Raw genomic sequence first — 72089 nt, 5'->3', positions numbered from 1 at the left:
GGGAGTAGGTCAACACATTGGATAGCTTTATGGCAAAAGCATAACCATACACTAGTAGAAAACAGGGCTTTGGTCCAGGCCGGGTCAGCCCATTAGTCCCGGTTCAGTCCAGAACCGGGACCAATGTGGGCATTGGTCCCGGTTCGTGAGCCCAGGGTCAAGAGGAACCAGAAGATGTGCCCGATGATGATGATCTCCGCCGGGTCATTGTCGATGCAAGGACGCAATGCGAAAGTCAAAAGGAGAACCTGAAGTTCGATCGCATGTTAGAGGATCACAAAAAAGGGTTATACCCCAATTGCGAAGATGGCAACACAAAGCTCGGTACCGTATTGGAATTGCTGCAGTGGAAGGCAGAGAATGCTGTGGCTGACAAAGGATTTGAGAAGCTACTGAAAATATTGAAGAAGAAGCTTCCAAAGGATAACGAATTGCCCGACAGTACATACGCAGCAAAGAAGGTCGTATGCCCTCTAGGATTGGAGGTGGAGAAGATACATGCATGCCCTAATGACTGCATCCTCTACCGCGGTGCATACAAGGATTTGAACACATGCCCGGTATGCGGTGCATTGCGGTATAAGATCAGACGAGATGATCCTGGTGATGTTGACGGCGAGCCCCCAGGAAGAGGGGTCCTGCGAAGGTGATGTGGTATGCTCCTATAATACCACGGTTGAAACGTCTGTTCAGAAATGAAGAGCATGCCAAGTTGATGCGATGGCACAGTGAGAACCAAAAGAAAGATGGGAAGTTGAGAGCACCCGCTGACGGGTCGTATTGGAGAAAAATCGAGAGAAAGTACTGGGATGAGTTTGCAAAGGACCCAAGGAATGTATGGTTTGCTTTAAGCGCGGATGGCATTAATCCTTTTGGGGAGCAGAGCAGCAATCACAGCACCTGGCCCATGACTCTATGTATGTATAACCTTCCTCCTTGAATGTGCATGAAGCGGAAGTTCATTATGATGCCAGTTCTCATCCAAGGCCCTAAGCAACCCGGCAACGAAATTGATGTGTACCTAAGGCCATTAGTTGAAGAACTTTTACAGTTGTGGAATGGAAACGGTGTACGTACGTGGGATGAGCACAGACAGGAGGAATTTAACCTTAAGGCGTTGCTGTTCGTGACCATCAACGATTGGCCTGCTCTCAGTAACCTTTCAGGACAGACAAACAAAGGATACCACTCATGCACGCATTGTTTAGATGACACTGAAAGTATATACCTGGACAAATGCAGGAAGAATGTGTACCTGGGCCATCGTTGATTTCTTCCGACCAACCATCAATGTCGAAAGAAAGGCAAGCATTTCAAAGGCGAGGCAGATCACCGGAAGAAGCCCGCCATGCGTACCGGTGATCACGTACTTGCTATGGTCAATGATTTACACTACGTAATCTTTGGAAAGGGTCCCGGTGGACTAGTTGTTCCGAATGACGCTGAGGGACACGCACCCATGTGGAAGAAGAAATCTATATTTTGGGACCTACCCTACTGGAAAGACCTAGAGGTCCGCTCCTCAATCGACGTGATGCACGTGACGAAGAACCTTTGCGTGAACCTACTAGGCTTCTTGGGCGTGTATGGGAAGACAAAAGATACACCTGAGGCACGGGAGGACCTGCAACGTTTGCACGAAAAAGACGGCATGCCTCCGAAGCAGTATAAAGGTCCTGCCAGCTATGCTCTTACGAAAGAAGAGAAAGAAATCTTCTTTGAATGCCTGCTCAGTATGAAGGTCACGACTGGCTTCTCGTCGAATATAAAGGGAATGATAAATATGCCAGAGAAAAAGTTTCAGAACATAAAGTCTCATGACTGCCACGTGATTATGACGCAACTGCTTCCGGTTGCATTGAGGGGGCTTCTACCAAAAAACGTCCGATTAGCCATTGTGAAGCTGTGTGCATTCCTCAATGCAATCTCTCAGATGGTGATCGATCCAGAAATCGTACCAAGGCTAAGGAGTGATGTGGCGCAATGTCTTCCCAGTTTCGAGCTGGTGTTCCCACCATCCTTCTTCAATATCATGACGCACGTCCTAGTTTATCTAGTCGACGAGATTGTCATCCTGGGGCCCGTATTTCTACATAATATGTTCCCCTTTGAGAGGTTCATGGGAGTCCTAAAGAAATATGTCCGTAACCGCGCTAGGCCAGAAGGAAGCATCTCCATGGGCCATCAAACAGAGGATGTTATCGGGTTTTGTGTTGACTTCATTCCTGGCCTTAAGAAGATAGGTCTCCCTAAATCGCGGTATGAGGGGAGACTGACTGAAAAAGGCACTCTTGGAAGAGACTCAATAATATGTAGGGATGGATATTCTTGGTCTCAAGCACACTACACAGTTCTACAGAACTCTACCTTGGTGACCCCGTATGTCGATGAACACAAGAACAGTCTGCGCTCCAAACACCCGGAGCAGTGCGACGACTGGGTTACATGTGAACACATCAGGACTTTCAGCAGTTGGTTGGAAACACGTCTCAGAGGTGACAACACTGTTTGTGATGAGTTGTACTTGTTGTCCAGGGGACCATCTTTGACCTGTATTAACTTACAAAGGATACGAGATAAATGGGAATACATTTTACACGATCGCCCAAGATCAAAAGAGCACCAACCAAAACAGCGGTGTCTGCTTTGATGCAGCAACCGAGAGCGGAAATGACACATATTATGGTTACATAGTGGACATATGGGAACTTGACTACGGACCTGATTTTAAGGTCCCTTTGTTTAAGTGCAAATGGGTCAATCTATTAGGCGGCGGGGTACAGGTAGACCCACAGTACGGAATGACAACAGTGGATCTGAAAAATCTTGGGTACACTGACGAACCGTTCGTCCTAGCCAATGATGTGGCACAGGTTATCTATGTGAAGGACATGTCTACCAAACCGAGAAAAAGAAAAGATAGGAAGCGAATACATCATACGATGAGCCAAAGCGCCACATAGTTCTTTCAGGAAAAAGGGACATCCTGGGAGTGGACGGGACAGACATGTCTGAAGATTATGAAAAGTTTCATGAAATTCCTCCCTTCAATGTCAAGGCTGACCCAAGCATCCTGATAAACAATGAAGATTATCCATGGTTACGGCGCATTAAGCAAATGACACAAGCGAATAAAAAGTGAAGACTTTCTCCCGCAACTATTATGATGATACCATGCCAACTTTGTAACACACGAACATGCTACCATTGTCCGTTTTGTACATGCACATGCTATGTGGGTGAAATTATGATACCATGCCAACTTTCAACTTTTTCAGAGTTCATTTGAAATGCTTTCATGTCTTATGGTTCGGCCCTCGTAATACCATGACCATTAGTCCCTGGCCCATGCCAACTTTCAACTTTCAACTTTCTAAAACTAATGGCACTAACAGAAAGTTTATAATTTTGCTCCTCGCCCCTGGCCCATGACCATTAGTCCCGGTTTGTGCCACAAACCGGGACTAAAGGGTTGGTCCTCGTTGCGGGTAGAGTTTAGTCCCACCTCGCCAACCGAAGGGGGCTCACACCGGTTTATAAGCTCTTCCCTCTCTGCCTTGTTGAGCTCCTCTCAAAGTGAAAATAGATGCCCTAATAGAGAAAAGTTTAACCTAAATTCATAGTGAATTTCTCTGAAATTCATAGAAATTTACTAGGAATTTAGGTTGAATTTTCTCTATAAGCGCATCTATTCTCATTTTTTTAGTAAGTTAATCACAAACTTGTGATTCAAACAATTTTCAAAGAATTCAAATTTGAAAAATAATGGCACTAACAGAAAGTTTATATTTTTTCTAAAACTAATGGCACTAACAGAAACTTTATAATTTTGCTAACCTAAAAGCAAACAGAATTAAAAATTAAAGCAAAAAACAAAAGAAAATAAATAATGCAAAAAACAAATAAAAAAAACAGGAAAAAAAACTATTTTTGTAGTAAAGTTAATCACAAAATAAAATAAATAAAGCAACAAAGAAAACAAAAAAACTAAAAAAGTGTTTTCAAATTTGAAAACTAATGGCACTAACAGAAAGTTTATAATTTTTCCAAAACTAAAAGCAAAAAGAATAAAAAATAAAGCAAAAACAAAAGAAAATAAATAATGCAGAAAACAAAACAAAAAACTGGAAAAATAGCAACAATAAGTATTTTGTTGTAAGTAGAAACAAAATAAAATAAATAAAGCAACAAAGAAAACAAAAAAACAAAAAAAGTGTTTTCAAATTTGAAAACTAATGGCATTAACAAAAAGTTTATAATTTTTCTAAAACTAAAAGCATAAAGAATTAAAAAATAAAGCAAAAAACAAAAGAAAATAAATAAAGCAACAAAAAAACAAAAAAATGCCACCTACTGGGCCCCCACGGCCTGAATACGACTAGAAACCCATCCAAGGGCCAGGATTCAGGCCCGCAGGAGGCCCAGTAGGCCCACAGGCATAGCAGTGACAATTAGGCCCGTAAGCCTGCAATGGAGAGGAGCTCGAGAGGGGTGCGGCAGTGGGGCTTATAAACCACTGCGCACCCCTCTCAACTAGCGAGGTGGGACTAAACTTTCGACGCAGCAGCCGCACAAGGCCTTTGGTCCCGGTTGGTGGCACCAACCGGGACTAAAGGGGGCATTGGTCACGGTTCGTGGCACAAACCGTGACCAATGCCCCCCTTTAGTCCCGGTTGGTGCCACCAACCGGGACCAAAGGCCGCCGCTTCCCGCCCTTTGGGCTGCTGAAAAGAGGCCTTTGGTCTCGGTTGGTGGCACCAACCGGACTAATGCCCACCTTTAGTCCCGGTTGCTGCCACGAACCGGGACTAAAGACTCTGCTATATAAGTCCACACTTAGGAAATTTTCACCAACTGCTCCATTCCCCATCGCCGACGCCGCCAGGCTGCTCGTCCTCCTCGTCGTCGTCGCCACGCCCTGCCCCATCCCGCGTGCTTGCCGTCGCTGCGCCCTGCCCGTCGCCGTCGCCGCGCCCTGTCGCTGTCGTCGTCGTCGCGCCCTCCTGCCCGTCGCCGGCCGCCCTGCCCCGAGCTCGCTGCCGTCCGCCCTGCCCCGAGCCCCGCCTCCTCGTCCCCGTCGCCGTGTGCCGCCCCGAGCCCGCGGCCGTCCCCGTCGCCGTGTGCCACCCCGAGCCCGTCGTCCCGTCACCGCGTGCCGCCCCGTGCACGCCGTCCCTGTCACCGGCATCCCCGAGCCCGCCGTCCTCCTTCCCGTCGCTGGCCTCCTCTCCCCGTCGCCGCCCGCCCTAGTGAGCTCCCCCCTTTCCCATCCCCGTTGCCGACGACACCACCCATTGCCGCCGCTGCTCTCTGTTTATAGATATGGCTATATATGCATGCATTTTCTCTGTGTATATATGTTCATATATGCAAAAAGTTACATTTTTTAGAAAATCATCTATATATGTTCATATATGGAAAAGTTCTATATGAATGTGGCTATATGTATGTTCATGGAAAAATTTTGCTCGATGATCTTTTTGTTCACGATGTTTCATATAATTTTTTCATGTATGTATAAATGTCGATATGAATTGTACCTATGATGTTTTTTTTATTCATAGATTGAATATGTATGTGCCTATGTATGTGGTATGTGGCTATGTGGAATATGCAAAGAAGAGGAGATGAATAAGAATGAATATATTTTCTTTATTCGTGGGTGTGTGTCGAGAGGGTCATCGATAACTTTAGTGGAATTTCAGGTTTATTTTTCATTTTTAGGGTCATTTTAGGTCGTGGGTGTGTCGAGCGGGCGGCCAAGGGTCGAGGGTCGTCGAACATGAGAGGGGGATGATAGATGATGATGAGGGGGGAGGGGGCGTCGGACATTCATGAGAGAGGCGGGGAAAAGGGGGAAGAAGAGGGAGAAGAAGAGGGGGTCGAGAGAGGGGTCTAGGGTCGCCGAGGGTCGAGGGTCGTCGAACATGAGAGGAAGAAGAGGATAAAAAGAAGAGGAATAAGAAAAAAGAGGAGAAGAAAGAATAAGAGGAGAAGATCTCCTCTATTCTTTCTTCTCCTCTTTTTTTTCTTCTTCTTCCTCTTCTTTTTTTATCCTTGAAGCGTTGTCGAGGCCACCCCAAACCCTAGAGAAGCAGCGTCGAGGCCACCCCAAACCCTAGAGAAGAAGCGTCGAGGCCACTAATTAATATTAGTTCTATGTTTGCCACTAATATATCCATCTGTCATGTTTGAATAATAATTGCCATGTTGTCAATATTTGTAGAAACTATGGACACCGCCCGAGACGAAGTACAAGAAGAGTTGTTGGGGGACATAATCGCACGAGGAAGTGATGCCGTCTGCTCGTTGTTTCTCAACGACACCGATGGTTTGGAAGCAGCTGGCTATGATTATGATGGCTCCGGTGACCTAATGCCGGTGCAAGAAGGAGACCATGAGGACGGCTCCGGTGACCCAATGCCGGTGCAAGAAGGAGACCGTGATGACGTCTCCGGTGACCGAACCGAGTCCGGCCAGGTATATATATTAGTTAAGCTTCTGCTGACTAGCTAATTGATGCATTCATTGTTTTGGTATGTACACACATTAATTAAGTCTTTGTTCTTTTTTCTAGCCCTCCGGATCGAGCACAACTTCGGTAAAGAGACGAGGCCCGAAGAAAAAGTTGAGCTCGGACGAAAAGTTTGAGATCATAGCAATCGCGCCCGACGGCCAACCGATTGAACCCCTCCAGACAAAGAGCGCATTTGTTGCTCAGTGCGGGGTTTTGGTTAGGGACAAGATCCCGATCAGCATCCAGCAATGGTTTAAGCCGGCTACAGAAGACCCTGAGGTGTCTTATGTCAATGATATGCAGAAAAATGATCTTTGGACTGAGCTGAAGTCAAATTTCACCCTACCGCCAGAGGATAATCCAGAGAAGCCAGTTAAAGAGCAATTAATCAAGTCCTTTGCTCTTAAGAGGATGGCAGAACTATTCAGGAGGTGGAAGAAAGATCTGAATAAGTTTGTCGAAAATAATGAGACACCAGAATTCAAGGGCAGATATGAGAAGATCAGAGATCACTGGCCCGCATTTGTGGCCCACAAGACATCGGAAAAGAGTAAGAAGATGTCGGCGACAAACAAGCAAAATGTTGCGAAGAAGAAGCATCACCATCGCACGGGGTCAGGTGGCTACCTCATAGCCCGGCCTAAGTGGGCAAGACTGAGAATGATCTGGTTGATAAAGGGATCGAACCAGAGACAATTAACTGGCTAGATCGTTGCCGGACTTGGTTCTTCGGGGCTGGCGGAACCTTGGACCCTGTAACAGGGAAGTGCATTTGGACGAACGATCAAATGGACATGCCAGTCAGGAAGCTTCAGCAGTATATCGAAGCAGCGCAGCAAGGGACGTTCTTTCTAGACAGAAAGAACGACGAGCTCACAATGGCCCTCGGGAATCCTGAGCACCCTGGACAGACACGAGGCACGCCAGGCTCCATTCCATGGAAGGTTGGGTTTCCGGACGCAGGCGGTTACAAATCCCATGAGAGGAGGAAAAAAGTGCAGCAGACCCAAATGCAGGCGCTGCAAGCTAGGGTACAAGCGATAGAGGAATGAGAAGCAAATCGCAGCAAACGTACTGCCGAAGCTTCCCCCGAAGCTACCCCGCTATCTCAGCGGAGAAGCAGCGTGGCTTCCACCGAGCTGCTTCAGCCGGAGCATGCCTTGACGGCTCCTGCCAGCTATCTCGTGGATGCTATCACGGAGTCTCAAAATTGCCACCTTAGGACGCAATGGATGAATTTGAAGGTCAAGGCGGCTGTTGGCTCTGTTTATCCTACTGAACCCGGCGCAACTTTTCACTGCCGGCCGATTCCAGAAGGATATGCTAGGGTGATGGTGAATGAAATAATGGAGGGATTTGAGGACCTCCAGCTTGACCACCCTACCGGTGAAGGGGAGACTAGGCTGGGGTCTGCTCTGAAGACTCCATGCCTATGGCGGAAGGAGCTCATCAACCTTCCGAACTAGACGCCTCATCCTCCTCCTCCGGCAAGTCAGGGCACTCCGCCTCCTCCATCGCCTCCTCCTCCGGCGAGTCAGGGCACTCCGCCTCCTCCACCGCCTCCTCCTCCGGCGAGTCAGGGCAGTCCGCCTCCTCCACTGCCTCCTCCTCCGCCTGCGCCGACGCGCCCGAGCAGCCAGCCTCCTCCTTCTCCGCCTCGTCAGCAAGGGCAGAAGAGACCTGCCGCCGCTCCGGCTGCTCCGGCGCGTCGTAGTCCTTCTCCTCCACCTCGTAAGCAAGTAAAGAAGACAACCGCTCCGTCTGCTCTGCCGGCGTCTAGAAGTACAGCCAGAGGCGGGAGGAAATACAGATTTGGTCCTTCTCCGAAGACTCCAGAGAAGTTACCATACGAGAGGACCCCGGAGGAGAACGCCGAGATCGCATGAGAAGAAGTGAGGAACTACTTTGAAGGGGTGAAAGCAAAGAAACTTCCACCTCTGGAGGAGAAGGTAGATTCGGTGAAAGCGAAGCGCACTCTGGCTGCCCTAACAAAACCACCCAAGTCTTCGCCGAAAGGAAACTATGAGCGCATTATTGGAAAGGAATTTGCCGAAGCGGAGTGGTCGGGAAGTACTGTTAGTGATCAAAGGTTGAAAGAACGACGAGCTGGGAAACAAATTGCCCAGCTCGGCGAACAAGCAAAGCAATCGTTCCCCCCGCTCAAGGTGCCTAGCGACAACGTCACTAATGATCCGAGGATGGTGCCCGATTATAGCAATCTTGGCGATTACCTACCCGATGATGTACATTATGATTTCATGGAGGTGCAGATACAAAGATACGAGTACGGGAAGCCTCTCGTCAAAGATGAAAGATCTCTATCAACGATGATGCGAAGATTGCATGATTGGTACTTGAAAATCTACAGAGACTCTGGGGGGAGGAGTACTTTGTATGTGAAAGTTAAAAAGGAGCATGACCTTGTTGGAATTGAACTGTTGCCTGTTCCATTCAAGGAGTTCTTTCAGTTTTTCAATCAATTGGCCCTCGATAAAACAACGGTCGCCTGCTACTATCTGTAAGTAGTACTACTTCTGTCATTAAGTCTCTCTATATAGCTCAGCTCTTTCATTGCATGTATTTATAATCATCCTCAATATATTATGCAGATTGAAGATCGCCGAATTGAAGAAAAGACAAGTCGATGATATTGGGTTCATTAACACATATCTCATAGATGCAACTCAGGTTAAATTTCATGCCGCAGATACCGAGGCCAACTTGCTACGATCGTTGGTAATAAATGAAAACAAAGATATAATACTCTTTCCTTACAACTTCAAGTGAGTGTTACTGTCTTGTGCGTATTCGGTTTCCCTTATATATTACTCAAGATTATAGTAATGTAATTGATGAGTTATGCATGCGTGCGTAGTTACCACTATATTCTCCTAGAGATTAAGCTTGAGCAGGGACTAGTAACCATCTGAGACTCAAGACGAAAAGATCCCCAGGACTATGCAGACATGACTCAAATGCTCGAGAAGTAAGTTAAATCGATCATTATCCACCATATCAGCAACTTTGTTCATTTCCTGATATATCAAGTAATTGTTTTCTTTGTCTGGCAGGGTTTGGAAAAAATTCTCCAAAAAAGCTCCAGGACTCCCGAAGAAGCTGCAATTTAGACACCCGAAAGTAAGTACTATAGTAGCATGTTCCGTGCATCTCCTATTGATTCAAGCGCTAGTTTCATCAATACTATTTGGCATTCTTGCTTATCAGTTTGATTGACTTCTATTTCTTGTAAAGTGGTTGTGGCAGGAACAAGGGAATGATTTCTGTGGATACTACGTTTGCGAGTCCATCCGCCACACGATCTGTGAGCGGGACTACACTGACGAACAATATGAAGTACGTAAATAACAACATTCACATTTTTATTTTATTACCATCATTTGTGTTGAGTTTCATTTCATTCATATATATATGTATTGACCCCCTTCTTCAAATTAGATGTTTCGTAAACGGGATGAACTCCTAGCACCAGCTCGCATGCGAGCAATTCAAGAGGAATTGGCGGCATTCTTTCTTGACCACGTGATCGCTGAAGACGGAGAATACTATGTGGACCATGAGTCCGTATGATTATATTTGTAAGAGATAATTATTGTATATATGTAGCCGATAGTGTCGGATAGATATACGAGAACTTGTTGTTCGACCAATCTCTCGGAGAAGGAGAGGTGGTCGATATCACTTCTCTTTGTATGCATATATGTTCATGACGATCTTCTGTTTCCTTCGTTTGCTTACTAGCTAGCTAGCGTGTCTAGTCCTCTCTATACGTATGTATAGTACGTAGCGTCGACCAAGCACGGACATAAGAGAGGACACTTCTCTCTATTAATTATAGCTAGCTAACACAATATATGAAACACCTAAATTAACACCCCAAAACCCCCAAACCCCCCTCTTTCAAAAAAAAACCCAGCCATAGAAATGCTGACGCGTGGATGCCTATTGGTCCAGGTTGGTGCCACCAACCGGGACCAAAGGGTCTCCTGCCTGGGCTCCACGCACAGGCCACGTGGAGGCCCATCAGTCCTGGTTCTGGATTGAACCGGGACTAAAGGGACAGGGCATTAGTACCGACCCTTTAGTCCCGGTTTAGGAACCGGGACAAAAGGCCCTTACGAACCGGGACAACAGGCCCTTTTTCTACCAGTGATAATGGGTCCTGATGAGGTGAACACTCCTTGTCTCCATATTCTCACGATCTTCGAAATCCAGCTTCTCCAAGACATAACGTCTTGCATGGCAGGGGATGCACTAGTCGAATTGTAGAAAGCGAAAATTACATATTGAAGAAGCAGAAGTCATGCTTAATTACAAAAAAGACTTGTCGTCGTTGCGTACCGTATAAACATCGAAGGTCTCGTCGAGCTTAATACTGAAGCACCGACCGTCTTCTAGTTGAGGCATGTCGTACAGACCCCGGTCGTCGCCACAGTACTCGCAGTCATGGATCCTATCGTCGTCAGACATTTCCTATGTCCATAATTCAAAGATTAAACTTTTGAAATTCAATATATGTACTACAATAAACTAAATTAGATCATTATTATTCATCACGGGTTGACTATCAGTCTGTCGAGTCTTTTTCTTGAACACTCTCATCTCATGTGGTGTATATGGTGGACACTACCTCATGGTTATTTCGACCGGCGGTGATGGTCGCTTCCCCTCCTTCTATCGTGCATTACCAAGGTATATCACGAGTAGAAGGAAGAGGCAGCGACCCCATGACAACAGTCGGGATTTGTCCTCTCTGATATTTCGACAGTATATGGTGGACACTCCCTCTCAAGTAGCGTCGACTGACTGAAAGTCAACCCACTACATATATGGAGCAATGACATAAAAAAGGCTTATGTTCTGCTGGAATGTTGATTAATTCTTGTTCAGGCAAATCATGGGCACTCGATATTTCCTACTTTCTAGCACAAGTCATATCAAGATTCACGAAAAAAATCCGGCATGACCTTTGCTATAACAGGACATATCAAGTGCCTGAAATTTGCCAAAATGGAAATTAATCAACACTCCAGCAAAACATAGGCCATTCGAATTTTCCCTACAAACTGCATCTATGCATTCATTTTGTTGGCATTTTTCAAAATCAACAATCAACAATCTATTCATATAAGCTGTCCATACACATACAAAGATGTTTAAACTTGAAAAGCTATCCGAATCAATTATCATTTTAAAGAAACTGCTTCACATTGTCACAGCTACTCATCTACTACTACTACATCTATAAAAACATCTACGAAAACTTCATTTTCGTATTTAAGCAACCACATAGACCATGTTTACTCACTATAGACGACGGTTGTTGCGATGAATCAGTAGCTGATTTTTTCTGTTGCAAATTTAGATCCAACTCAAGGTCCACAAGTCTATTTTGTCACACATCATTCCCCGCAGCCTCCCAATCCCATCACACATACACATGGCTTTTAACTAAGAAAGTTTTCCCAATATCTACATCGATCTGCTTCTAGAAATCTCGAAAGGAAAAGCAAGGTTGCATGCTGAAAGTGAGCGAGTAGGTGGATGCACTGTGGTTAATTTATATAATGGTGAGTCGCTCGGTTGGTTCGATTGTGCACCTGTATATGTTGGTGGGTATGGTGAGCTTCAACCTATTAAAACACGGCTGACCTGAGCTGGACGAGCTGCTGCTATTTGTGTACTAATATACTCGCTTGCTGTTATTTATGGTTTCTTTCCGCTCTCCTTCCATCTAAACCGCCTTGTAGTGTCCTCACATCACATGTGTACCCCTAATGGCTGACTGGTTCAGATTGATTTTCAACTAGTACAAATGGTATCTATCTATTGAATTTTCGGCATAAAGGACCACCAATCCAGCGATTTTGAGAAAAAAGACCACCTCCCAGTACCACTGACAGAACTACCGTGGCAGCACGTTGAGCAACACACACGTGGCACCTGCCGCCGCAGACGGAGGCCGCAGGTGCGGCGGCAGCTTGTGGATAACAGGTTTACCGGCCCAGCGTATGCTGGCAACCGAACGGTTCTCTTCGCAGTGGTACATCAACGTTCCAGGTTTCATACTCACTAGGGGAACAGATACGCCCAAGCTGGGCTAACTCATGTGCTACAGTATTAGCTTGACGATGGCATAATGCTATATCTATGTGCGAAAACCGAGTAAATTGCATAAAATCATCACTTTGAAGGTTAGGTTTGCGAAAAACACTTCATTACATTTTTTTGACAGAAAACACCATGTCTTGTGTAATCATTTTGTAAAAATCATTGATTGGCGGATCTGGCTCTGTTAAGTGAGATTATGACAGATATGGCTCGCCAGTCAGACTGACGTGACATCACTTAAAATCTCACATGTAACGGCGACGTGGGGTAACGTTGTCATCATGTGCTGCCTTGTGGGGTTCATCTGTCATTGGAAAAGAAAAAAGAAAAAAACTGCTTCTTCTCCATCCGGCCGCTGCCCATCCCGTCCCCGGCAGAGATAAGGGTCGTCGCTCCCGCGCCTAGTTCGATGTAGAGGCAGCCGTTGTCGCTCCCAAGTCGACGCAGAGGCCACCGCCAGTGCCGACCCCGGCCGAGGCAAAGACCCAGCCGCCGTCGCCGTTGCCGCACCCTGGGCGAGGCAGAGGACTCTGCCCGCCCCGGCCGAGGAGCAGCCTTCCGCCATGTTGGAGCGCCCAAACCGCCCGCCGCCGTCCGGGGGTCGTGTGGCACCTCGAGCGTCGGCTGCCGCAGCACCTTTCTCCGCCATGCAATTTACTCTTCTCTTGCTCGATCCTCAATCCCCCAATCGAGCTGACGCGGCCCTCGACTCCCTCACTGCCGGCGGGCCCTACCCGATGAGGCACCCCCACCCCTCTCCCTCCGAGTCGATCCGCCGCTGCCGCCCTCATCCTCACCGTCGACGACCCCGAACGCCGCTGCACACCACCGTTGACCAAGGCCACAAATCAAGTAGCGCGAGGCGGAGCTACTGCTCCTCTCCTCGGGCAGTGGCGGAGCTGCTGCTCCTCCCCTCCATTGGCAGCGACGGAGCTGCTGCTCCTCTACTCCATTGGCAGCGGCGGAGCTGCTGACTCTCCTCCATGGGTAAACGGCAGCAAGATTCGATGACGGCACAGGCATTTTTGACTAGTCAAAGTGCCCACCTGGCATAATTTTGCCCAGTCAGCTCCTGACGAGCGGGGCCCATCTGTCATAAACATGTTCAAAGCGTTCTAATCTGCCGATCAGTGATTTTTGCAAAATCTGTTTTCTGCCAAAAATGTAACGTAGTGTTTTTCGCAAACCTAACATTCAAAGTGATGGTTTTATGCAATTTACTCGCGAAAACCACAACTTAAGCTGGAGTTTGCAATCCTCGATGATCGCCACGTAGGGTATGTAGTCCACTTTCTTGAAGTCGAGGGCCTCTTGCAGCAGCTTGGAGTCCGTCTCCAGGACCAATCGGAGTGCCCCCAAATCTGCCACCATGTTGATTGCCTCTGCCATAGCCATGACCTCGGCGCCAAACGGATCGGCCACATGTTCGGTCCTGCCTGCCCGTGCCTGGACAACATCCCCCGCCTCATCTCGTATTACCACTCCCCAGGTGACGAAATCATCTCCAGGTTTGTAAGCCCCATCCATGTTTTCTTTAAGCATGTCATCCCGCGGTGGTTGCCACTTGGCCTCCTCCTCCTTCCGTACCTTCCCGGCCTTGAATATCTGTATGTACTCCATGGTGTTGCATGTCACCCGTCTTGTCATCTCATCAGTGGTCATTGGTAGCTCTCCTTCCCTCAATTTATTTCTGTTATTCCACCAATGCCACCACATTGTAAGGATCTTCACTCGTACATTTTCATCCAGGCCCCAAAGGAGATCAAGCATTGCATGCACACCCCCGATGCTTCCAAGCTCGATCCTCACCTTCTCTAGACCCAGTGCACGCCACACCTCCTTGACAGATTTACACTTAATGAACAAGTGTGCCCCATCCTCATCCGCACAGCTACAAAACAAGCACTTTGTGCTGTCCAGTTTGATCCCTCTTCTCTCCAGGTTTGTCCGGAAGGCCAGCGACTCGTGCTTCAGACGCCATGTGAACATCTGTATCTTCCGCGGGCAGGGTAACTTCCATAGTCGTTTCCAGGATTGGTCATCACATCGTTCCAGATTACCAACATTTGTACCGCTGTTCCCCACATCCCCTTGTTTCATCGTCTTGTTCAGCTGAACCCGCAACTTATAGTGCCGAAATTGTGGTGATACACAACCTGCCGTCGCGGGCTGTCGCGGCAATGGACATCGTGTCGCATGCGGGGGCTTCCTCCACGGTACATTTGGCAATTTCATTTTTATGTGGTATTTTCTTGTAATACGATCATGCCGGTGGTCTAAAGCACGAAAAATTCCTATATATCTACTTGCAGTCACTTTTTACAATATATTTCTTTACGACCGCTCTTAAATTTCCTTAAGGAGCGAGTACATAATTTAGAAGGTAAGGTACACATACTATTGCAATTTCTTACTTGTTCACGAGTACTTAGTTGATTGCGTGGCTAGGGTCTTTTTCACCAGCATGATTCTAGAAACATGGCAGTATAAGAAACATACTTGGCTGATGCCTTTAAAGGACAATTTCCCCGTGTGATCTTCGATTTAATTGTATTTAAAGGACAACTCACTTTAACATTCGGAAATTTTAACGCCCACACGTGTGGGCGTTCACCATCCCGACCACACGCAAGCATCTCCGTTGGCAACTTTGTGCATGAATCTTGGAACAAACCGGCCGGTTTTCTGCGCCACGTAGGATGAGGCGCGTGTGCGGTGTGCGAGTCAGTTCGCCCACATGTTGGTTGCCATCCCGCGGTCAGCGGTTGCCACTCGGAGGCGTGCGGTGGAACTGCTATGCACCCGCACGCCACGCTCCGATCGCAGTTGACGTCAAACACGTCGCACACCTCTGCCCCCTCTCCCTCATGGTTCCATTTACTCACCCGCACCGCAGTTACTGGCACAACCCACTCGCATTTCAAACCATTGAAGGAGAAGGCGAGGGGAGAAGGCGACGGCGGAGGCGGAAGAATCGACGGTGTTCGCGGCCGTCGGTGGTGCTCGCCGGAACGGAGCGGCTTCGCTGGAGCGCCTGCGGGTTGAAGGTAATGCTCGCTACAACTCTCGCAATCCCTTCCTGCATTTTCCCCCTTCCCTCCCTGTTCGATTCCTCGATCGAGATTCGTAGAGATTCAGGCGATTCGGCGATGCGTCGGCGTTCCCGCCGGCGCCGAAGTCGTCTGCTAGCCGTTTTTGGTGGCACTGGGCAGTTTCGTCGCGGCCGCGGCCGCGGCATCGTCGGTGTGGTTATGCCTGTTCGGAGGCTTGCACTAGTCTTGCCTATGGATTGGGCAGGTGTCTCTCGGTTTGTTTGATGCACATTTGTTCGAATTTGTGTTTGCAGTCAGTTCGTGGGAGAATTTTGAGGGTGAATTTGAAGTCGCGGTAGTTGCCATTGAACCCTAGATCTAGTTAGTTGGGTTTTGAAACTGTAGTATGAGGCGAACTTGATAGTTTCATTAACTATCATGATTGTGTGGCAACTAACTCCTTGAACAAATGTGATAGTTGCCACAAACGTGTTTCCCCTTGCGGCAACAAATTACTGAAATGATTGTGTTAGTTGCCACATATAAGCTTTCGCATGGGGCAACTATTTTTATTGAATGACTGTGATAGTTGCCACACACACGCTCTTCCATGTGGCAACTAAATTTTCTGAATACTGTGATAGTAGCCACAAACATGCTTTTTCATTATGGCATCTAATTTTTCTGAATGATATGTGATAGTTACCACACTGTGATAGTTGCCACAATCGGTAGTCAATGCAGTTTCAGGAGCCAACTGCACTGGACGGCAACTAATGTGCACATCAAGTGTGACTGTTGCCACTTGGATAGTATATTCATGTGGCAAATAGAATGTGAACACACTGTCTGTTGCCATTCTGCAGATAAGACAGTGTGGCAAATTGGCTGCATAATGTGGCAACCAAATTTGCATATCAATTGTGTCAGATGCCATACATATGCTTTGCATGCGGCAAGTTTTTGGCTGACCACATCATGTCTGTTGCCATGCCGCAGTCAGTACAATATGGCAAATTCATTGTACTGTAGGCGCAATTTTTTTGTTTTGCAACAACGACTTTGTGATATCTGATCACACTGTGGCAATTTTTAGGTTCTTGATTAGATGTGGTTTCATCGATTTGTTGTAGTATGTGTTGCATTTCAGCACGGCAATTTCACCCTAGCACATTTGTGCCGTTGAACAAGTGGCATTTGATTGGTGTATTTTTAGGACAGTGTGTGAGCTGCCACATCTTAGTTTTTCTGATGTGGAGGATTCTGTGACTTTCTATCATACTATCTTGGGCTAACATGGCAACTTCAACATTTTTTGTTTTCAAGTGCATTTACCATATGTACACTTTTTTTTACTTGATAATGCAACCAACGTGCTTACTTGCCATGTTTATGTTTCCGACAATCATAGGAGGGGTGCGTGTGTGTTCATGTTATTTTTTCTGCATTCACTAGTTGACATTTTCTGTTAGGTGGCAACTGCTTACCTCTTGCATTTACATTTCCACCATGACAATTTGGTCTGTTCCTATCTCAGCAGAATGGCTCGTGGCGATCATCAAAACGATGATGATGATTTCATGGATCCACCACAGTGTAATCGGGCAACTAGACGGAGAAAAGAGGGTGATGAGGTAAATGTTCACACATCCCCCCTTCCTCCTGCTTTATGTTACTAGTTGACACCTCGAGCTTGCAGTCGTCTGACACGAACTAAAATTTCATGACATTGCAAAACATGGCAACAACTGATCACTTTTTGCCAAAACATGGCAACAACTGATCACTTTTTGTCTGTTTTTTGCAGAAGAAGAAACGTATTCGCAACAGAGCCTCCCAAGAACGGCTGACTGCGTTGACTGACAAATTCACCGACGATCATAAGGGGGCTGCTGCTGAGATGGGTATGCATTCTATGATGGATGTCCGGTGCACGAACCTTGTCAACCCTGTATGCGACTGGCTTGGTGAGATCTACGACCCCGCCTCCAGGGAATTCGTGATTCCGGGACGTGGAGGACTACCGTTGAACAAGGAATCCGTGTTCTGCACTTTGGGTGTGCCTCGTGGACATATAAAAGTCCCGTACGAGGTCAACAATGAGATCGAGGAAGCGCTGTTCCCCCGTTTGTTTCCTGGGTCGGAATCCATGCCGAACATGTCTGCAGTGGCAGATTCGCTGCAGGCCATGACGATGCATGGAGATGTTTTCAAGATGAAGCTACTCATGTACCTCATCTCAGCTGTTTTCGCGCCGACCACCTCTCTTCGCCCAAGCAACAAATGCTTCCCCATCCTGGTGAATGATCCATCTTTACTACTTTATTTTCCTTTGATCTTTTTGGCTCCGATGTCATGTGTAAAGCTAGTGACTGCCAGCGTTTTCCGATGTTTTTTTCCATTTGATTTCTGATGCGGCAACCTTTTTTGTCCTGAAATTTTGTGTGGTGCAGGCGGATCTGGAAAATGTGAAGAACATGAATTGGTGTAAGTTTATTGCCGACTTCCTGCATGATGCATTCTCAAGCAACATGTACCAAAAGGGTTGTCAACTGCATTTAATGGTATTTTTTACCAGTTCTTTCTGTGAACACTGTTTTTTAACACACTTTTATTCATGCATGGCAACCTGATCATAACAAGATGGCAACCTGATCATATCAAGATGGCAACTGCCATAATGACAATATGGCAACTGGCATAATGACAATATGACAACTCCCATCATATTAGTATGGCAACTGTCATCATACTATGATGGCAACTGCCATCATAACAACATGGCAAGTGCTATCACACTATGATGGCAATTAGCACATGTAGATGGCATCTTCTTCTTTTTCTTCTCTTCTTTCATGCACCTCAACGTGATTATCATGGGAACATATATTATCCTGTTTTCCTCCACACAGTACCCATGATGGCAACTGATATTTCTTTCTTTTTAAAATTGTTTTGCATCAGCTCATGTACGTCGACTGTCTTGATCTGTCCATCGTGGATTTCACTGGGACAGGAGGCCCACCTCCTGCGCACAAGTTTGTTGTTTCTGCGTGGACTATCAACGCTGTCAAGGCTGTGCTTGCCGCAGACAAGGCTATTGACACCACATATGGAAAACTGCAGGTTAGTTCTGGTTTCTTTGCCCACATGGCATGCCTACAAATTGGCATGAGGCAACTGTCTGTGGGTCATAAGAGATGACTACCTTTGTTATCCATGGCTGTCTGAGTACTGTATCCATGTCTCATTCCACATGACAACTCTTTTCATTCGTGCTTAAACTTACATTCTCTCTCTTATGTCCTAGCTTTTTTTTGTTCTTTCCAGCTGATGGCCAAGCATGCTATAGACTACAGCGTGTTTGGGGGGCCTCAAAACTTTGAAAAGTGGATGGACGTGCACTCAGCTCCGTCTTGCCCTGCCGAGGTAATCAAAAGATCTACATCTATGGTTTGCCGTGGAGTATTTTTTGATGTCGTGCAAGTGATTGCAATATGGGTGGTCATTGATGCTTCTTTGTTTCGTGCACAGGCGAGGGCACCTGTTGAGCATCTAATAGGGCAGTTTGCATCTGGAATGACCGGCTTGCTCGGGAAGTTGGTTGAGGGGTGGACGTCCCTCAGTGGCTCTGACAACGACGCAGTTGCGAGGCAGTTCACTTCATTTGTCCCAGAACATACACACCGGCCAACCAGTTGCCGTGGCCGGTATGACTACAACAGTTCCCAAGAGCCTGCTGACACACAAGCTGAACTAGGTGGAGATGCTGGTCTCAGCAAGGATGACGACGATGTCATGGAGAATGTGCAAGAGGACACCGATGATGATGATCATGCTGAAGTTCGCGCAGGTGGTAACAAGGGCAAGGATGCAACAGATGTCCCCCAACCGGAGAAAGTCAAACAACATACGGCTGTGAGAGGCGAGGGGGTTTTGCCATCAAAGAGGGGGAGGGCTCCAGAGGGTGTTGGGCAGGGTTCTGCTGGCAAGAGGTCTAGGACCGACCCCGTAGCTGCCAGGAAGAGGTTCGACTTTTATTTTAGTTTTTTGCTTTGTCTATTTTCTTCGAATAGACTCATCCTTTTTTTGCACTTGTTTTTGTCAAGCGTGGCAACGAGTTTGCTGTCTGACAATTGCCACCTTTTTTTTCCTCCATCTCATACGTGCAGCGAGCCGACAGCTCGTGGACGAGCAGTTACGAAGAAACAGGCGCCAACGCCAACCCGTGTTTCTGCTCGGTTGAACAAAGGCGCCCCCATTGCCGGTGACACCCCTTCCACCAGGTCATCTCCTCGCACGATGACGACCAACACCAGGGATCCTGTCGTGTTGCCAGACCTGAAGAAGGCAGTCAAGAAGTAGGTTTTTTCATCCGCTTTCATTAACATAGCGCTATATTTTCTTAATTTTCCAATGCATCTGTTTAGCTTGTCACATTGTCTTCTGTCATCGCCCCCCACGTGGCAACCGCTGTTCTCCAAATGATTTTTCCCTTCCTTTTTAAGTGTATGGCAACTCCTATTGTTTTTTACATGGCAACTGGAATCTAGGCCAAATGGTAACTTTAATGTACCTAATGGCAATTGCCATCTTTACCGTTGGCTTGTGAGCTCATCCCACACCTAGGTTTGAAATTGCATTCATCGCAGATCAGACATTTTTATCATTCTTCAAGTTGGCTAACATGGCAACTGCTGCTGGATGGCAACTGCTAATTATGACACATGGCAACTCACATTCCCTTACATGGCAACTACCAGCTTTTCCACTTGTTTTTCATTTTTTTTAAGATTTCTACCAAGGCAAACATATTTTTGTTCATTTTTTAATACCTCTTTCATGTGCTTTATTTTTATTTTTGCAGGATGAAAAGACTACTACGCGCGGGGCCAAGCATATCAGTAAGGACCCGCTCGAACGCCTGCATTCAAAGTTGTCAACAAGGGGCAACTCAGATGTACATGAGGCACCAGGCGACAATACTGCTGCTGCACCGTTGACCTCTCCCACCAACTCTGATGCAAGTGGCCGACCATCTCCGCCGGCTGCAGATGTGCAGGCTAGAACAACAGGCATCCGTACATTGGGGAGTGATGAGTCGATATCTGCTAGGACAACTAAAATATTTCCAACTCTTCTGGCAATGAAGGATGCTGCTGTGTGCCATGTCACCCCATCAGCAAGCGTTGAAGTGGACGCTCCCAAGACGAACCTAAGCAAGGAAGATTCCCGCTCATCTGACACTGATTCCAAGCGCGTGCGTGGTGGCACTCCTGTGTCCACGACAGAAGCGGCTGAGGCGGCAGTTCACAAGGATATGCCATCTACAGGTGAGCGTCCTGACACAACAGCTCCAGCTCCTGTTAGTGCAGATACTGCTAAGGCGACTGTTTCGCGTGCTGGTCTTCCACCTAGGCGTCGTAGCCCCCGCAAGCAACCAACAGACATACCCAACGCACCGGCTATAGCTAGGAGCAGGAGAGACGAGTCTGGTTATGTTCCTGCGTCCACACTGTTCCCGCCACCTGCCAAAAGCAATGTGATGGAGAAACCGGAAGACCGGAGCACAACTGATGCAGGTGTCAAGCCGGGCACGAGTGATGCAGGTGAAAAACCGGAGCAGACTGCGCCTTTACCCGCAGTGGAAATCCCCAGCATAAATCTACGCACTTCCAGGCTCCCAGTCAATGTCGGTGTCCCCTACAGCCCAAACAAGAAGATTGTCATGAAAGCTGTGGCTGATACCGCTGGCAACACGCCCTACCCTGCAAATAAGGCCGATCATTCTGTAGCGACCGATTCAGATATGTTTGTCGATCTTTCACCCTTGGATTCTGCCCCGCAAGTCGTTCATGGTCCGGCCAGTAGGAATGAGAGGCACCCAATGGCCTTTACCCCACCGAGCTTCAGCCTTGGCATCAGTCAAGATCAACCGGTGGTGCAAGATCCTATGCCAGTTGCCTTTGCTTTCCCAGGAGGCATGCCTGCAATGATGGCGCAGCCAATGGTCGAGGGCAGGAAGGCTGTCAAGTTCGCACAGCTGATTGCGCAAGGTACACTTGTCATGTCCTTATGATTTTTCTTGTATACATCTTTGTAGTTTGACTTTTGTCCCAATCATATTTTTTGGGGGTTCTCACTTGTGATGGCAACTGACATGTGATGACATGGCAACTGGATTTGATGCACCATGTCACCTACATTTTTTTTTGCTGCCATGCTGCATTTGACATTTGGGCAACAACGTGGCAACTGAAGTTGATTCAACATGGCAACTATAGTTGCTATCACATGGCAAATACAGTGCATTACACATGGCAACTGGATTTGCCACACCATGTCACCTGCATTTTTGTTTCCATGCTGCATTTTTTCATACGGCAATCACATGGCAAGTGGAGTTGACACAACATGGCAACTGTAGTTGCTGTGACATGGCAACTACAGTCCAACTAGATGGCAACTACAGTGCAACTACATGGCAATTGTAGTTGCTATGACATGGCCACTGTAGTTGGACCACACATGGCAACTGCCCCACTGTTTCTACCTACATCTCACATTATGCACCCTATCTTCTCACAATCCATCTGTTTTTAATTTTCTAGGTATCCTAACCCACTTTTTTTTATCATTGCAGCCACCCCTGAGGAGATTTCACCGTCACTTGACGAAGCTTACCGCATGATTGAGGAGGCAGCATTGCAGAGGAGGTCCTCACGAGGGCAAGGGCAATCAAGTTCCAACGTGCCTGCAGATACGGTATCTGAGAATAGCATTAGGAGTGCCACTCCTGGTTCTGTGAGGCAGCAGAGGGTAGTTTACCCACCTCCCGCGGAATACTACGAGCCCGAATTCAGGGCCACTAAGGAACAGACCCAGCTGTACGACATCGTCAAGCGGTTTGGAAATGTGAGGGCCAGCAGCAAGCACATGAAGGAGCTGAAAGCGTAAATGACCACACCCCATAATCTCTCATTTTGCTTTGCTCCTTTTTTTACCATTCATCTTCTTCGTACTTTCTATACACAATCCGCTTACGTTTTAGTTCTTTCATATATTTTCTTTACTTAGTAGGCATGATTCTTCCATGTCATATCGTTTTTCATACAGCTTATGTTTGGACAGAACCAAAGTCATTCAATGCGGAGCGACGTACGTCGAGCTGGGTGATCTTGCCGAGTTCGTGAGGCCAAACGGTAAAATGTCGACGAATGTAGTTGCATGCGGGATCGACTACATCAACAATCACACCGATGTGTGTGCCGACAAGATAATCATGCATTACAGTGTGACCTGCAAAATATGGGATGGTGACTTCCACCACAAAATCTTGAGGAAGAATTTTGCTCAACACGGTGAATTCAAGCTCACACTGAAGAAATATGTGAGTACTCCTTCCCTGTCTGCAATGTTTTTTCACATGGTGTGGTTTTTTGCCATCATCTGCACTTGTGTTTATGTGGCAGATGTTTTCATGTGGCAACAGCTGCCGTGCACACTGACTTCTTGATTTTTGCATCCCGTGCAAACTATGTGGCAACTTGATAGTAAAATACACGGCACATTTTGTTCATACATGGACGACAACTTTCTTTCAACTACCCCCACCCATAACCAAACATTCTAACGTGATTCTAATTTTTTTGTCCCTCTGCTGTTCTTTATGTGAACTCTGCTTCTCATTTCTCACTTTTACATGCAGGTCATGTTCCCCATGTTCCAGGAGCTTGCACCACATGACCCACACGACAAGTGTGGTCACCACTATGCGATCTGTCTTGACCTGAAGAACCAACGTTTTGAGGTGCTTGATTCAATCCGTTCGGAAGCTGATGCAGACCTTACTACGCATGCCGAATTCTTCATTAACAACCTCAAAGAGACATGGAACGTCACTACGAACATTCAAAGGTCCAGATCAGGCATTTCCCGACTGAGTATGTGGCGACTGCGAAGCAAGGGAACACGTAATTTCTTCCTTCCTTCATGTGCCATTTACATCAATCCAACCCCTCTTTTGTTGTCACATCTGAATTGAAGTCTATCTTTGTTACGTCTGTCTTTTTGCGTGTTCACCTGACTCTTTTCCTCGTGCAGGACGGACTGTGGCTTTCACGCGCTGGAATACTTTGCAAAGTGGGAAGGCAGAATTGTCCCCCCTATCACAGCTGCAACGGTCGTTGAGCTCCGGAAAATCTACACATGGAACTGGTTGACGAATGAAGATTTCAACAAGCGGTCCGGAGCACGCGAGTTCGTGGAGGAAGCTGTCAAGAAAGTCATCAAGAAGTACAAGTGATCACGTGGCGTTACACACCGGACGCATACCTTACATTCTGTTGCCGAGGAATGTAAGGTACTATCTCTTTGTTTCTCGTTGAAAACTATGTTTGTGTGCTATGTTATGACTGCAACCCCGCGTAGCCTACTATGTAGTGGTGGTGTGTGAGCGACATTTGAATAGTTTCTGTAATATATGTGTGGACGTGAACCTATTTTAGCGTTACAGCAGATATGTTTTTATGTTTATCATTATTACAATGGTTTCATCGTTTCTAGCACCGGTTTGCTGTTTCGAATGCGTCTACGATGTTTTAAAAAAGATGGCAAATGTAGTTCATCAGACATGGGTAGTGAAAGTCATCGTCGTTTTTCATTTTGGCTTTTTTGCTTCTTCTTTTTCATCGCTAACTGCACCGGCTAGCATGGGTAGGTTGATCATGTAGCACAACCTTTGCTGCGGTTTATGCACGTTACGACTTTTTCCAACTTGTTTCCCATACATTGCACACAACACACTATGTGTCTCTAAACGCGTCGTATTGTCATGGAAATATATGCCATGCAGAGTCATTACAAATACCATGGCATATTTTCAGTACAGCTAACATGGCAGATACAGTACAAACAACATGGCAGATCCAGCATAATTAACATGGCAGATACAGTACAACTAACATGGCAGATCCAGTACAACTAAAATGGCAGATCCAGTACAACTAGCATGGCATATTTAGTATAAAATAGCATGTCATATTTAGTATAAAATAGCATGGCATATTTAGTATAAAATAGCATGGCAGACTAACTACACATAACATGGCAGATTAACTACACATAACATGGCAGATTAAGTACCCATAACATGGCAACTGCATTTATCCATTCAATGAATTTTCCTTCCACTTCTGATGCCCCTCAAGAGTCATTCTCCCAATTTTTTTTAAAAAAAATTCTCATCATCTAGGGTACAAAACAAAATGTCCACAAGGACCATGTCACATCGCCCCAATTTTTGCTCATGGATTGCCCGCCCCTTTCTTCGTTTTCTTGTGTTTTGCTTGGATCTCCAATCCCGACTTGTACCTTATCTCTCTTGGACGACCCTTTGTGATAGAACGGGGTGGGTTCCTGACCTGGGTCTGTGTGCTTGCTGTTCCAGATCCTATCTGAGTTTTCAGATGATGGCCCCGTGGATGAAGGCACACTTGATGTGCGGGGGAACCGGTGTAAGGCTTCCTCAGCTTTCCTCTTCTTGATCTCATCAAGCTCTCTTTTCAGTGCCTTCCTGTGTTTTTCTGCGACTCTCGCTGTCTCATCACTCTTGCACGCTTCATCAATTAGCTCAGCATAGTTCTTTGTCAGCACAACGTGCCTCACGGCTTCCATGGTTGACTCAGGTCTCTCGTCATGCAGCAGCCAGAACTGCGTGTGTTGTCTGCGGCGCCAACGCGTCGTCAGCGTCCCAAGTCCATCGCCGCCTTATGAAATGGCGGGCATCCGTGTCATAGCGTTCATGTCCATTACTTTTAGTATGTGACAGCACACAATGCCAGTCCCGTTCGAACTTGCAGCATTGGCAGTAGTACTCGCCTTCGCCTATCGAGGCTTTGACGAAGTAGTTCCTTCCTTTGTCCGGGTCTTCAGGTTCTGAATCTGACATGCCCAAAATAGAACACACCTTGAACGTATGTTCGTCCACCTGGAAAGCCGTGAACATGCTGGCACGCTTTATTTCTTCCTGGAATCTGCAAGTTTTGTGTGTTTTCTGTTAAACTATCGTGCGCTCTTTTCTTGTACACCTTATGTTGTCATGGAAATAGAAATACATTTTGTTTGAACATGGCAAACATAGTACATTGAACATGGCAAATATAGTACGTTGAACATGGCAAATAGTACACTAACATGGCAAATGCAGTACACTAGACATGGCAACTGTAGTACACTAGACATGGCAACTGTAGTACATTTTCAACTGGACATCGTCATTTTTCCACACCAACATTCCCCAATGGAAGCACATTGCATAAAACATGGCAACTGCCCTTTTATTTAAACATGGCATCTACAGTTGAGTAAACATGGCAATTGCATTTCAACAAACATGGCAGATGCATTTTATTAAACATGGCAACTGCATTTCAGCATATGTGTCGCCAATATAACATTTTTTCCAGTTGACATTGGCATTTGCATGCCAACATGCCCCAATGGAAGCACAATGCATTAAACATGGCAACTGCACTTCATTCAACAAGGAAAATGCACCCAAGCAAGCATGGCAAAACAGAATTTTCATTGAACATGGCAACATGCAGCTGAGTAAGCATGGCAAACAGTATTTCATTAAACATGGCAACTGCATATCATGGCAACTGCATTGCACTCTATAAGGCACCTACTGACTTGGTGCTTTTTCTGCAAATAAGACTGTAACGCAACTGACTTACTTGTTAAAGATCTTGTTGGTGTATATCTTGCTCATTTGCCTCTCTATCGGTAAATACGTTAGCAATTTTGGCTGCTTTAGTGCCGTGGTCGCTTCTTGCTGTAGCTCAGATCCCAGAATTTTTTGTTGCAAAGCTGTGTACTGCTTGGCAAACTGTAGCAATGAGTTGCCAGGGCTGACGTACCGCTTCAAAACAGCATTGAACCCCTCGCTGCGCTGCATAGTCTGCAGAAAGGGGAAGAAGCACTGCATGAAGTAGGCCGACACCCAGTACATTCACTTCTCCCACAGGCTAACAAGAGTCTCGTTGTCTTGGACTTGATGTGTTTCAGTCATGGCCATCCAGCTCCTTTCAAACTCCTCCACCGTCAAGTTGTGGTCCACGCACAGCTCGAATGCCTTGTGCAGCTCTGGACGGTCAGCAAAGAACGGTCCTAGCGTCTTCTCAGCCTTCTTTATAATGTGCCACCTGCAGTGCCTGTGCACTGCCAATGGAAAGACCTCCTCTATGCCTGCACGCATGCTGAAATCTTGGTCTGTTATTATGTTCATCGGAGCAAGTCCATCCATGCACTCCAAGAAGGTCTTGAACAGCCAAACGTACCCATCCATGTCTTCCTTCCGGACGAGCCCGCAGTCGAACCGCAACAACTGATTGTGGTTATTTATTCCTATGAACGGAGCGCATGGCATCTTGTACATATTGGTGAGGTACGTCGCGTCGAATGAAATGCAATCTCGGAAATGTTTGTAGGCTCTCCTTGCAGCACCATCCAACCAATACATGTTCCTGACACGGTCCTCATCGTCCAACCTTATCATGTAGAAGAAATCTGAATCTTCCTTCGCTTTCTCATTGAAGTAGGCCATTGTGGCCTCTATGTCTGCCAACTTGCTCTCTCTATGGTACTTGGCCTGTAGGTTTGTGACGTCAGCTGGTATGTACGGCATGCTACTCAGAGTCCCCTTTTTGCTGTGGATGAGAGATAGTATATGTACCATTCTTGATGGACCGACGTTACAATCATGTAGCAGCTTTACGAATTGCCTTTCGACGGGGGTGAACCCTCTGTGGGCGGTCAGAAATTTTACCAGGTCGAACTTCTTTATGAGTTGGTGGTTGTGCTCGTCAAAATATTCATTGACCACCCACTGTGCTCCATCTACGTTTAGCTTACACCGGACAGGGCACTCAGTCTTGAGAATGATACCTCTCTTTCATTCCGGAACGACAGGCGCAACACCTTTCCCCTTCTTGTTCCTCTGTGCCTTGTGGCACCTCATCTCACCTCTGCTGTACTCGTTAGTTTTCTTAATTTTCCTATGGTACTCGGTGTTGACCGCAAATCCATGGAACTTTGCATATGTCTGGAAGTATTCCTTTGCTTCTTCGAACGATTCAAATCTCTGCCCAATGTACGGTGGCTGAGGTACCATGATCTCTGATTGCCCACCATCTTCATCCCCTTGTGCGTCGTCGTCAGTTTCATCATTCACTTCAGTATCGGTGGCAGTTCCATCTACTTGAGTGTTGCCAGTGCTTGTGTTCAAAGGGGTGCTTGTCGGCATTGCTGGAATGATTGCCATTCCCGACTCTGACTCGAAATTGTTTGCGGCATGATTGTCTGCTGGCTGGTGGAACGCGTCTTCCGTGCGCTCAGAGCTCCCCGCAGTAGATGTCCCCGCGCCGATGTTCAGTGTAGTTGTAGGCCATGTAATAGAAAAAACAGGTACGAGAGTAAGATTTTTGTTTGGATAACATGTGTATCGCAACGGATCACACCATCTTCGAGTGATTTGGCATGACATCATTTCAAACAGCAAGCCGTGAGTCTGCGCGTGGACATGTATGGCAGCTGTAGCTGTCCAGTCATGGCAGCTACTGTTCAACAAACATGGCAACTATTGTTTTGCCTACAAATAACTACAAATAACAAATGTAGCGCTGTTTTTTGTGGTTCAGTTTTTTTCCTTACCTTGTTGTGCTGCATTTGACCATCTTGTGTGGTCTGTGACACCATAATGACGTGCTCCACCTGCAATTTGTAAAGCTTGCCACGAGACGTTTGCCGGGTTACCACCAGCGTAATAACCTGTAAGCATAGTAGCGGTTGGTCAATTCATGGAAAATGCAGTTTGTGCTAGCACGGCAATTGCAGTTGCCCCTGATGTGGCAACTGCAGTTTTACTGGCATGGCAACTGTAGTTGCATCGGTATGGCAACCGCAGTTGTTCATGGAAACTGCAGTTGCCATGGCATGGCAAATGTAGTTGCACTGGCATGGCAACTGCAGTTGTTCCTCCATGGCAACTGCAGGTGTCCAGGGATGGCAACAACAGTTGTCCAGGGATGACAAGTGTTGTTTTTAATTCATGGCAATTGTAGATGTCCAGTCATGGCAATTGTAGTTGTCAACTATACTCCTTCTGCTAATTGAGCATCCGCAACTTCACTTTTTTTATGGACTCACCTGTGTATGATGTCGATGGCAGGTACATGGGTGCTGCCTGATGCCACGTGCTGCATGAAGGCTCTGCATTTTCACCCGTCATAACTCGTAAGTCCTTTTGCCAGTTTTTTTGCATGTTCATTTTTCATGTCCACAGCAGTATGTGCTCTTTTTTCGTTTTGCATTACCTTGATTAGCCATACTAGCTAGTTGAAGTTGGCTGCCCGTACATTTGTCAGTGTTAGCGCCTTGTGACTGAACTTGCCACGGGGGCCCCCTAAGAATGTTTTGGTCATAAGAACCTGCGAAAAAATGATAGTGTATGACATAAGTAGAATGTCATCTTCATCATTGCGAAGATGGCAACTGTTCTCCTCTTTTGTTATCACGCATCATACCTACGCCTGCATACTGTTCTAGTAGTGGCAGCAACGGCCCCGCAGAGATGAGTTGACTGTACTCTGATGCATGCCAAGGGGGCGTTTCTGGCCTTTGAGAACCCCAAGCATCAGCTCCATCTTCGTGATTCATTATTTATGTGTCTCGCTTCTTTCTGATGTGTTCTCAATCACTGGATGAACAAGAAGGCATCAACAATCCACAAGAATTGTATTCTTCTGCTGCTTGCACATAGAAGATAGGGATGGCAAGCAACAGGTCAAAATAGGTGGCAGCTACTGACAACGAAAGGTGGCAACTGTCGTTATACACAAGTGGCAATTAATTTTTCCCACCCCCTTCATTCCAAAAATTGTCCTTCCTGCCCTTTTTTAGGGATTCCTACTCATCCATTTCATACCCAACTACTTGCGTCAATTAAACTATGAACTTAAGTTAATCTCAAACGTAGTACATGGCAGATCTGGTGTATTCTGCCTGGCAATTGCGAATATACACTGAACCATGCAGTGTTCTACCCCTATAGCATGGACCCAGTACAAGATCGGGAGATTTTCAGCCTTAAGGATGAGAAGGATGAGATCGGGAGATTTCACCTGGTTTTAGATGATCATCTCTAGAGGGCTGGGTTGGAGTGGGGGGCTGGGGGTGGGGAGGGTTGGGGTGTGGTTTGCGGTGGGAGCGCCCTACGGATCTGCCCTGGTTGCCATGGCAACCAGAGATGGCCGGCAACGGAGGTCGGGGTTCGAGAGGTGGGGGACGATGGCGGCAGACGAGAGAGGGGATGGATCGGAGGCCGGGAACAGCTGGGTCGTGCGGGCAGCGGGTCGTCTGGCCCGGACGGGGCAGTGCGGGCGGGATTGCCACACACCGGACGTGCGGGCCGTGCTTTTGTGCGTGTCGACGTGGTCGTGCGGGCCGGTTCCCGTCCATGCCACACGAGGCGTGCGGGCGGGTTCCCGTCCATGCCACACGTGTGGCAGTTATTCGGACCCTTAACATTTCATACCCAGCCAACCAGTCAAACGAGGCTCGGTTTTATTTCCCTGCCTTATCTAAACAGAGGCTAGAATTACGTGTACCACGGCTGATGCCTTTGTGTAGCTTGCATGCATGCTCGATACACATGCAGGCATTATATCACATCTCATAATAAAATTTAGTATTCACATATTACTAGTTAATACTTAAAACATTATCCAATAAGTAGGATGTCCAAATTCGGAAGGTTAGATTATCCATAGAAAAAATGAGTATCTTATGACATCATGTGTATTAGTAATAGCATATTCTGTATCACACCTACAACTTGGACTCGGATTCAGACAGGATTGTGTTTGGATGTCAAAAGTTCCTTACCTATTCTAAAGAAAAAAAGATTCGGTCAAAAATTATCCTAAGCACTTTATCCTTTGTATCATTGTGCCAAGTGTGCGTGGTGCGCCCATGTCAGAGTTCCATCACTCTTGTCCTTTTTTTCCCTACACAGAGCGCAACTTAATGGGGCCCGAGTAAAGCGCCGTGCACACAGCCAAAGCGCTTATTTCCGTGGCACCCACTACATAATGCCAATGTTTCTCGTTTGTTAGATGACAAGATCTTCTAGTCTAGCAATAACATGGTATGTTCTCGGTCGAACGCTCCGCAATAATAATTGACTAGTAGGCATTATTTATCACACGTTTATTTACCTTCCTATGAGACCTTTCATATTGTATATGTTTTTGTTCTATTGTGTTAATAACATGCAAGTTGTTGCTGTACTCGGTGGAAATCATTGGGAGAACATCTTGGATGGAGACACGCAAGACACAGCTACAGCTGGGGCATGCCAACAGCTACTCGATGCCGTTATCTTCAATCTATCCTAGGACTATGTAGCCAATTTCGATTGTGATGCATTGTGTGAGCCCAGACCAGACGGCTGGCACATGTTACAACTGTGAAGACGGGATCCTCATGTCGACTCCTTTGCCTGGTTTGGCAATGGAAGGTTGAGAGGCACAGCTTTTTTGGAATCAATCCAGGCATGTACGCAGAAACTGTGGCGGAATGTGCCATGCCTCCTTCCCCGTTGCCTCCCAATCCCATGCATATCTCACGCATGTTGGTTAACTCACCTCTAGTAGAATACTAGTAATAGTGCTCCAGCTTTCAGGTTTGCATTTTGAGAGAAAGTTTTCACATGTTGTGTGCCTATGGTCTGAGTTATTTATGCATCTAGCTGCAACAAGAAAAGAAAGGCGAGCATGGATGCATGCCTGTGGTGATGGGCAAGTAGGTCAGAGTGATGTCGATTTGTTGTATTGTGCTTGATTAGCTCAAGTAAGTGCATATAATGTGCTCCTGGTTGGTGGTGACCCTTTCGCCCTTTAAAAGATGGACATCCACCTTAACTAGCTAGCGAGTTAAAAAAAGTGCCGCCAACAAAAAAAATGCGCCCATGCGTTGAGCTCGGCAGAACCAAACAAGACATGGACTAGAGGGCCTTGAGTCCCGTCAGGCGTGAGCTTGGTCTCCGGGTCACGGTCGGCGCGATGGCGAGTGCGACACGTCGGCATCTTTGTCTGGCCCTTGACAACCCGGGCAACTCCAGGGGAAACCCTAGATCTCCATGGGAACGAGCGACGGCGGTGCTCTTGCGCCGCAGCCCCTCTTCAGGTCATCGTTTTGGAGTTTGCTATGGTCGAAGGAACCAGCGAGGCCGGTGCCGTACGCCCGGTGGCGCAACTGCCGATGAAAATCGCGCCGACTACAGTCATGGCGAACGATGGCGGCGTCTTTGATGTCATTTCCTTATCGAGGCATCGTTGTTGCAGTTGGCGTCATCAGGCTCGGGATGCTCCGGGGGAAACTTTAGATCTGGGTCTCCCGGATCGAACGATGATGACGTTCTTAGTAGCGCTTTCCCTCATGGAGGCATCATTTTGGAGCAAGTGATGGCTGGAGGTGACAAGAGGAGGAGCGGTGCTTCATCACACACATTAATGGTGTCGGATCTCGATGGCATGGCGCTCTTGAGATTAGGCGTCTGATGTGCGAGGATGGACTCGCGCAGGAGGTCGTCGCTGTCTGGCGTCGTGGTGGCGTCGGCGGCAGCTAGACCGGGCAACGTTCATGCAGCAGTACAGCTCTGAAGATGGATTGATGGCAGGTGGCTGTGGCGGCCTTATACCTGGCAGGCGTCCTGGTTGAGGAGCACGCCGGACTGGTGGGTGCCCATACCCGGCAGGCGTCCTGGTTGGAACCTCAGGTCTTAGATGTTAGGTTTGGCTGCGAGGTCTGTTTGGTATTTGGTCCAGACTATCAGCATCCCTTCATCAATTGGATAGGAGTAGCGACACTTTTGTTGCCTAGACGGTGGCTTCAGTCTTATTATTGTATGCCTTTATAAGGTCTTGTATGAATAATTAATAAAGTGGTCACATGCATCGTCCAGATGCAGAGGCCAGGGATCCTCCTCCATTTCTAAAAAAAATAAAAATGCGCAGGCCTGGTGGAGTCATGAACACATGCAGTGGGAAATGGATAAGCTACAATCTGCAGAGACTTGGTGGGGCCAGCCTGTGTTAGAGTTATTACTCATTACGACGTACAGTCAGGAATCCACAGTGTTGCATGGAGGCATTCATCCAAGACATGTGGAGCTTGTCTAGGAGACGAAGACATTTTCACTGCTTCTCCTAGACATTCACTCTCACGGTCTCACCCTCCTAATTGCATCCCACGTATGGACACCGTGTGATCAACAAAATTCTCCCTGCTGTAACCTATAGGACTAATAGTAAAACTCCTATGTGATATCGATGCACCTTCTAGGTTTGTATTTGAGTTGAGAAAGTTTCCCCACGTTGGGCCAATGGTAGGAAAAGAAATGTGCATCTACCTTCTAGAAAAGAAAATGAAGCATGCAAGCATCGTCATGGTACGAGTGAGTGACTTAAGTAGCCTTCTCTGGCCATGCCGCTCCAATAGCATGCCATTGTGCTATGTGCTATGTGCATGCATTGTGAATTTGTGATGCAGTGCCAGATATGTCTATGTGCAAGCATTGGGATGCAGTGCCACACATTGTGTAGGGAAGAACTGGTTAACTCTTGAGTAATACACATATTTTACCCCCGCAAAAAGAAACATGGCAAGATTAATGTTGTTTCACGGTTGTCTTTGTGCACATAAATGCAGTCGTGGGTGGAACTTGAACATGCGGACAGGTCCTTGCTGCGTGCGGACGCTCTTGTCTGGCGACTCGGGGGGCGATTCTGCGGGCGACGCATCTAGCGGCCCCGCGGCGGAGGCGGAAGGCTGGACGGCGGTGCGACCTGCTCAGGGGTGCGCGCGGTGGAGCGCGCCGTCTGGGGAGCGGCCCCCCGCCCCATCCCTCTCCGGCAGCAGGTTCTGGGCTCTGGAGGGGATCGACTCCGACGGCGACGACGACGAGGTAAGTAGTGAGGTAAGTGATGGTGGTGGTGGTTCACCGAGGCCCCGTGCGGGGTGCTCGGTGGGTGACTTTGTCGCCCGTGCGGAGGAGCTAGGGGGCTCTCTCATGGCTGGTCGTCGGCGTGCGTTCGCCCCTGGTGGACGTGGCAGACGCTGCCTTGCACCGCGGATCTGGCGTCCGCCGAGGGACGTGGATGCGGGCCCTGAGGGTCGCTCGTGTGCCCTGCCGGAGGAGGGGCGCCTCGATCTGGCATTAGCCGCGCCGCCTTCGGGCTCGGTGAGCTCGCCGGAGCCGACAGGGGTCGGCGACGGCGGCGGGGTTGACCCTGCAAGGGAGACGCAGACCCTGGCTAGGGTTTCGGTGCCGGCGTCGCCCGGGCCGGCTCCCCTACTGGGCCTGTCGGACTGGCCCAGTTTGCCAGTGCGTGGGCTAGGGGGGCCATTGGCCGACCCAATTGCGTCTTTGCCAGTAGGGACGCAGGGGCGCTCCTCAGCGCTTGGGCCTGGTCAGCCTGGCCCGGTAGCTTTACGCCCGCAAGGGGTTAGGCCCGGGCCCATTGCGACGGTGGATGCGCGGCCGCTTCCGCCTATTAATAGGTGGCTGTGGCTGCCGAAGGGTGCCCTAGATCTGTCGCTAGGGTTTCCCACATCCCATTCGCAGGTGCGGCGATTCAGGCATCTCGCTCGTCGTCTGCTCCGCTACGCCACTCCCCCCACTCACTTGCTCGTTCGCAACCGCGGGGCGGATGGGATCCCGCCGCGTGGAGAAGCCACCCATGTCGCCTCCGATCCCGGCGACTCAGCGTCAGCGTGAACAAGATCTGAGGGCGAAGGCGCTCTCCAAGGTCTCGGCGCCTCCGGTGGAGGAGGCGGGCTGGGGGCCGCCGCCCCCCTGGTGGCTCGCGGAGCAAGAGCGGAAGAAGCTGGAGGAACGCGAGCGCAAAAAGAAGAAGAAGGAGGAATATCGGCGCCGTGGGCTGGAGCAGAAGCAAGAGCGCAAGAGGAAGGAATCCCTCCTTCCTCCGAGCGGCGAGCGGGCTGGGGATCCAATCGCCAAGAAGCAGAAGCAGAAGGGGGTTGGCTCGGCGCTACCGCTGCTGGCGGCCGGGCCGTCGGCGTCGAAGGGTTCGGCCGACGCCCCGATCCCAGTGGAGGAGTCCGACGGGCCAGAGTGCTTCAAATGTGGTCGGGTGGGCCACTACCAGAACATGTGCCACTTCAAGCCTTTGTGCGTCGTCTGCCACGAGGAGGGGCACGCGTCGGCGCACTGCCCCACGCGCGAGCGGCCTTTGCTGCTGCAGATCATGGGCAACGCCATCCCCGGCGAGGGCTTCTTCTGCCTTCCCTACGTGGAGATGGAGGGCGAGGAGGTATGTGCCCCGGTGGTGGTGGACGCGGCGTTCATCTCGGCGGCGCCCGGCAAGCTGTCGATTCCCATCTTGGAGGCGGAGCTCCCCCACCTCTTTGAAGGGGAATGGGATTGGCAGGTGACGGCCGTCGGGGACGACATGTTCTCCGTCATCTTCCCCAACAAGGCCATGCTGCGAATGGCGACGCGAAGCGGCAAATTATACCTCTCTCTCAACGACATCATGGCGGAGATCAAGGAAGCGATTCAGGAGACGCCCAAGGCCGAAATCATGCCGGATGTGTGGGTCAAGCTCTGGGGAGTGCCGCCCAAGCACCGTCGTGTGGACCGACTTATGGCAGGGACAGTGATGATCGGGCGCCCGATGGAGGTGGACAAGGCGTTGCTGGCGGGGATGGGTCCCGTGCGGATGCGCTTTGCGTGCCGCTCCCCGGCTAAGCTCAAAGGGTATGTCCAAGTGTGGTTCAACAGTGAGGGCTTCAACATTCGGCTGGAGGCCGAGGCGGGTGGCAGGCAGGGGGGTGCCCCTCCTCCCCCTTCCCCTGCAAACGTGGACAAGGGGCCTGATGACATGGAAAAGGACAAGGACAAGGACAAGGACACGAGCATGGGTGATGACTCCATCGACACCGCAACTTGGGACAAGCTGGGCCTCAAGGACAAGACTTCCGAGGCCGTGGCCCCGACTTCGGGGGCCGCAAAGGATCTGGAGGAGCGCCAAGTGATCGTGGGCAGCAACGAGACGGGCTTCAATCAATATGGCTCCAACATGTCCCTCGGCCTCGACCTCGACAAGGGCATTTTGGCTTCGTGCGTTTTGGAGGGCCGCTCCATGCTCGTCTCCCCGGTGGCTACGGAGGTGGGTGGGCAACCCATGTCTGCACGCGGTCTTGGCAGCGGCGGGGTGCGGCTCCACAAGAAGACGGCGGGCCGCAAGACTCCCCCGGTGGCGCCGACGAGCCCTCCCTCGGCTCGTGCGGGCACGCCTATCTCGCACCGGCCGGTGGTGATGGCGTTGGCCTCCCCTGGGGGTCCGGTTGGTGGGCCCTCGCCGGCGGCCCCCCTCCTCCCTCCGACGCGCTCCGGGCGGAGGTGACCAAGGCGGTGCCCATCTCCACGGCCAAGCGCTCCAAGGCGGTGGTGTCGACCCCGGTGGTGCAGGAGCGGGCAAGTTCGCGGTCAAAGGGCGCCAAGGGCAACCTCCCTGCTCTCCAGCACGCTCAACTCTTGGTGGCCCAGAAGAACATGGAGACCGAAGGTAACCCCTACCCCGCTTTACGATTTTTGATGATTATTCGGATGAGCGCCTAGGGGGTATTTTAGCGGATAGTGGGGTTGACCTGTCTGATGAGGGGGAGGCTCGAGAGCTTTTATCTCTCATCCGCTTTAAGGAAATCGCGCAGGCCGCGCTCGCCCAGGCAGTGGCGGCCCGCGTTGCGCCAGTCCCAGAAGAAGCAGGGGCTTCTCTGGTGCCAGTTGCGCGGCCCGATCAGGTGGACACAGCAGCAGGGGCTGCGCCGTCCCCCTCAGCCCGTGGTCCTGTCAAGACACGGCGTGTGGCCAAAGCGGTTACCGCTCACGGTATCCACCTCCGCAATCGCATAATTTAATGCATTTCATCTTCTGGAACATCCGAGGCTTCGGCCACGTTGGGAGGCGGACCCAGCTAAAAGAGTTCATTCGCGCCGAGGATATCGATGTAGTTGGCTTGCAGGAAACCATCAAGGCTGAATTCTCTCACCGAGACCTGCTAGCCATCGACCCGCTCGAGCGCTTCGCGTGGCAATGGGTACCTGCGGTGGGCCACTCAGGGGGTCTGATCCTTGGCATCAACCATGTTTTCTGCGAAGTGGTGGCGTGGGATGCCGGCCGTTTCTTCGTGTCGGCACACGTCCGCCATCGCGCGACACTCCGCGAATGGGAGGTCATCGTGGTTTATGGCCTGGCCGATCACTCGCACTCGCATGAGTTCTTGGGGGAACTGCAGGAGAAGGTAGCGGCCTTGGCTGTGCATAACTTACCACTGATAGTCGGTGGGGATTTTAACTTAATCCGTTCGGGAGCGGATAAGAACAACGGGATTATTAACTGGACAAGGGTGTCCATGTTCAATAACGCGATAGCATCAATGGCCCTTAGGGAAGTAGCCCGCGTGGGCGCACGTTACACTTGGACAAACAAGCAGCTTACACCGGTTCGGTCAGTGCTCGACCGAGTTTTTGTGTCCGCGGAGTGGGAAATGCTTTTTCCCATGTGCTCCCTACACGCAAAAACGAGGATCGGGTCGGACCACGTCCCTTTAATACTCTCCTCGGGGGAGGATCGGTTAAAACGAAGCCCACGGTTTTTCTTTGAAACTGCATGGTTTGAGCACCCGGAATTTGAGCAACTCTTCCTCTCCAAATGGGAGACTTGTGTTGCCCGGATCGGGCACACGTGAGGGCCCATGGATTTCTGGATTGCCGCAGGGGCGGGGATGCGGGCGGCTCTCAAAGGCTGGGGGGCCAACCAGGGTTGTGAGGATAAGCTGCTCCGAGCGCGCTTGGTCGCGGACCTCGCCCGTATGGATGCTGCTGCGGACTCACAGGTCTTCTCGGAGCAAGACTGGGCTCAGCGATACGCTGTAGTGGCCCAAGTTGAGTCCCTCCTACGTGCGGAGGAGGAGTACTGGCGTAGGCGGGGTGGAATCAAGTGGACGCTCAAGGGGGATGCGAATACAAAATATTTCCATGCCTATGCTAACGGCCGGCGACGTAAGTGCGCCATTCTGAGACTGCAATCTGAGCAGGGGCTCCTTTTGCGCCAACAGGATATTGTACGTCACATTTATGACTTCTACATCCAGTTGATGGGCTCTAGGGAGGAGTCCAGGGCTCGGCTGCGGTCGGATGTTTGGGATCCCGCTCTGCGGGTCTCGGACGAGGAAAATGAAGGCTTGGGCCTCGCCTTCCTTCCCCAGGAGATCGACCAGGTGGCCCTTGGGATGAAATCTGACACAGCCCCGGGTCCGGATGGGTGGCCGGTGGCGATGTTCAAAAGGTTTTGGCAAGTACTCAAAGGCCCTATTTTCAAAGTATGTAACGGGTTCATGCGTGGCACAATAGACATCTCTCGCCTTAACTTTGGGGTTCTTTCGCTTATCCCCAAAGTTCAGGGCGCGGACAACATTAGACTTTTTCGCCCAATAGCGCTTATCAATGTCCCGTTTAAAATTTGTTCTAAGGCTTGTTCTACGCGCTTGTCTCCGGTGGCTCATCGTATTATTAGTAGGAACCAATCGGCTTTTATTCGTGGTCGCAATATCTTGGAGGGGCCGTTGGCCCTCCAAGAGATCGTTCACTCGCTCAAACACACTCGCCAGCCGGCGATTCTTTTGAAATTAGATTTTGAGAAGGCGTACGATCGAGTGAACTAGGAGTTCCTTCGACAAATCCTTCTGGATCAAGGATTTTCGTCGGTTTGTGTTCACCGTATGATGCAATTGGTCTCGGGAGGCCAAACGGCGATAGCGGTAAACGGAGAAGTAGGGAACTTCTTCCGCAACAAGCGTGGGCTGCGTCAAGGGGACCCAGCCTCACCGTTGCTCTTCAACTTTGTGGCGGACGCCTTGGGCGCCATGCTAGACAAAGCCCGCTCGGCTGGCCACATCAGGGGAGTGGTCGGTAACCTGATCCCAGGAGGTGTGTCACACCTGCAGTATGCGGATGACACTCTACTCCTTTTTGAGCCGGACGCACACAGTATTGCAACGGTTAAGGCCATCTTGCTGTGTTTTGAACTCATGTCTGGACTAAAAATTAACTTCCACAAATGTGAAGTGGTGTCCATAGGGATGGACGCGGCCGAAAGTGAGCGGGTTGCCAACTTGCTCAATTGCAAACTTGGAAAGTTTCCGTTTACCTACCTCGGCCTCCCGATCACAGAGAAGAAATGCTCGATTGCCGATTGGGAACCTCTCAACACTAAGGTGGCGGACCGGGTGTGTCCGTGGAGAGGTCGATTTATGTCTTCAGGGGCAAGACTAATCCTTACTAACTCCAGCCTCTCGTCCCTACCCATGTTTGCCATGGGTATGTTCTTGTTGGCTGATGGGGTCCACACGAAAATGGACACACCGCGGGCACGTTTCTTTTGGGAAGGATCGGGTCCAAAACGGAAGTACCACATGGTTAAGTGGCAAGCCGTATGTAGACCTAAAGCCCAGGGGGGCCTCGGGATCATCAACTCTAAGCTAGTGAACATTGCACTTATGTGCAAGTGGATCTGGAAGCTGTCCCAGGGAGGGACCGGCCTCTGGATTGACCTCCTTGTGCCAAGTACTTCCCGCATGGAAATTTCTTTGAGGCAACACCTCATGGGTCCCCCTTCTGGACCTCCATCCAATCCCTCAAACCATACTTCGCCAGGGGCGCGAGGTTCACGGTTAATAACGGCCGCTCCATACGGTTTTGGCACGACGTTTGGATCGGCCAGCAGCCTCTTTGGTCTGAGTTCACCCTTCTCTATTCCATCGCGGTTGAGCCCAACCAACTGGTCGCTTCGGCTCTTAGTACCTCTCCGCCTCCCATCTACTTCAGAAGGGAACTTTTGGGGCCGGAGCTGCCAGAGTGGGATCGCCTGCGGGCTCTGATAGCGAATGTGCGTTTGTCGGACTCCGCAGACGAGGTCTCTTGGAGACTTTCGGGCTCTGGCAGGTTCACTGTCAAGTCCCTGTATAGAGAGTTGTGCCGCGGCCATGCCCCTATGGCAGCCACGGGGCTTTGGAAGGCGCGAATCCCGCTGAAGATTAAGGTCTTCCTATGGCAATTATGCCAAGATAGCCTTCCTACCTCTATCAATATTGCTAAGCGCAATGGCCCTGCTTCCGGCCCTTGCGCTTTGTGTGATAACGCGGAAGATGTTGACCACGTGTTCTTCCGGTGTCCTTTGGCGCGCTTTGCTTGGAGCGCGGTCCGTGAGGCCGCTGGGGTGGATTGGGATCCACGCTCACGCTCTGAGCTTGTGTCATACCTATCTTCGATCCCGGGCTCTTTACGCCGGATAATGTGGACGTGTGCCTCGGCCATGCTGTGGGCCTTATGGCATATTTGTAACAAGTTTACTATTGAGGGAGTGTTTCCCTCTCACCCCGCTGATGTTATTTTTAAATGCATCTTATTCTTGCAGCAGTGGGCACCGCTGGGAAGACAACAGGACTCTGATCTCCATTGACAAGCTATCGCACGTCTCCGCTCCGTGTACTCGGCGTCCCGAGCCCCGTCACCTCCGTTTGCTGCTTCATAGGGATGAGCAGCTCTTTTGGTCTTGGTTACCCTTGAGCCTGCGTGCTCGTTAGTCTGGCTGGCTATGCCATGCAATGCACTCTATTTCGTCGTCTTCGCCATTTTGGCATGCCTTAAAACATGGTTGCCTAGCTTCGGTTTTGTTCGTTTATTTGGTTAGTTCCATTTGTGCACGCTGCCTATGTTGAGGGCTTTATTAATTCAAAGCCGGACGTCTCTGACGTCTATGTTCTAAAAATAAATAAATGCAGTCGTGTGTTGCACAAGTGTCTTCAGAAGTTAGTTGAGACAAGAAGAGAGACTTCATATATATTAACCATGCAAACAGGTTATCACTATCCCACTATGTAAAATATTAGAAATAAAATTTCTGTTTTTTATTTGTTTATTTTAGTAAAGCTGTAACGAAACGAAAAAATAATTAAAAAGATATTTTCATCCAAAGTAAATGGGGATGCTATGTTTGAGTTTCAACTAAATATTGTCCTGCCAAATTTTTGGCTATCCAAATTATGGTACTACTCCATAGATTGACCAATGCGACAGGGCTACTTAATGCGACGGTGCACCTTTCTGAGGTGAATGCCGCTCTGGTCGATGGTGACGTCCCCAGCCTGTTTGCCAGTGCCAGGGAAGGCGACGAACCCGACACCGGGGGAGGGCAGCAGTGGCTTCTGCAAGAACACGTCGCACAATGGAGCAGCATAGCCAGAGAAGGCTACTTGGTCATCGGTGTGGTTGTTCGTCATCATCATTGTCCATGACGAGGAGGCGTTGATGGAGACATGATGAATCCAACTTGATGGGCTCAAGGGAGGGTATGCTGAAGCAAAGCCCCAAGTTAAATCAAACTCAAGGCACGAGATTATTCTCAGTCAACCCTCCTTCCATGTTGCTTCCCAATCCCATTACGCATCAATTCTACTAGAAGAATAAAAAGCCATACGCCTGGCTCCCGTTTCGAACTCAGAAAGTGCTTCCGAGTTGTGCATCAATGATCGATCAATTTCTAGAAAAGAAAAACAAGTGTGTCTGCATGCTATTGGCGGGTGAGCGAGTAGGTCGCGGACTCTCGGTGATGCATTGACACCGCTGCTGCATTGTGGCCGGTTTATATGATTGTGTAATGCATGGATGCTCCTATATATACTGATGACGTGTGGCATGACCCTTCAACCTATAAAATTCGGCCAACCTGAGACGGCCTAGCCAGCTAGCGAGTAAAAAGGTGGGGAACTGGACGCAGAGTAATAAAAGCTATTGCTTTGTGAATCAGCTAGTAATAAAATCTATTCACCCGTTGCATTTCGTGGTTTCTTCTCTCTCTCTCTCTCCTTCTGCCTGAACTGAACTCACAGCGTGCATGGTTGATGAATTGCTAAGACGTATTACCTTGTACGGACTTGAAATAAAGCGACTGACTTGCATAACTAGACCACTTCGATTCATACGATTTCAAAAACATGGAAATACAATAAACTCTGAAATCCCATAACAAGCCATATTTATTTTCACTAAATTGAATGAACTACTCACTGCACCATTTCAAAGTTTATTGTATTTTCCTCTTTTACATCACGTGTGTTGCGCAAGGCGTCACCTGTATGTATTTCAGCATGTTAAGTTGATGTTCTTTTCAGATTCCATCAGCCACTTTGATAGCAAAAGGAATATATTAAGACAGACAGCTATGAATTGTCAAAAAAAAAAGACAGACAACGATGATGCATGCAGATGTGGTTGGTAAACAAAGTTTATCGCCTTACCAAGACGACATAGCATGGTCGGTAAACAACGTATATGTCTGGCCATAGATTTGGACTTGCTTGACTTTGCTCTTTGCCAACGTATTTCCTTGTTTGTATGCATTGCTGTTAGCTATGCTCGTACTACTTATGCAGAGGTCGGGTGGATGCTCATTGTGTATTCTTTTAATGTTTCAGCTTGAGTCAATAAAATCCATCCTTTGTCGGAAAAAAAAGTAGAGAGAGAAATATCAGTAGCAACATGAAGTAAGTAAAGTAATTACCCGCACATGCACTACACATCATGAATCTTCTCATCAGAGCTATGGTCAGTTGTTGACATGGATGGACCGGGGCTCGTCTCCCTCGTCCAAGATCCGTGTGCCGACGACATGGGTCCTTTGCATCATCATGTTGTGAGGTTGCCACTAGCCTGGGTGGGGCTCGTGACTAGGAGGGTGTGCGACCTTGCCTCGCGTCACCATGGGTCGCGGGCCTACCGGCTAGGAAGCCTATCCTTGCCAAGATCCGTAGCAAGACAAGGATAGTCATGTCTGGAAGGTGGTCGCGACCATGAGGACCATGGATGCCGCCATCCCTCTCGATGTTTGGGAGCCTGTCACTAGGACGCCTATCCTAGCTACATTTTGTTTGTGGCAGGGTGGGACTGCCGCAATGTTTGTCCATGGCCAGATATGACTATGGCAATAGGCTGCGATTGATCTAGAGATTCCAATATGTTGTGGTGGCTTCCTCCGATGGCTGATGTGGGTGAAGTCTTGTGGTGGTGCGGGGGTCTTGGGCCCCGGGGGTTGAGGCGGCGACCCCTGGTATTGGGCTGCACATTTTTTAGCTCTCGATAAAGTCGTGTTGGTTGTGTTCCTTGGTCATTTACAAGCAGAGGTGTGTGGTGGCACGTGACCCTGGCAAGGTGTTAGAATAAATTCGAGGCATACCGTTGATCATTCAAAAACCAAGCAATCACACAAACACGACATCGAGATTTGTTAACGAGGTTCACCGATATGGCTACATCTCCGGGGCTTGACTATGGGCGCTCCTCCCCATGACACCGCTACAATACCGCATCCGGTCGCCCTGGACACCGGCACATGCCGCCGGCTTCCCCTGTGTTCCGGTGCTATTATGTTGGCATATGTTACATCGTGTGTCTACCCCCGCTATATATGAGAGGCCTAGGATACAAGTGTCCTATTAGGACATGACTCCATATCCTATCTAAACACAATACTACTCAGAGTCCAACTGTAACCTAACTTGTACACAATATTCGACACAACTCCAACAAACTCCACCTTGACGAATATCCTCCACCACCTTGAATTTGTCAATGCGTCAAACTTTCATGTACATTGGACTTGAGTTTATCCCATGAGTACCGCAGCTACTCCAAAGACTCCATGTGACTTCACCTGCAACTTGTAGTCCCTTTTTTTCATGACCACAGGCAACACTCGAGCAAAATTAAGGTCCTTGTTACTCTACTTTGTGCTCCCAACTTTCAGAGTATCCGTCCAACGCCTCACACACTGATCACTGACCTGCGTGAAAGTGAACAACTCTCATATTGGATGTCACACATAAGAATTACCTGAACTCAACATCACCGCTCCTTTCTTGACCGCCTGTCTGAAACTTGAAGGAATTTCACCGTTGCTTGTAGTCATTCCGAGTCAAATTCGCAGTTGTCTCATCGCATGTATGACCACCAGAGCCCTGACCCGTCTCCATGTCCCGTGCATACCGCACGCCTCGCCGCTATTACCGCGTCGAGCCTCCGCTATCCCGGTCGAGTCTCAAGGGTCGCAGACCCACACCACTCAACCCTCACTGCAGAGTACCACCGTTCATCACCGACCGATGACGAGTTTCACGCTTCCATGAGACCACTGGGCTCCAGTCCGAATTACGTGTCACTCGCTTTTTTCTCGCTGAATAGGCTATGACTCTCTGTCGATTTACGCCGTAGCCCCTCAATCAGCACCGAGTGAAGTCTTCCAAACTTCAGCTCCACCTTCAGCATGACTCCATGGTGGTTTTACGTGCCACCCCACGCCTTGTCGACTCCAAGCTCTCATGTGCACCATCTTGAATCAACCCCGCGCCATAGCCTTTGTCGAAGGCACACAAGCACTCAGACCCGTGCCACGTGTTTCCACACCCAGAAGTCGGTCACCATCAGCATCACGCTCCTACGTCGTCTTCGCTGATCCCATCACCGTCTTCTGTACCAACCGACTTGCGTCGATCCGTCAGACTGCCTAGTCCGACCCAGCCGAACTAGTTCGACTGTATGACACGCTCAAGGCTCCCAAATCATCTTCCTCGAATTCTCATCCATCACATGATACTTCCATCTTAGCTAACATGACTTCCCGCAACGCCTTCAAGCATCTCTGTTGTGCCAACAAATTTTTCATCCGTGTCTGCCATAACCCAAGGTTTTTAGTCCCGTCGAACTTCTTCACCTCAAACCCAGTACCCATTGGCGCCATGGTTCTTCGTACAGCTGGCCCTGTGAAAAATTATCCGAGCTTTCCTCATGTGATGCCCAAGTACACAAGCAAAACCTGACGTGGTACACCCTCATGTACTAATAGCAATTCCAACCAAAGAAAATATTCTGGTAATCACGTGATGGCTCCATTTGCACAACTTCCAATGCATGCTAATTGCTTTGCCTTGCCTGTGCTTTTCAATGTACGCATATCACGCTGGATTATCCTGCTGATGATCTGATCTGCTTGTCCGTGTCATATACTATGGAGACTCGGTCTCCTTTTGTTTCCAAACAAATCTCACGTAAGTACGCTCAACTCACACCCCTCGATCAGCGTCTCCACGAAACCAGCAGCACAGCCCGTTGCCTGGGCCTTCCCTGCGCTTCGGCAAGTCCCCCCCGCGTAGCTCACCTCTCCAGATGGGCCTCCTGCCATGGGCCGCAAGACGCCAGCGAGCCCAGCCGCGCGTGCCATCTAACACTCGCCCGATCGATCCAACCAATCGATCGCCGCACGTAACGCGCACGCGAGCCTTCCGCTGGTTCGACGCCTGCCGCAACTCACCGATCCTGCCGCCGTTTGTCGTAACTGCCGTGATGCTTCTGAGTTTTCGTCGACTTCCATGCCGCCCTATTGCTCCTTCTCGATCTTATCTGATCATAGCGACCCGACGGCTTCCGCAAAAGAATTCCCGATCGACCGTCGAATAGACTTCTTCGCATATCGTCTTTGCACCATCTCACAACGATCCATCCTCTAGATCAACAATCCAGCAACCTCCTGAAAACCTAGCTCATGATACCACTTGTTAGAATAAATTCAAGGTATACCGTTGATCATCCAAGGACCATGACACCGCTACAATACCGCACCCGGTCGCCTGGACACCAGCACATGGCGCCGGCTTCCCCTACGTTCCGGTGCTATTATGTTGGCATAGATTACATCGTGTGTCTACCCTCGCTATATATGAGAGGCTTCAGATACAAGTGTCCTATTAGAACACGACTCCATATCCTATCTAAACACAATACTACTCAGAGTCCAACTGTAATCTAACTTGTACACAATATTCAACACAACTTCAACACAAGGAAGTTGTCATTGACGGTGAATTTCCCCTTCATCATTCTTAGTCCCCACCGGGGGCCATGGTAGCTTGTGTCCCTTTACCAAGGTGCATTAGAGTGTCAATCGAAAGCGTCATGCCCTAATTAACATCGATGGTGACGATGCTTGTAGGTGTCTTGTCCCTCTTGGAGGCGGACAGGCAGTGCATTGTTTTCCCTCCTCACCCCGTTAGCCATCACTCAGGGTGAAAACCATCCTTCCTGGGCAGACACAGTACAACTGGCACTCACATTGATGGGTGTCAATGATCCCTGATTGCGGTCGCATGTGCGGTTTGGCTTGGAGCTCCATTCGGCAACACCTTGGCTCCGACCGTGGCTAGCGGTCTCCTTTGCACCTACCTTCTACATGTGACTTGGAGCTCCTTTCAGCCCCAACTTAGCTCCGATGGCTAGCGGCCGTGTCTGCACCTAGTTTTTACATGCAACGACATCCTCTCTCTGTCCTTTATGCTTGCTGGTATGGTCGGCACTCCTCGGCCCTGAGCCACAGGGCAGAGGGTCTACTGCAGCGGCAGGTTGATGTTGATCATGTTGCGAAGTCTCGTGCTTTCCAGGTGGTGCATAGTTGCATGTCGTCGTTGGCCTTGGGTTTGTTTTGAGGTAGTCCGACCCCTCATGTACTTCTTCTCGTCGACAAGTTGGAGGCATCTAATAGTGCACTTTTGGTGCTTCAAAGTATAAGGAATGAACTTTCCGTTGTTGTGTTCCTAGCGCGGCAAGATTCTTGGCCATGGGATCAATGTGTGCAGGAGCATTTGCATTCACGCAAGCAGGTGGGGAAGGAGAAGAAACCAAAATAAAAAATGATATGCAAACTAACCACTAGGCACGTTAATATTCGGTTATCACCTTTATCTTTGTATTGGCAAGAGATTCATAACTAGATTTTACTTGGATATGTTTTGATAAAAAAAAACTGGACTCTAAAGTTGTCATTCCGAGATTATTGTACTTGGAATCGAATTGATACCAAAGTTGGCACTATAGGAAAGAGTAGTAACAAGAGGATCTCATCAAAACAAAGCCAAGCCAACCATTGAAGACCTATTGTATATTGAAGCAGCAAGTTAAGCATCAATATCATTGCTTTTTGTCACATCTGCATGCGTGCATAACCTAATGCCATATTGGTGCTATATTCCGGTCCTAGTAATAATCCAAGGAGGGAGGAGAGGTGCGGTGCGCTCGCGTAAGATTCCATTTCCGGGGGTGACATCTTAATTATGTGCTGCCTGCCTCGCGATGCCGGCCGTCCCTACGGCCTTTGCTATAGCGATTGGACGACCGAAGCCCACACATGCGTTTGAAGATATCGGCTCCGTGCTTATGCATAGCTTCCTAGTATAGCTAGCTATAATTAGAGGGTCCTTAACAATAGCCCAAAATCCATTCTGGGCACCTCTCATCACCACCTATTTAGCTTGTGTCCGGCCGGCCATCTTCCAGCGGCACACCGGCTCACCATGGCGACCCCGCCAAGGCATGGTTGCATGCTCCGCGCGGAGGTGGTCATATGCATATTCCTCGTCATAGCACCGTTCAGCGCGGCGATCGGTGTCAACTACGGTACCAATGGTGACAACCTTCCGTTGCCGGCCAAGGTTGCGGCATTCCTCGTGACCAGCACAAACATTGATCGTGTAAAGTTGTTTGACACCAACCCGGACATTGTTCGGGCCTTCGCCGGCACGGGCATCTCGGTAATAGTCACAGCAGGCAATGGCGACATCCCTGGCCTCGCCACCCAGACCGGCGCCGACTCATGGGTCGCTACCAACATCGCGCCATACTACCCCTCGACAGATATATCTCTCATCGCCGTGGGCAACGAGATCATGGACACGGCCGACAAGAATCTCATCGGCAAGCTCGTCCCCGCCATGCAGATGCTCAAGGATGCGCTCGTCACGGCTGGCTACAACGAAATTCGTGTTTCCACGCCAAGCTCACTCAGCATCCTGGTAGACTCCCAGCTGCCGTCCGCGGCTCGGTTTCGCGACGTCTGGGATGACGCCATCTTCACGCCGATGCTCCAATTTCTCCGGCAGACCAAGTCGCCACTCATCGTGAACATGTACCCGTACTTTGGATACAACGGTGACACGCTACCGTATGCACTGGCGCGGCCGAACCCTGGCGTGCTAGACACGGGTGCGGGCATCACGTACACGAGCATGTTTGAGGCACAACTTGACTCGGTGTACTCGGCAATGAAGAAACTTGGGTTTGAGGACGTGGAGATCCTGGTAGGGGAGACCGGGTGGCCGACTAAGGCGATGGACGGGCAGATCGGCGTGAGCCAGGCCGAGGCAGCTGAGTACAACAAATATATCTTCCGTGAGGTTAGTTCCGGGTCAGGCACACCGCTCATGCCAAAGCGGAAGTTCGAGACGTACATATTCACGCTCTTCAACGAGGACCTCAAGCCCGGGCCCGTGGCTGAGCGAAATTTCGGGATGTTCCAGTCAGACTTCACGCCGATGTATGACATTGGCATCATGAAAGATTCGGTGAGCACGTACACGCGTTGCCCATGACGAGCACACACACAATGCAAGTTGTTCTGACGCACGTCCGTGTGTAATGCAGGTCAAAACAACACCAGCGCCAGCGTTGGTCGTCCCAGCGACGTCGCCGAAAGTGGCAGCAACGCCTATACTCGCCACTGCTGATGCGTTGGAGGCTGCAGTGCCTGCAAAGGTGAACGGCTCGAACAACGCCTAGGCGTCCGCGCCAGCATCGTCGCCAGGCAACAAATCCTTGTCCAATGACAGGATGCCTATGCGTGCCCATACGCTAGTTGACGCCTGACGGTCCACTTCTCTCGGATTTTGACAGGACACTTAGAGCATCTCTCAAAGATGTAAAACAGGAGATGTAAAAATTTACATTTTCAAAAATTATTTTATACTTCTCTAAAAAAGAGGCAACTTCAACAAAAGATGTACATTGGAGATGTAAAACAGCAACTCCAATAGGAGATGCAAATGAAGATGTAAAACTATACTTCAACTAGTACTTCATTTGAAACATGTAAATTCAAACACAGCAAATTCAACTACTAGTTCATTTCAAACATAATAATTAAACATAGTTCTAATTTAAAACATAAATTAAACGACTATTTCAACTAATTCGAGCTACTACATTCATCAAGTTATCGCTACTAGTACTAGTTCGAACTACTATTTGAACTACACCGAAGATGAAACTACTCCTCATCATGGGAGGTCGTGAACTGCTTCCAGAACTCATCCTTGTTTGGGTTGTTGCACCCCTCGTCCTCCTATGAGTCATCACAGTCCTCCTCTGAGTAGGGATGGCAATGGGGATACCTACAACATCCCCATCCCCATCTATTCCCTATCATCCCATCCCCATCCCCGTTTACATGACCAGGGATTAAATTTCCCCATACCCATGCCCATCGGGGAACGGAGCCCCATTATGGTCCCCATCCCATAAACAAATACTCATATACATAATATGACACCCTATAATTAACATACATACATGGTGTTTCCTTGTCTTGCTAATGTCTATCTAGATCGTATTGACTTCTTGGTCATGGTGGCAGCTGAGGTGAGGATGTGAGATAGGTTTAAGGTTTTTTTCAGAGCTTTTTTTGTCTTCGCAAGTTTGTTTGTGAATATTTTAAGGTTGGCTGTAGTATCACAGTTACTAACCGGGTGAAAGGGCATTTCCCTACTTTATGTTTTGGATGATGATGACAACCCTTTGTGGTCTAAACGTGTGCTATATGTTTCAGGTTCTCGATGCTTAGACTTACATCGGATTGCTATTACCTCTCGAAGGAAAAGATCGAAGACGTGTCCTCTACGTTTTTATTTTCTTTGGTCGTAGAGTACCCGTACTATCAAGAGGGAATCCTCATTAAGAAGCTCTGGGGGAATCAGTTCACGTACACTTTTCTCACCCTCTCTTTGCCTTCCTCAGGTGTGTGTGTGTGAGAGAGTTTTCCTTGCCTCTTCCCCTCTTTCCTGCTCACTGTTTCTGCCCAGCGGTTGTATCGCTCTCTGGAGCGGTTGTACCGCTGGGTCTTGTCGCTCACCAGCTTTTGCTCGAGCGGTTGTACCGCTGCCTCCGGGCGGTGGTACCGCCACCATGCTCTGCAACAGCTAGGGCGGTGGTTCCGTCCATGTACCGCTCAAGTACCGCTCTCGCCTCTAGTTTGATGCTGTTCTTGGGCGGTAGTGGCCCGGTTGGTCCGGTCGTTCCACGATGACCGGTACCACCGGTGGTCCGAGCGGTTCTTCCGCTCAGAACTTAGCCGCCCAAGAGCTCAAGGCCATGCGGTTGTTCCGGCCAGGCACCGCCCAAGTACCGGTCAAGCTCCTGTTTTGATGCGGTGGTTGTGCGGTAGCCAGGCGGTTAGTCCGGTTATCTTTCTTAGCCGGTACTACCGCCCGCCTGTCCGGTTGTACCGCTTGGTAGGGTTCTGCTGTTACACCGTGAGTCCCGGTTGTACCGGGACAAGGACCGGTTGTACCGCTGCAGTGCAAAAACGCAGTAACGGTTGGAATTGTGGGGAGACTATTTAAGGGGGCTTCTCCCACCTACCACTCCTACCTTTGACCTCTCTCACTCCACCATTGATGCCCTTCAAGCTCTCTTGCCCGATCTCTCTCTCTAGCCACTCAAACTTGTTGATTTGCTAGGGATTGAAGGAGGAGACCTAGATCTACACTTCCACCAAAGGATATTTGGTTCCCCCATACTTTCTTGTGTGGATTTTGTTACTCTTGGGTGTTTGAGCACCCTAGACGGTTGAGATCACCTCGGAGCCATATTCCATTGTGGTGAAGCTTCGTGGTTTTGTTGGGAGCCTCCAATTAAGTTGTGGAGAGAGCCCCAACCTTGTTTGTAAAGGTTCGGTAGCCGCCTTCAAGAGCACCAATAGTGGAATCACGGCATCTCGCATTATGTGAGGGCGTGAGGAGAATACGGTGGGCCCTAGTGGCTTCTTGGGGAGCATTGTGCCTCCACACCGCTCCAACGGAGACGTACTTCCTCTCAAAGGGAAGGAACTTCGGCAACACATCCTCGTCTCCACCGTCTCCACTCTTGGTTATCTCGTGCCTTTATTTAAGCAAGCTTACTTGTTTCATATCTCTTGCTTGCTTGTGTACCTATCCTCGTTGCATCATATAGGTTGCTCACCTAGTTGCATTTCTAGACAACCTATTTTGATGCAAAGTTTAACTTGTTAAAGAAAAGCTAAAAATTGTTAGTTGCCTATTCACCCCCCCTCTAGTCAACCATATCGATCCTTTCAATTGGTATCAGAGCCTCGTCTCTTTATTAAGGACTTTACCGTCCAAAGAGTATGGTTGATACCGTAGACGGTGTGGAGGAACACTCCGGTGTGAATCCGATCTCGTCTACGGGAGATGGGGGAACTTCGGTCTCTCGTGAGGAGTTCAATGTGGCCTTGGAGACATTGAAAACCTCCATGACGACCGAAGTCGAAAGCATGTTTACTAAATTTCTTGAGGGGCTTAAACTATCCACCGCACCGTTGAAAGTGGGTGATCCCGCCAACAAGGTTGGACGGATGCTATCCCCGACAAGGGGGAAGCTAGTAGTGAAAAGGCTCCTTCTTCTAGTGGCAAGAATGGCACCGGCATCTTTGCCCATGTGGAACCACCACTTGTTTATGGTGGACCGGTTCCTTCCACTCATTTGAATCATGCCGGTCCTCCCCCTAAGATTGTGAAAAATGAGGATTTTGATTCTTGGGTTTACCGCTTTAAACGTCATTTAAATCATGTGAACACTAACCTTTGGAGAATCATTGAAGAAGGTTTCTATCCACATGATCCAAGCAACTTCACTCCTCGAGAAGCCGCGGACAATCAATTCAATGAGAATGCTCTCTTCATCATTCAAGATGCAATTCCACCCGAAGACCTACCTCATCTTCGTCCCTTTCGCCTTGGCCAAAGATGCATGGCATTGTGTCGTGTCTCTCTACCGGGGAAGCGCAAGCATTCAACGCTCCAACTATGAAGTGGTACAAGATGAGGCCGATGAGTTTGCAATGAAGGAAGATGAAGAACCTCGTGAGCTCTATCGGAGAGTAACCAAACTCGCGGTCTCACTACGAGATCACGGGAGCAAGGACACGGATGACAATTGGATCAAGCGCAAATTCCTCAAGGCAATGATGCCCTATCACAAGGCCATGTCCTCCGTCATTCGTCAAAGACCGGACTTCCACACTTTGACCTCAAGCGAAGTGTTGGATGAGTTTGTGGCCATGAACATTTTGGACAAGACCGCCGACAATGCGGTGCTCCGTTCTCAACGGGCAAAGAAGCCTAACCTTGCATTGAAGGCCAAGCTCATAGTGGAAGAGAAGAAGAGGAAGAAGAGGAGAGCAACCCCGAAGATACGAAGTATGCATATCATGAACACATGGCACTTGCTTCAAGGCAATTTTGGAGCAAGAAAAACTCAAGGCCAAACTTTAGCAAAAACAACTCGAGTGGCACAAGGGGCAAGCAACGTGTAAGGACTTGCTACAATTGCGGCAACGTGAGTCATTTCGTTGCGGAATGCCCGTATGAGAAGAGGGAAGACAATGGTGGCAAACTCATCCGAAAGGACAAGGCCAAGTCGTTCCCCAACAAGAACAACTTCACCAAGAAGACTCATCCCAAGGCCTTGGTTGTGCAAGAAGAGTACAATGAGGACGATGACAATGATGAAGATGATGAGTCGGTTGCCATGGCCTCCGTTGCCATTGCAACAACGTCACGGGTGTCTCTCTTCGACTCACCCAACGAGAGCATCACCGCCAAGTGCCTCATGGCTAAAGCCACCAACAAGGTAACCTCCAACATCAAAACTACCATCATTAATCATCTTTCCCCAACGGATAGCATTAATGAATTTGAGGGAGCTAATGTGGAGGCTAACGAGTTTGAGGCCTTTATGGGCAAACTCAAGGGAAAAATCCAAGAAGCACTTTATTGCTCTCTTGGAACAACTTGGTGAGGCCAATGACATGATCGAGGCACACAAAGACACCATCTCTAAGATGGAAGGACATAGTCGTGACTATGCCGATGATATTTTGGATCTTTTCAATGCTCTTGAGGAAGAGCGTGGTCTTCGTTTGGCTCTTGAGGAGTCACACAACGTAGATCATGCTAAGTTAGAGAAAGATTATGATCATGCCCTCGTCGTTTCTCGTGTGCTAAATTCCGAGAAGGCCAAACTCGGGGTTGATCTTGCTAGACTCAAAGAGGAGTTTGATATACTTGACAAGGCCCATAAGGCCTTGAAGGGTATTCACGCTAGTCTCAAGGAGTCTCATGATCAACTCCAAGTGAAGCTAACTAAGGAGAAAGCAACTTTTCCTCATATGGTTTTAATTGATAATGCAAATGCTACTAACCCGTGTTGTGAGCATATACATCTTGTTGAGGAAAATGGTAAGTTGAAGGAGCAACTTGAGAGAGGTCTTGCGACTTGCATACAAGGCAAGAAGAACCTCAACGATCTATTGACCAACCAAAAGGGAGGTGTGGCCAAGGAAGGGGTTGGGTACGTCCCCGACTCCAAGAACAAGAAGAAGAATGACAAGACCAAACGGCCTCCTCCTCTCATGCAAACCTTTGTGAGGGAGGGAGAGAGTGCCCCCGAGGAGAAGAAGAAGAATAATGTCAAGAAGGGCAATGTCACCCCTCCCAACAAAGCCGGCGATTTTAATCCTTCTTATGTGTTATGTCGTGCTAGTGATGGGCATGTTTATGCCAAATTTGTTGGTTCTCTTCATGAATACATTGAATGGTCTATTTGAGTTCCTAAGACCCTTGTTACTAACATCAAATGACCCATTACAAAATGGGTACCTAAAACCAAGCATTGATCTCTTGTAGGTGTTTGCTTCCGGTGGTGGATCATGGTTGCTTGATAGCGGAGCTACAAATCATATGACCGGAAGCAAGGACTTGGTGGTGGACGTGCACAAGGTTCCATCTATGCCCACCAATGTCGAGTGGGGTGACGCCTCATATTCTAAGGTATTGGGACTTGGCAAGGTGGTCATCTCTCATGATCTCACGATCGAGAAGGTCATGCTTGTTGAGTCCCTTGCATACAATTTACTTTCCGTTCGTCAACTTGCAATCATGAGCTTTGCCACTTTCTTTGATATCGATACCGTGGCCCTCTTGTGGAGCAAGACTCTTAAAGTAGCCTTTGTTGGGCATGTCGAGAACGGTCTATATGTGATTAACTTTTTGGAGCGACCCACTAAGACCGCGACATGCCTAATGGCTAAAGTTGATGTGGGATGGCTTTGGCATCGCCGTTTAGCCCATGTCAATATGAGATCTTTGCAAAGTCTCCTCAAGGGGGACCATGTCCGTGGACTAACGAATGTTAGTTTTGCTAAAGATCATGCTTGCAGTGCCTGTATCAAAGGAAAGCTACATGAGAAGGCTCACCCTCCCACGACTATCATTTATTTAAATAGGCCTTTGGAGCTCCTTCACATGGATCTCTTTGGGCCTCCATCCTTCGATAGTCTTGGAGGTAGGAAGTATTGCTTGGTGATTGTGGATGACTACTCAAGGTACACGTGGGTGTATTTCTTCAAGAGGAAGAGCGAGACCCAACAAACCGTCATTGACTTTGCAAATGAAGCACAACGTCAACACAATGCAAAGATCTTGACAATAAGAAGTGACAACGGCACCGAGTTCAAGAACTACACCTTGGATGAATTTCTTAGTGATGAGGGAATCAAGCATCAATATTCCGCACCATACACCCCTCAACAAAACGGTGTTGCGGAAATGAAGAACCGAACGTTGATGGATGCGGCAAGGACCATGATGGCGGAGTTCAAGTCTCCATACAAATTTTGGGCCGAAGCCATCAACACCGCGTGTCATGCATCCAATCGGCTCTACCTCCGCAAGGGCTTGAACAAGACTCCATATGAGATACTCACCGGTAACAAGCCCAACCTCAAGTACTTCCGGGTGTTCGGGTGTAAGTGTTTCATTCTCAAGAAAGGTGTTCGGTTGTCTAAATTTGAGGCTAGAGCTCATGAGGGCATTGTTGGTTATGCTACAAACTCTCATGCTTACCGTGTCCTCAATAAATCCACGGGACTTATTGAGGAGACGTGTAACGTGGAGTTTGATGAGAATAACGGCTCCCAAGTGGAGCAAAGTGGCACTTGTGATGTAGGTGATGAAATTCCTCCTCAAGCCATAAGAAGAATGGGTGTTGGTTTTATCCTACCCATTGAGGAACCCCTTGTGGCCGAAGGAGAAGGACAATGCTCCACTCAAGTGGAGCCATCACCAACCCAAGGCCCACACGCTTCCGAAGAACAAAGTGAAGGCCCTCAACCTCATGAACAAGACCAAGGGCAAGATCATACTCAAGACGGTGTTGACACACCAAGTGATGCCCAAGGTCAAGTTCTCTCCCCCGAGCAAGTTCAAGATCAAGAACAAGTTCATGATGGCGCTCAATATGATCAAGTAACCGCTCCTCAACTCACCACCGAGGAGGAATTAGAGCGTCGTGCCGCCAAGATTGCATCCAAGCTCTCCACCAAGGATCATCTCATGACGAATGTGCTTGGAAGCTTAAGAAAGGGGGTAAGCACTCGTAGACAATTAGCAAATTATTGTGAGCATCACGCATTTGTCTCTTGTGTGGAACCCCACAAGGTCTATGAGGCGCTAGAAGATCCGGATTGGCTCAATGCCATGCACGAAGAACTCAACAACTTCGAGCGCAAAAAAGTGTGGATATTGGTGCCAAGGCCAACGGGGAACCACAATGTCATTGGAACCAAGTGGATATTCAAGAACAAGCAAGATTGCCCATGGGATTATCATTCACAACAAGGCTCGTTTGGTAGCATAATGCTACTCCCAAGTCGAGGGTATCGACTACGGTGAAACCTTTGCTCCCGTTGCTCGTCTTGAATCCATTCGCATGTTAATTTCATATGCTTCTCATCATAATTTTAAGTTACAACAAATGGATGTGAAGAGTGCTTTTCTTAATGGTCCCATTAATGAATTGGTTTACGTCAAGCAACCCCTCGGGTTCGAGGATCCCTACTTTCCCGATCATGTGTATCAACTCGATAAGGCGCTCTATGGCCTTAAACAAGCCCCACATGCGTGGTATGACCACCTTACCGAGTTTTTACAAGACTGTGGTTTTGAAGTTGGGCTAATCGACTCCACTCTTTTTACTAAGAAGGTCAAAGGGGAGTTGTTTGTGTGCCAATTATATGTTGATGATATTATCTTTGGTTCTCCTCACAAAGCTTTCAATGAGGAATTTGCCGCTCTCATGACCTCAAAGTTCGAGATGTCCTCCATGGGAGAGTTGAAGTTCTTTCTAGGGTTCGAAGTGAAGCAAAGAAGAGAAGGAACCTTCATCAATAAATCCAAATACACTCAAGACATGCTCAAGAGATTCAAGCTAAGTGACGTCAAGCCGGCTTCCACTCCAATGCCCACCAAGTGCCAACTTGACTTAGATCCCAATGGTAAAGTGGTGGATCAAAAGGTATATCGTTCCATGATTGGATCCTTGCTTTACCTTTGTGCATCTAGACCGGACATCATGTTGAGTGTGGGAATTTGTGCACGGTTTCAAGCCGCACCTAAGGAAAGTCACTATGTGGCGGTCAAACGAATACCCCAAACTTTGGCCTATGGTACCCTAGAGGATCAAACTTCAAGCTTGTAGGGTACTCGGATTCCGATTGGGCGGGAGACAAAGTGGATAGGAATTCCACTTCCGGAGGGTGCCAATTCCTTGGTTGCTCTTTGGTAAGTTGGTCTTCCAAAAAGCAAAGTTGTGTGTCTCTCTCGTCCACTGAGGCGGAGTATGTTGCCGCCGGTAGTTGTTGTGCTCAACTCCTATGGATGAGGCAAACTTTAAAGGATTATGGTGTCACTTGTGACAAAGTGCCTCTTTGGTGTGACAATGAAAGTGCCATCAAGATCTCTCTCAATACGGTGCAACATTTCAAGATGAAGCATATTGAGATCCGGTATCACTTCATCCGGGATCACATTAGACGAGGAGAGATCGAGCTCAACTATGTCAACACTCATGACAACCTTGCAGATATTTTCACGAAGCCCTTAGATGAAGCAAGATTTCGCGAGTTAAGGCATGAGCTAAATATCATTGATTCGAGCAATGTGGCTTGAACCCTTGCACACCCTACCATGCTCAACTTGTTGTCTAGTTTAGGTGTAGGCATGGACATAGGGGGAGTGTTGTTCTCTCAATGAACTCTCCCTCCCCCCATTATGCATAAATTGATTGTGTCTTTCACATTAGCCATATTTGATGGTACTTGTGCTTCAAAGACGAGTTTTGGTCATGGACCCAAGGATAATTCTTCGCGGTGCCATACCAATTGACTCAAACATAGGTGGCCTCGGCCACCGTCCTCTCTTCGGGGAGTTGGAGTTAGCCTTACTGTTCTCGTGTTGTTTTCTCTCTTTCTCTCTTTGCTCTTTGTGTTAGGTTCTCCTAGGGTGTTGTTTCTCTCCTGTTTTTGTGCCCCTTCTTCCTCCCTTCGGATTGCACTCATTTGATCTTGGCTTGGGCTTAGGTGGTCGGGCGGTACAACCGGTACCACGAGCGGTTCTACCGCTGGTACTGGGTTGTGCCGTCCCAAGGGTTTCCGTTCGGTGCCTAGGCGGTTCCACCGCACAATCCCACGGTAACCCACGTCCGGTACTACCGGTTGTTGCCGTGCGGTACTACCGCTGCCTTCCAGGCACCGGAAGTACCGCCTCCATCCACCGGTCTGTACCAGACGAGCGGTACAACCGCTCCCCTAAGCGGTTCTACCGGGGCGTGCGTACGGGCCTATATATACTCGACGAGGCTGAAGGGTTGTAATTTCCCTTCGTCCTCTTTCCTCTTTTTCTTGCCCTAGCCGCCGGCCATCTCTACCCCTGCCCCGGAGTGCGTCTCGTGCTTCGGATCCATGGCTCTCCGTGGATTCTCTCCGTGGAGGCCTTCCGAACTCTTCCCATGGATGGTGGTAATGCCTCGTGTTCTTTGCCTCTAGATTTTTGTTTAGGGTTTTCCTTGCCTAGGGCTTTACCCATCTTTCTGCGTTTAGTGTTCGATCTATGGCTTAGAAGAGTTCTTTGTTAGCCTCCTGTCTTGTTTGCAGCACTTAGAATTCGGAATATTACTTGTGTGATTCGTATGCCTCGGTTAGATCTATCTTCCCTGGTAGTGCCACTGTCAGCGGTTCTACCGCCCCTACGGGTGGTACAACCGCTGGAGCGGTACTACCGGCGGAAGATCCGGTACAACCGGAGTATATCAACCACTAAGCACTGTTCTATCTTCTCTGTTGTTGCAACTTGTTCCTTTTCTGCTAGTGGGTGCAATCCTCTCATCCTTGTTGGGTTTTTGTGTGTTCTTTTCGTGTGTGTGTTCAGGTGGCTCTAGTTCTCGCTCTGCTCCTCGCAAGACCAAGAAGAGGGCGTGAAGGACCTTGCGCCCGGTTGTGTCAGATGATGAAGAAGTTGTGATTCCCACCAAGCCCACTCGCCATGAAAAGTCTGCAGCTGCTAAGCAACGTGTGGTCATGCCGTTGCATCGTTGGAAAGCCAAGGATTGGGAAGCCTACTGCTCAAAGAATCCATATGAGGTTCCCATTGCTCCCCGTTGGACCACTGTTCAGTTCCGGAATGAGATGCAAGTGCGGATTGTTCATGAACTCTTTGAGCACAACAAGAATAGATATGCCAAGCAGTGGACGATTGATTTTGATCATTGGAGGAATAACATGGAGTATTTTGGTGAGGCATTAGCTCTCTGCGAGGAGTTTGATCTTGTCAAGATCATGTCGGTCAACTGTGACTTTGATGTTCAACTCATCCATTAGTTCTATGCCACGGTTCATTTTGGGGAAGATGATGCGCGCACTCTCACCTTCATGTGTCGCGATGAATTGTTTCACGTTCCCTAGAGGGCTTTCTGCAATGCTATTGGGTACGAGGATACCGGTCTGCAAAGAAGGGGTGGCGTTCGCCCTCATGATTTTCCTGAGTCCATGCCTAAGGAGAAGCTTGCCCCTATGTACATTCGGGGCCATGGGATTATTGGAGAATCCAAGGATTTGGAGAAGGTCTATGACATCATGCACCGAGTGTTCCGCAATGTGCTCTTGCCCAAGGTGGGCAATCAAGATGAAATTCATGGCTATCTGGTTGATTTGATGGTTGCTATGAAGACCATGGTGGGGACAGGGGCAATGTTTGATGTGTCAAATTGGCTGTGGCATGAGATGTACAACATGGTCATCTACCGTAAAGTCCCAATCTACGCTCCGTTTGTCATGTGCTTTCTGAACTCTGTGTGGGCTGTTCGTCGTCCTGGAGAGCTCCTCACTTCTCCAGACAACCTCACTGTTCATGAGGTCAAGCTCCTTAAGAAGAAGAAGCATGCCGAGCCTCACTTCCTTGAACATGCTCCCGAGGATGTCTATGCTACTTCTGACGATGAGGACTTTGAGCTGGAGCCAGGGGCCAAGCCTTCGTGGGTGGCCAAACTTACTGCCAAGGTAAAGAAGACCTTTTGTCTCCAGGCTGACATCCAGAAGAAGATGTATGAGGCACATGTCAATGAGAAGTTCGCACGGCGTCGCCAAATTGCAATGATGAAGCACCTCAACATGCAGGTTCAGAGTGGCTCTGAGAAGAGCATCACCCCAGAAGAGCGTTGGATCTCTACCCATAGCACCTGGACTGATGATGAAGCCCCTCCCCAGCCATCATCCTCGTTTGCAGCAGCTGACAATGCCATGGAAGAATCTGATCACGACGACGAGGACGACTCTGATGATGAAGATCCAGATGCGACTGAGGAGTCAGAGGAGGACGCCTGAGCTTTGGGTCTCTAGCTTCGCTCTTTTCCTTTTTGGTGTCTTGATGCCAAAGGGGGAGAGGGTTCTATAGGTCTCAGGGATTTGCTTGGGTTGTTTTCTCTTGTTCTTGTGTTTTTGTGTTTGTTTGTGGACTTGTTTTGTTCCGTGCTGTGTGTGAGACTTGCTAGACTTGCTACTCCGTTTATTCGTAGGTCTTTATCATTATAATTGCCTCTAAGTATTATATTGTATATCCTTTTGAGCTCAGAGTGATGAGTCTATAAAATCTAGGGGGAGTCTAGTCCTGAAAGTGTGCCCATGCTTTCTAATCAGCTAGGTATTGTATGGTGGCACATCTATAGTTCTGAAGGATGGGTCTCTGAAGGAAATATGCCCTAGAGGCAATAATAATGTTATTATTTTATTTCCTTATATCATGATAAATGTTTATTATTCATGCTAGAATTGTATTAACCGAAAACATAATACATGTGTGAATACATAGACAAACAGAGTGTCACTAGTATGCCTCTACTTGACTGGCTCGTTAATCAAAGATGGTTATGTTTCCTAACCATAAGACATGTGTTGTCATTTGATTAACGGGTCACATTATTAGGAGAATGATGTGATTGACATGACCCATTCCATTAGCTTAGCACCCGATCGTTTAGTGTGTTGCTATTGCTTTCTTCATGACTTATACATGTTCCTATGACTATGAGATTATGCAACTCCCGTTTGCCGGAGGAACACTTTGTGTGCTACCAAACGTCACAATGTAACTGGGTGATTATAAAGGAGCTCTACAGGTGTCTCCAAAGGTACATGTTGGGTTGGTGTATTTCGAGATTAGGATTTGTCACTCCGATTGTCGGAGAGGTATCTCTGGGCCCTCTCGGTAATGCACATCACATAAGCCTTGCAACTAATGAGTTAGTTGCGAGATGATGTATTACGAAACGAGTAAAGAGACTTTCTGGTAACAAGATTGAACTAGGTATTGAGATACCGACGATCGAATCTCGGGCAAGTAACATACCGATGACAAAGGGAACAACGTATGTTGTTATGCGGTCTGACCGATAAAGATCTTCGTAGAATATGTAGGAGCCAATATGAGCATCCAGATTCCGCTATTGGTTATTGATCGGAGACGAGTCTCGGTCATGTCTATATTGTTCTCGAACCCGTAGGGTCCGCACGCTTAAGGTTTCGATGACAGTTATATTATGAGTTTATGAGTTTTGATGTACCGAAGTTAGTTCGGAGTCCCGGATGTGATCATGGACATAACGAGGAGTCCCGAAATGGTCGAGACATAAAGATTGATATATTGGACGGCTATATTCGGACACCGGAAGTGTTCCGGGTGATTTCGGAGAAAACCGGAGAGCCGGAGGGTTACCAGAACCCTCCCGGGAGAAGTAATGGGCCATATGGGCCTTAGTGGAGAGAGAGAGGGGCAGCCAGGGTGGGCTGCGCACCTCCTCCCCCCTTGGTCCGAATTGGACTAGGAGAGGGGGGGCGGCACCCCCTTTCCTTCTCCCTCCCCACTTCCTTCCCCCTCCTAGTAGGAGTCCTACTCCTACTAGGAGGAGGACTCCTCCTTGGCGCGCCTATAGGGCCGACCGGCCTCCTCCCCTTGCTCCTTTATATACGGGGGCAGGAGGCATCCCTAGACAGACAAGTTGATCCACGTGATCGTTTTCTTAGCCGTGTGCGGTGCCCCCTTCCACCATAATCCTCGATAATATTGTAGCGGTGCTTAGGCGAAGCCCTGCGACGGTAGAACATCAAGATCGTCACCACGCCGTCGTGCTGACAGAACTCTTCCCCGATGCTTTGCTGGATCGGAGTCCGGGGATCATCATCGAGCTGAACGTGTGCTAAAACTCAGAGGTGCCGTAGTTTCGGTGCTTGATCGGTCGGGCCGTGAAGACGTACGACTACATCAACTGCGTTGTGCTAACGCTTCCGCTGTCGGTCTATAAGGGTACGTAGATCACACTCTCCCCTCTCATTGCTGTGCATCACCATGATCTTGCGTGTGCGTAGGAATTTTTTTGAAATTACTACGTTCCCCAACAGTGGCATCCGAGCCTAGGTTTTATGTGTTGATGTTATATGCACGAGTAGAACACAAGTGAGTTGTGGGCGATATAAGTCATACTGCTTACCAGCATGTCATACTTTGGTTCGGCGGTATTGTTGGACGAAGCGGCCCGGACCGACATTACGCATACGCTTATGCGAGACCGGTTCTCCCGACATGCTTTGCACAAAGGTGGATAGCGGGTGACAGTTTCTCCAATTTTAGTTGAACCGAGTGTGGCTACGCCCGGTCCTTGCGAAGGTTAAAACAGCACCAACTTGACAAACTATCGTTGTGGTTTTGATGCGTAGGTAAGATTGGTTCTTGCTTAAGCCCGTAGCAGCCACGTAAAACTTGCAACAACAAAGTAGAGGACGTCTAACTTGTTTTTGCAGGGCATGTTGTGATGTGATATGGTCAAGACATGATGCTAAAATTTTATTGTATGAGATGATCATGTTTTGTAACCAAGTTATCGGCAACTGGCAGGAGCCATATGGTTGTCGCTTTATTGTATGCAATGCAATTGCGCTGTAATGCTTTACTTTATCACTAAGCAGTAGCGATAGTCGTGGAAGCATAAGATTGGCGAGACAACAACGATGCTACGATGGTGATCAAGGTGTCGCGCTGGTGACGATGGTGATCACGACGGTGCTTCGAAGATGGAGATCACAAGCACAAGATGATGATGGCCATATCATATCACTTATATTGATTGCATGTGATGTTTATCTTTTATGCATCTTATCTTACTTTGATTGACGGTAGCATTTTAAGATGATCTCCACTAATTATCAAGAAGTGTTCTCCCTGAGTATGCACCATTGTGAAAGTTCTTCGTGCTGAGACACCACGTGATGATCGGGTGTGATAGGCTCTACGTTCAAATACAATGGGTGCAAAACAGTTGCACACGCGGAATACTCAGGTTATACTTGACGAGCCAAGCATATACAGATATGGCCTCGGAACACGGAGACCGAAAGGTCGAGCATGAATCATATAGAAGATATGATCAACATAGTGATGTTCACCAATGAAACTACTCCATCTCACGTGATGATCGGACATGGTTTAGTTGATTTGGACCACGTAATCACTTAGAGGATTAGAGGGATGTCTATCTAAGTGGGAGTTCTTTAGCAATATGATTAATTGAACCTAAATTTATCATGAACTTAGTACCTGATTGTATATTGCTTGTTTATGTTTGATTGTAGATAGATGGCCCGTGCTGTTGTTCCGTTGAATTTTAATGCGTTCCGTGAGAAAGCAAAGTTGAAAGATGATGGTAGCAATTACACGGACTGGGTCCATAACTTGAGGATTATCCTCATTGCTGCACAGAAGAATTACGTCCTGGAAGCACCGCTGGGTGCCAGGCCTGCTGCTGGAGCAACACCAGATGTTATGAACGTCTGGCAGAGCAAAGTTGATGACTACTCGATAGTTCAGTGTGCCATGCTTTACGGCTTAGAATCGGGACTTCAACGACGTTTTGAACGTCATGGAGCATATGAGATTTTCCAGGAGTTGAAGTTAATATTTCAAGCAAATGCCCGGATTGAGAGATATGAAGTCTCCAATAAGTTCTATAGCTGCAAGATGGAGGAGAACAGTTCTGTCAGTGAGCATATACTCAAAATGTCTGGGTATAATAATCACTTGATTCAATTGGGAGTTAATCTTCCAGATGATTGCGTCATTGATAGAATTCTCCAATCACTACCACCAAGCTACAAGAGCTTCGTGATGAACTATAATATGCAAGGGATGAATAAGACTATTCCCGAGCTCTTCGCAATGCTGAAAGCTGCGGAGGTAGAAATCAAGAAGGAGCATCAAGTGTTGATGGTCAACAAGACCACTAGTTTCAAGAAAAAGGGCAAAGGGAAGAAGAAGGGGAACTTCAAAAAGAACAACAAGCAAGTTGCTACTCAAGAGAAGAAACCCAAACCTGGACCTAAGCCTGAAACTGAGTGCTTCTACTGCAAGCAGACTGGTCACTGGAAGCGGAACTGCCCCAAGTATTTGGCGGATAAGAAGGATGGCAAGGTGAACAAAGGTATATGTGATATACATGTTATTGATGTGTACCTTACTAATGCTCGCAGTAGCACCTGGGTATTTGATACTGGTTCTGTTGCTAACATTTGCAACTCGAAACAGGGACTACGGATTACGCGAAGATTGGCTAAGGACGAGGTGACGATGCGCGTGGGAAATGGTTCCAAAGTCGATGTGATCACGGTCAGCACGCTACCTCTACATCTACCTTCGGGGTTAGTATTAGACCTAAATAATTGTTATTTGGTGCCAGCGTTAAGCATGAACATTATATCTGGATCTTGTTTGATGCGAGATGGTTATTCATTTAAATCAGAGAATAATGGTTGTTCTATTTACATGAGTAATATCTTTTATGGTCATGCACCCTTAAAGAGTGGTCTATTCTTATTAAATCTCGATAGTAGTGACACACATATTCATAATGTTGAAACCAAAAGATGCAGAGTTGATAATGATAGTGCAAATTATTTGTGGCACTGCCATTTGGGTCATCTCGGTGTAAAGCGCATGAAGAAACTCCATACTGATGGACTTTTGGAACCACTTGATTATGAATCGCTTGGTACTTGCGAACCGTGCCTTATGGGTAAGATGACAAAAACACCGTTCTCCGGTACTATGGAGAGAGCAACATATTTGTTGGAAATCATACATACAGATGTATGTGGTCCGATGAATGTTGAGGCTCGTGGCGGATATCATTATTTTCTCACCTTCACAGATGACTTAAGCAGATATGGGTATATCTACTTAATGAAACATAAGTCTGAAACATTTGAAAAGTTCAAAGAATTTCAGAGTGAAGTTGAAAATCGTTGTAACAAGAAAATAAAATTCCTACGATCTGATCGTGGAGGAGAATATTTGAGTTACGAGTTTGGTGTACATTTGAAACAATGCGGAATAGTTTCGCAACTCACGCCACCCGGAACACCACAACGTAATGGTGTGTCCGAACGCCGTAATCGTACTTTACTTGATATGGTGCGATCTATGATGTCTCTTACTGATTTACCGCTATCGTTTTGGGGTTATGCTCTAGAGACGGCCGCATTCACGTTAAATAGGGCACCATCAAAATCCATTGAGACGACGCCTTATGAACTGTGGTTTGGCAAGAAACCAAAGTTCTCGTTTCTGAAAGTTTGGGTTGCGATGCTTATGTGAAAGAGCTTCAACCTGATAAGCTCGAACCCAAATCGGAGAAATGTGTCTTCATAGGATATCCAAAGGAAACTATTGGATACACCTTCTATCACAGATCCGAAGGCAAAACTTTTGTTGCTAAATTCAGAAACTTTCTAGAGAACGAGTTTCTCTCGAAAGAAGTGAGTGGGAGGAAAGTAGAACTTGATGAGGTAACTGTACCTGCTCCCTTATTGGAAAGTAGTACATCACAGAAACCAGTTTCTGTGACACCTACACCAATTAGTGAGGAAGCTAATGATGATGATCATGAAACTTCAGAACAAGATACTACTGAACCTCGTAGATCAACCAGAGTAAGATCTGCACCAGAGTGGTACGGTAATCCTGTTCTGGAAGTCATGCTACTAGATCATGATGAACCTACGAACTATGGAGAAGCGATGGTGAGCCCAGATTCCGCAAAATGGCTTGAAGCCATGAAATCTGAGATGGGATCCATGTATGAGAACAAAGTATGGACTTTGGTTGACTTGCCCAATGATCGGCAAGCAATTGAGAATAAATGGATCTTTAAGAAGAAGACTGATGCTGACGGTAATGTTACTGTCTACAAAGCTCGACTTGTCGCAAAAGGTTTTCGACAAGTTCAAGGGATTGACTATGATGAGACCTTCTCACCCGTAGCGATGCTTAAGTCTGTCCGAATCATGTTAGCAATTGCCGCATTTTATGATTATGAAATTTGGCAGATGGATGTCAAAACTGCATTCCTAAATGGATTTCTGGAAGAAGAGTTGTATATGATGTAGCCGGAAGGTTTTGTCAATCCAAAGGGAGCTAACAAAGTGTGCAAGCTCCAGCGATCCATTTATGGACTAGTGCAAGCCTCTCGGAGTTGGAATAAACGCTTTGATAGTGTGATCAAAGCATATGGTTTTGTACAGACTTTTGGAGAAGCCTGTATTTACAAGAAAGTGAGTGGGAGCTCTGTAGCATTTCTGATATTATATGTTGATGACATATTACTAATCGGAAATGATATAGAATTTCTGGATAGCATAAAGGGATACTTGAATAAGAGTTTTTCAATGAAAGACCTCGGTGAAGCTGCTTACATATTGGGCATTAAGATCTATAGAGACAGATCAAGACGCTTAATTGGACTTTCACAAAGCACATACCTTGACAAAGTTTTGAAAAAGTTCAAAATGGATCAAGAAAAGAAAGGATTCTTGCCTGTGTTACAAGGTGTGAAATTGAGTAAGACTCAATCCCTGACCAATGCAGAACATAGAGAGAAAATGAAAGATGTTCCCTATGCTTCAGCCATAGGCTCTATCATGTATGCAATGCTGTGTACCAGACCTGATGTGTGTCTTGCTATAAGTCTAGCAGGGAGGTACCAAAGTAATCCAGGAGTGGATCACTGGACAGCGGTCAAGAACATCCTGAAATACCTGAAAAGGACTAAGGATATGTTTCTCATATATGGAGGTGACAAAGAGCTCATCGTAAATGGTTATGTTGATGCAAGCTTTGACACTGATCCGGACGATTCTAAATCGCAAACCGGATACGTGTTTACATTAAACGGTGGAGCTGTCAGTTGGTGCAGTTCTAAACAAAGCATTGTGGCGGGATCTACATGTGAAGCGGAGTACATAGCTGCTTCGAAAGCAGCAAACGAAGGAGTCTGGATGAAGGAGTTCATATCCGATCTAGGTGTCATACCTAGTGCATCGGGTCCAATGAAAATCTTTTGTGACAATACTGGTGCAATTGCCTTGGCAAAGGAATCCAAATTTCACAAGAGAACCAAGCACATCAAGAGACGCTTCAATTCCATCCGGGATCTAGTCCAGGTGGGAGACATAGAGATTTGCAAGATACATACGGATCTGAATGTTGCAGACCCATTGACTAAGCTTCTTCCACGAGCAAAACATGATCACACTACTAGGAAAAGGCCTACTAATGGCGCACCAGTTTTGCCTACTAATGGCACATCACTGGTGCGCCATTAGTATCACGCCACTAGTATTTATTACTAATGGCGCACCACAGGTGCGCCATTAGTATCTGGTATACTAATGGCGCACCACCCAGTGCGCCATTAGTATATAACACCATGCGCCATTAGTATGCCTCCCAGGGCCATATTTAACCATGTGCTTTGGCACACTAATGGCGCACTGCGGATGGATGCGCCATTAGTATACTTGGCATACTAATGGCGCACTCTGTAGTGATGCGCCATTAGTATGAATATTAGGTTTTATTTTTTTTACTTTTCTGATTTTTGCACAGGTTACAAAATATATTATTTGACTGAATATAGACAGTAGCACACAGCAACAGCAGATTCATCGAATACAATAGAAGATTAGTCTCCGAATACAATTCATCATATTAGTCTCCGAATTCAAAAGACCGAACAAAGATAAAACATTACAAGTCTCGAGACCGCGAGTATCGAGTTTGTCGGAAGTAATACTAATCCTAACAAGTCCTACTAATCATCATCATACAACTTCTACTCGTTATTCATAACAAGTCATACGATCATCATCTTGATAGTCATCGAACCAACCCTACTTAATTGTTCTTAGCACATGATCATCAGTATTAGGCAGGACCTAAATACCCTATTTAAGCTAAAATAGCATAAAACAATATAGACCCTGACTCTCCATTATGGAGAATGGAGAACATCCTGTCTCCAATTCTTGCGCTTCGCTTCCTTTTGCTTCCAAGAAGCTCCTTACGACTGTCCATACATTTTTTCCATCCTTTGATTTTCATGTCTCCACTTCTTTTAGAAATCTCGTATGGACAGTTGAGATTCGTAGGACGACCTGGCTGTATGTTCAAAACATTAACACTACCTTTCTGATACATCATATGAGGCACACAATTCTCTGGGATTATCTGTTGAAAAACATAGTAATAACTTCATAGTTAGCAATGATGTACTAGTTTTAGAAGTATGCAAAAGATGCACGGATGTCGTAATAGTAAAAATCTTACCAGGGTATCTCCATGGTAGTTACCGTAGTTGAACACATGCACTAGTGGCACGTATTTACCATAATGTTGAGGAGTTTGATTGTGGATAGTGTAATTCTCAATGTCAGTACAAAATCCGACCAGATGATTTTTCTCCTTGTAAGTTGTTAATTCGGAGCCATCGGTGTAGTGGGTTTTGTCTACCATCTCCCGCACATTCTTTGAACAATAAAAATAAGCTGTCAATGGAAATAAGCTGTCAACTATTTTGAAATAAACAATATAAATTAGCTAATAACTATGTTTGAGAAACTCACATAGCGGTAGAACTGGAGGCGTATCAACAAGGACCCAAATGTCCATATTGTCTTGGTTGATGTCAGGATTACCAAGATCCATGGTGATAAGCATACCCTCATCAAAACCATACATCTTGCAAAATGCTTCCCAATTTTTGCAACCAAAATGGGTTACGCTCTCAGAATTATATAGATTTACTTCAAAGTCCACATCGTGATGAGTCCTTAGGTGAATTTTCTTTGTTTCAGAAATTTCATGGTCTTCAAAATCCATCCTCTCCAAGACATAGCGTCTTGCATGGCATGGGATAAGCTATACTCGAATTGTAAAAGATGAAAATTACACGTTGAAATAGTTGAAGTCATGCTTAATTATGAAAATAACACTTGTCGTGTTGTGTACCGTTTCAACTTCGAAGGTCTCCTCGAGCTTAATGCTGAAGCGCCGATCATCGTCCAGGTGAGGCATGTCGCACAGACCTCGATCGTCGTGGCACCAGTCGCACTCCGCCGGGAGACTTTCGTCGTCCGATGATGATGACGACATATCCTACGTTCATAATTCAAAACTACATCATTTAGGGTTTGTCGACACCGAGGCATCCTAAAAGCTAAGCTTTTATCATTTAGGGTTTGTCGACGCTGAGGCACCCTAAAAGCCTAAGCTTTCATCATTTAGGTTCTTATCGACACCGAGGCACCCTAAAAGCCAAGGTTTTATCATTTAGGGTTTGTCGACGTCGAGGGCACCCTAAAAGCCTAAGCTTTCATCATTTAGGTTTTGTCGACGCCGTGCATGCATTAGTCGCAAGTACCCCATATGTCCTATTTTTAGCAAAGTCATGCTAAAATTAACGGAAAATTTCGGCATGGCCTTTGCTAAAAATAGGACATATGGAGTACCCGAATTTGCCGGAACAGAAGTTAATCGACATTCCGGCAAACTCAAGGGCCTCTCGGGGTACCTGCAAATTCATCACGACACAATGGTCGGAGACAAAACCCAGCAAACTAGCAAGATGATCATCATCTTTAAAAGTCATTACTTGTCAAATACAGAAGAAGGAACAATTTATTTGTGACATAGTTGGCCCATACAGAAGAAGCAACACCCTGCACTAGCCTAAAAACAAGTGAAGTTTCACCCATATAAGAACAACTTTATAAAAACAGAGAAGTTGCTATGTTTTTTCTACTGCTAGGAAAAACATCACTCATTGGAAATGAAAATCTCAGTACCAGCATTTTGAACTTTGAAATGAAATACAGTAGTAGTATTAGTAGTATATGGAGTAGTATCTTGTCTAGTAGTAGTATTAGTTGTATATGGAGTAGCAAGTTTTGCCTCAGAGACCGCAAAAGCTATGTTTTTTCTCAATTCAGATAGCTAAGTGGAAAACCACGTCAAGTCCTGTTTTAATACTCTATTTCTCAATGCATGCAATTGGTTTCATCTGGACTACATCATAGAACCACCAATAAAGGACACTGAAAAAATATATAGAGATGCCTACGGTTCCTATCCTTGAGTAGCATGATTAGAGATGAGTAGATCTCCTAAAGGTGTCATAGCACCTGCTGTTACTCTTGGAAGCAATGCAAACATGTAAAAGTTATTACTGTTGACAATACTACTCAAATATCCAACTATCAGGACACAAGGCATGATAATCCATCTAATCTAATGAAATCTGAACTCAACTTGATCATGGTTCATGCCCTCAGACACATCAGCACCTCAAGAATGCCATGACAAAAATGAAAAGGACCAAGACAATCACCACACAAGTGAAGAGAGAACTCGGGGCCTCTTTGACAAAAATGAAAAGGACCAATACAATGAAAAGGACCAGTGAGATGAAAAAACTAAGGTAAGGGGGGACATCAAAACGCAGAAGTGCATAACACAAGCTCACCGACATAGACACACATAACAGCCGCACAACAGCATAGACATTAAACATGTGCAGAGATCACAATCAACAGAGGCATAACAGTAGAAATTACAGGTGTAGATTGCTCTGTTCAACAAACTTCCTATCAGTCCAACAATGTTTCTGAATCTAAACTTTTTCAGTTAACAGAACCTAAACCTGACAATGTTCAGTTAACAGAAGGGGGGGAGGGGAACCGGTGCAGCTCACCGAGAGGAAGACGATGGCGAGCTCGTGCGGGGATCGACGGTGAGGCCACGGTGGCCGGAGGTGGAAGAAGGCGCAGACGCCCTAGACGGTGGAGGCGTCGGTGTCGTAGAGGTGCCGGAGACCTTGCCCTGCGAGACAGAGAAGGGGCCGTCAGCCCCGGCGCAGGCGGGGGCAAGGGGAGGAGGAGGAGGGGAAGGGGAGGAGGAGGGTCGGGGGGGGTACGGTGCTGCGTCGCTGCTCGGCGCCGACGGCGAGGAGGAAGGCGAAGACGTTGAGGGTCGGGGCGGCGGGGGTGGGGGGCCGGGGGCGGTGGGGGCGGCGGGGGTGGGGGCGCGGGGGCGGCGGGGGTGGAGTCCGGCGGGGGTCGGGGCGGCGGCGTCGTGGGTCTGGCGAGGGAGAGAGGGACGAAAGGGGATCTCTGGCGAGGGAGAGGGAGGACTTAGCTATAGGGGGAAGCTTACTAATGGCGCACCACCCGTCGGTGCGCCATTAGAAATCCTTTTTTTAGATAGCAATGGCGCACCCACCGCCGGTGCGCCATTAGAAATCTTTTTTTAGATAGCAATGGCGCACCACCAGGCCGGTGCGCCATTAGTATATTTATTATTATTATTTTTTAATAAATGAATATGAATATGAAACAGTAATATTTTTTATAAAAACAGTAATAATTGTTGTTTAACAACAATTGTAGTCTATAATTTTTTATAATTATTTTTTAGAAAATGAATATGAATATGAAACAGTAATAATTTTTTACAAAAATAGTAATAATTTTTTAAAAAATATCATCAAATTTGTTATTTGAAAATATCATCGGCGGTGGAGTGGGGGAGGGTGCGGGGGGTCGTCGGCGGCGGTGGAGCGGGGGAGGGTGCGGGGGGTCGGCGGCGGCGGTGGAGCGGGGGGAGGGTGCGAGGGGGGGGGGTGCTCGAGGCGAGGGGGATCTGGCGAGGGGGATAGCTATCGAGAGGGAGGGGGATCGAGATCGAGTGTCCTCATGAATATTCAATATTTTTTCATATGGAATATGAAAAATATCATCAAATTTGGAAAAATATTCATGAATTCAAAAAGTGCCCATGAAATTTAAAAATATTCATGATATCAAAAAGTAAAAAAGTGCCCATTACTAGTTTAAACTAGTAATGGCGCACTATGCAATGGTGCATCATTAGTAATTTTGCAGAAAAGTAAAAAAAAATATATACTAATGGCACACTTTTACAGGGTGCGCTATTAGTAGTTTAAACTAGTAATGGTGCACTGTGAGGCGGTGCGCCATTAGTAGTTTTGCAAAAAAAAGAATAAAAAAAATTCAGTACTGGCGCACTCCCTGTCTGGTGCGCCATTACTAGTTAGAACTAGTAATGGCGCACTTCGTTAGGATGCGCCATTAGTATGTATGTAAAAATGAAAAAAAGAATTATCACTAGTGGCGCACCTATTTTTTGGTGCGCCATTAGTGTCTTCCACACTAATGGCGCATCACCAACTGTTGCGCCATTAGTATATAGTAGTGGCGCACTACTTCCCTGGTGCGCCATTAGTGTCAATCCTATCTATAGCCCTTTTCCTAGTAGTGTCAGCATCAAAGCTCCATGAGTGTTAGAATCATTACTGTGTAATCTAGATTATTGACTCTAGTGCAA

At 47.8% G+C, this 72089-nt stretch overlaps 1 pseudogene; it reads left to right on the top strand.

Annotated features, from left to right (window-relative positions):
* Positions 1 to 47219: 47219 nt before the first annotated feature.
* Positions 47220 to 48567, top strand: LOC125507027 (annotated as a pseudogene).
* Positions 48568 to 72089: the final 23522 nt, after the last annotated feature.

Source organism: Triticum urartu, chromosome 5, assembly GCF_003073215.2.
Source record: "Triticum urartu cultivar G1812 chromosome 5, Tu2.1, whole genome shotgun sequence".
Lineage (NCBI taxonomy): Eukaryota > Viridiplantae > Streptophyta > Magnoliopsida > Poales > Poaceae > Triticum > Triticum urartu.
This window is presented reverse-complemented; position numbering and strand designations above follow the sequence as displayed.